General features: G+C 47.1%; 1 protein-coding gene across 2 annotated transcripts; it reads left to right on the top strand.

Annotated features, from left to right (window-relative positions):
* Positions 1 to 9,373: 9,373 nt before the first annotated feature.
* TARS2 (threonyl-tRNA synthetase 2, mitochondrial) lies at positions 9,374 to 41,698 on the top strand. 2 transcript variants are annotated; one of them, XM_077920241.1, is made up of 19 exons: positions 9,374 to 9,602; positions 10,815 to 11,005; positions 12,282 to 12,405; positions 14,828 to 14,952; positions 18,057 to 18,174; positions 20,929 to 20,993; positions 22,264 to 22,342; positions 24,028 to 24,174; positions 24,936 to 25,034; positions 26,002 to 26,168; positions 26,295 to 26,457; positions 28,154 to 28,291; positions 28,646 to 28,723; positions 30,176 to 30,276; positions 33,968 to 34,072; positions 35,351 to 35,423; positions 38,702 to 38,816; positions 40,257 to 40,412; positions 41,134 to 41,698. In XM_077920241.1, exons 1-18 carry the CDS (start codon positions 9,537 to 9,539, stop codon positions 40,403 to 40,405), a joined length of 2,103 nt encoding a protein of 700 aa, XP_077776367.1. In that variant the 5' UTR covers positions 9,374 to 9,536; the 3' UTR covers positions 40,406 to 40,412; positions 41,134 to 41,698. The 2 variants fall into 2 exon arrangements, with proteins under 2 accessions (XP_077776367.1, XP_028566720.2); XM_028710887.2 differs by having other exon boundaries at positions 40,257 to 41,698.
* Positions 41,699 to 63,293: the final 21,595 nt, after the last annotated feature.

Here is a 63,293-nt window from a genome sequence, read left to right as displayed (position 1 = left end):
CGCAGCTTTCTCCCGCGTCAGACCAGTTCGTTCTGCTCAGCAGAGCTTTCTCTTGAAGCGTTCCCCGAGTCGGCTTCTTAGATTTCCCCACGGTTTCTTCAGAACAGGCTTCACAATTTGCAGAGGGACTCAAAACCAATATTGAAAACGAGCAAAGGTGGTTTGGCGGCGGCGCAGTTTTCTTTGTTTTTCCTTCCTAGGAGAATAGAATGTGAAACTTCTTATTTCTGCTGCTCTCTTTCTCTCTGTGGCGATTCCATGGATCCTTTTTAAAAAAAGAAAATTAACCCGTGGGCGATGGAAAGCACCCTCAGAGTTAACCGCTACTCAGATTGCTGCAGAATGCTAAGAATTGGGGGGGTGCCATTGTGGCGGGGGGAGGGCTTCTTGCAGGAAAAGTGAACCTGTAAGAAAGACAAAAATATTTTAATGGTAAGAGTTCCATGTCTTTTCCCTCTTCTCCCCCAATTCTCTCTCTCATGTATATATATATTCATATATATATATATGAGAATGATTTTGTGCTTTTACTTTAAGATGTTCGCAGTTAGCAATGTACATATGTGTGTGTAAAAAAAAAAAACAGAACAAAAAAGGTTAGGTTGTTGGACAGGGAGGATTTCCCTGTCTCTGGTTTCTTCACGCACCCTTTCCATTTGCTGTTACTTTTGTATTTCACCTGACAAGGAGAGAAACAAAATGGAAATAAGAAATAAACATGTATTTTTTAAGGAAAACCTTAGTCTCTCTCATGAAGGGCAGAATTTCCTAGGAGAGGAAGGGAGGCACAGAACTCTCCTCCCCCCCTTACTTTCCAGCCGTTTTGGAAAGGGGGGGGTGTCTGGCGGGGGTTGAAAGTATCCCGTTTATGGAACCCACTTCTCACTGATGACAAAAAAGTAACTTTCATGGCAGATTTTTATAGGGTCATTGGGGTGGGAGCAGCACCCTCCCCAGATTTCTTGGTGTCCATTATTCCTCCGGCGCAAGTTCCCCTTGGATACGCATTTTGACCTTCCGAGGCAAAATTACTTGCATAGTGCAGGGGAAATAGCGCATTTCATTCTGGGGTGGTGGTGGGGCACTTGGCATGTTTGCAGAGCCGAATCTCGGGGCAGGGGGTAGCTTTCAGGGTTGGGGGGAACGCGAGGGAACCTGCTTCCCATATTAAGGGAGCAGATGTTTTGGGGATACACCCCATTCTCCCCCGGAAGTGTGCGGCTGTGCTGCCATTTTGGAAGGGGGGAAAAAACAAACACTGTACATAATCGATGTGTTTTTCATTTTCTTTGTGTGTGCCTGTTTTAAGAGGAGGGGCGGGGAGAATTTAAAAATTGTTGGCTTGGTTTTATTTTCAAGTGTTTTCTTGTGGGGGGAGTTGCAGGGGGAACGAGGGGGGGCCGAGAACCCGATGTGCATTGGGCTGAAGAGCAAGCAACTGCAGACCGTCTTCTTGATTGTATATTAACACGATTTAATAAAATACCCTAGTTTGAATGTTTTATATATACATACATATATATATATATATCTACACTTCTTGTAAATAAGCGCTCTCTTAAGTGTGCAATAGGTGCATAAGGTTGAGAACGGGACCCCCACCCACCCATCCCTTCCTTGCTTTGCAACCTGGAATCGGAGCCGGATCGGCGCCAACCCAGCCTGGAGGGGGGAGAGCAGAGCAGATGGAAGAGCCGCCTCCGATTTCCGAAAGACCCACAGCGCTCCCCGTTGGAGGAAGTCTTGACTGTTGCTCTTTTAATTTATGCATCTTGTCTCTGTGTTGGAAAGGAGGTCTGGAAACCAATTCCAAAGCTTAAAACACAAATCAGAGCAGTGCGGTTTGTTTTGCTTTGCTTTTTGAGGTTCTCTCTCTCTCCCCCTCCCCCGCCCTCTCTCCCTCCTTCCTTATTTTTGTATTGTATACTAATAAAGTGTTCTTGACTTGTTGTGGCCTCCATTTCTAGGAGAAAAGGGACCCAGCTCTCTGCCCTGTGGATTGGGCTCCAAGGCAGCATGTGATACATTTTATTTCAATTTTGCGGGGGGGAAATGGGGATTTTGTGCATCTTGACCATTCCTGGCCTGCAGATAATTCTGAAAGAAATCGAATGGGTGTTTTGTTTTTTTTTTGTCAAATCTTTGTTTCCATTGTTGGGCAAAGCTCATTTTGCCTCTGTGTCCAACCCCTACCCCCTTTTCCCTCTTGGTTATAAAATGTTAAAAGCTCTTTTTAAAATAATAATAATAATCATCATCACTGTTTTGAGGCTAAGTATTGGGTAGACGGGTAGTTCTTAAAATAACTTGAAACATCTGTTTGGGGTAGAGGGCACGAGAACCCACATTTACCGTCTTCAGAAGGCGCAGTCTTGCTGGAACAAACAAGCCTTCTAAAAAACAGGTCTGGCACTTCTGGCTCCCGACCTGGGCTGCAGCACACATTTGACTATATTTTCATAAAGGAATGTACTTACAGCATGGGAAGGGATCTGCGTGGCTCCAGTTGAACTTCAAAGACACTGCTGCCTTACGATATGACCCCCCTACCCTAATGACAAGGAGAGCTTTATTTTCACTACTTGTGGTACAAAGGAGAAGGTGGCCTTTAGAAAATGTGTTTGCGTGCGCCTGCTTGCACTCGCAATCTCAGGCAGTGGCAGCAGCTCAGTGCACCAGTGCTTTACTGATACGTTGGGGACTCTCTAGCTGTGATTTCTGTATTTCAGGGGGTTGAACTATATAACTCTTGAGGTCCCTTCCAAGGGAACTGTGTGCCTATTTTGTGTGTGTGTGTGTGTGTGTGTGTGTGTGTGTGTGTGTGTGTGTGTTGGAGGGGGAGGTTTTAACAGCGCTTCCCATTTCATCTACCGGATAAAGTCATTCTGATCAGGTACTTCGCTACTGCCACAGCACATGTAAAGTTTTTTAAAGGCCTGAAACAAGAGTTAAGAATTGTTGGGTGCTGGGTCTGCCCAAAGGGAACCCGTGTGGTCCAAAATCGTGGTCTCATAGCAGCCAAGCGGGTGCCTATTATAGGAAGCCCACATGTAGGGAGGTAGTTGAGGCAAATCGGAGCTAGTAGCCATGGATCGCTTTATCCTCCATGATTCATTAAAAGCATCACAATTGGTAAATTGTGTGTTGGGGGGGTGTTTAGCTCATGCCACCACCCTGGCAAAGCCAAAACCTTTAAAAGCCCGCTGTTTGTTCTCTGTCTCAGTAGACTTGCTTAAACTGGTTTGTGCACGCTCCTAAACACCCATCCAAACGCTGCTTCTTAGGAAGCGAACCTCCCGTCTTGCGCTGGTTTGCAGAGGACTGTGGCCTTACGGGATCAGGGTCCTCGTCGCTCAAGTCTGCTGTGGTGGCATTCAAGCGGCAGCTCAAACATTAAGCCCCTCACCTTTCTCGCCGGAGTAGAGTGGGGGCAGCAGGCGGTCAGTCAACCAGTTGAGCAGTGACAGGCTGGGTTTTTTTTAAATCGGAGAATACTAATTTCAGGGTGCAAAGCTTTCCCACCTGTGCACCCACTCTTGTGATTGGTGGTGGTCAAAATACTATCAGGCCATATGCATCCAAGGGAAGAATGCAGAAATGTCCATCATCGTGGAGGAGACTACCATTGCAAAACTTTTTCTGGGGGTGGGGGACAGCTAAGGAGCCTCTGGTAACTGGTTTTGCTTGGGTTTTTTGTTGACTGAACAGTATTTCTGCAGCCAGGAGTCACCCTTTTGTCAGTGGCTTCATCTAGGAAGTGTTTTCATTTGGGGGGGGGGGGTGAGCTTTCCAGGGTGGCAAACCCACTGGCTCTACACCCTGTTGCATGCTCATCCTGCTGGTCTTGTTTTTATGGGATCTTCCGCAAGTCCGTACCTAAGTATGTATAACCGTGCCAACTCTTGGGGCAGGCATAACTAGGGTGTGCCTGATAGCACCCCCAATTGAATGGGGGGGGACACACCCATCTGTATTGTTTGTGCCCGTGAAATCAGAAGGCTGCATAGAAATCTGGCTTAGAAGTTTGTGTGGAGGGCTGGCAACTAACAAGGACAACAGCAGACCCGCAGAGGGCCATAAATCCCCACTGGAAAAAGATGATTATGCGAGGGGAAAGTATATTAGTCTTGGAACGGGTGAGGCGGAGTTTCGTCACTGGACTGGCTCCCTGCTCCCAAGGGTTGAGCACTTCGGTCCATCTCAGTGACCCTAGAATGCTCTCACACAAGAGTTATCTGGGGCCTTTCTGCTTGCCAAGTACAGTATGACTTCTCTAGTCTCAGGCCTGGTTCCTTAAACATGCAGAGGGAGATGTCTAGCCTAGCTGATCTCAAGAGGATGGCAAGTGGGGCCCTGCTTGCATCTCCATACCAAGAAAAGCACCTTTGGGTTTCCAACCAAAGAGCCATCACAAAGCTTTCCAAACTTGCCTATAACTAGTAAGGTTGGCCAGGTTCTTGCCCTGGTGTAATTGTAATCTCTTCGCTCTAGAAACTGTGGTACCTGTCTACATTGGTTCTCAACCAATCCAGTATTTAAAATCTGCTGTCTCACAGCTTAAAGCAGCATTCCTTCTTATTTTTCTTCCTAAGGACTGCGTCACTGGGAGAGGACTCCCTTTGCGTGTGGAAGGTTCCCAGTTCATTCCTGGACCTCTCCCAAGTAAAGCTTGGGAATCCCCTTGCTTTAAAACACCCAGGAGCTGCTGCCAGTCAGTGTAGGCAGATCTAGGTTATGCGAACCAGTGGCCTGACTGTATAAGGCAGCTTCTTGTGTCCCTAAGAAATCTTACCCAAAAGAGCCACGAACAGGGTTAACATTCACCAGATCTGTGACCCACTGCACACTTACCTGGGGGTGAACCGCCTTGAACTTAATGGCTTCTGAGAAGATGTGCATAGGACTATTCAAGCACAAGATTCAGCAGTCTACTCTTAAGATTTCCTCCGAAAGGCTGACAGGGAGCTGAAGAAGCCGTGGAACCTTGGGTTTTAAGATTCCTGCTTTTAAGGTGGTGCTGCTGTCAGCGGTATCGCTAGGTTCAAGCGCAAGTAGCAGTGCTGTTTTCGCCTAAAGTGGCGACGCATGGCTGATGAAGCGCTGGAGTCCAAAAACAGCTTGGGGAAGCTTTAAACAGAGGACCGTGTGCATCGGAGGCCTTGAGGCACTGGCGGTTCCCACAAGCAGAAGGGGAAAGGAGCAGCATCTCTGTGTGGTCTTCAGGCCCGTTGAATGACTGGCTTCTGTTCCTTTGCCTGAATTGACTCTTGTTCTTGTGGGGTGACCTGATGGCCAGAAGCATCCAGTGGTTCATAATTTGGCTGAAAAGACGGGGGCGCTTTTTAAACCATCCAGCTAGAGCAACTTTGCAGGGTGAATATTTTGAAAGCTAGATGATCCTCTGGGTCTCTTGCAGCTCTTCATTTCTATGATTCTAAGAACATCTTTGTTCACAGGGAAAGCCCTGAGGGCAGAGAAGATCATAGCATGTATTTGCAGCATGCAATGAAAAATATCCCTCGGGGAGGCAGGTGTTGTGCAATGGCAGCACAAACCTATGGCTCCAATTGGCTTGCTTGCTCCCTGTCACACAAGTGCGTCTTGCTGCTATTGGCTAAATTGTTTCTACTCAAGCCATTGGCTTGAGGTGCTCTGAATCCTAGGGCAATAGAAGGCCTGGTCCCATGAAGTCCCTGGGAGTAAGACGAAACCAAAGGCGGCATCTGTGCCAAAAGGGCTTGGACAGGAAGATCTAAGAATAAAGTTGCACAGACAAAAGCTTCACCTGATGCTGAAATAGCCAAATCTGTTGGTGTGGTGGAAACATTAGCTGAGTGGAATCAGGCTTGAGTTGTGCTTGTGAGAGTGATGTTGCTGGGAGCATGGAGTGCAAGCGTGACCTGTGTTCGTGTGCTGAGCGTCTTTGCCGTAGGAGCACACGTCTGGGTCCTGGATATGCAGCGAAGCTGAATATTGGAAGGTTCAGGGCAGAGAAAAGGAACTTCTCCATGCAGTGTTTAGTGAAACTATGGAACTTGCTCCCAGAGGAGGCAGTGATGGGTTACCAGTCTAGATGGCTTTAAAAGAGGATTAGATAAATCAATGGGTGAGAGGACTTCTGATGGCTGCTAGCCGTGATGGCTATGCTCTGCCCCTCACAGTTGGAGGCAGCAATGGGTCTGAATCCCAGTTGCTGGAAACCACAAGAGCAGGCAGAAGGCTCTTGTGTTGAGATTCTGCTTGCGAGTTTCCCATTAAGGGCATCTTGGCCACTGTGAGAACAGGATGCCGGGCTCAATGGCCTATTGGCCTGATCCAGTAGGCTCTTCTTCCTTCCTTATGTTCTGATACCTACAGCACCCTTGCCTAGAAACTCTGAACTTCTCTCCTTTGGCAGGTGTGCTTAGTGCCCCCATAGAGAACCAGTCCCTGTTCCATGCACTGGTCAGACCTGAGCTGGGGCATCAAACCTCACAGTGGTCTGTCAAATCATGCCAACGTTGCAGATGATTTGGGGGCCCAATTGTACCAATACTCGATGTGCATAGCTGTCAACTTTTCCCTTTTCTTGCGAAGAGTCCTATGCAGAATAAAGGAATTTCCCTTTTAAAAAGAGAAACTTTGACAGCTATGTCGATGTGTACAAATTGCCTTCTCTTTTTGAAGAGGCATAGATCATGCAAATCCAGCACCTGTGGTATACATGATATACATGTGTGTTGCCAGGGGGCGGGGTGAGACTGCCCACTCCTCTCCCACCTGAATTGGGCACCAGCCTCATAAAAATTTCCTTGAAAGGGCACCACATGAGCCTGGGCATATAGCTCATGTGGGCACTCTCAGATTAGACCTCCGAAATTCTTGTTCTTTGTAAATCTGAATCAACTCCTTTTAAAGGCTTCCTACAAGACTGGGTTGGGACGCGGGTGGCGCTGTGGGTTAAAGAAGGTCGGCGGTTCGAATCCCCACGACGGGGTGAGCGCCCGTTGTTCGGTCCCAGCTCCTGCCAACCTAGCAGTTCGAAAGCACGTCAAATTGCAAGTAGATAAATAGGTACCGCTCCGGCGGGAAGGTAAACGGTGTTTCCGTGCGCTGCTCTGGTTTACCAGAAGCGGCTTAGTCATGCTGGCCACATGACCCGGAAGCTGTCTGCGGACAAATGCCGGCTCCCTTGGCCAATAAAGCGAGATGAGCGCCGCAACCCCAGAGTCGGTCACGACTGGACTTAATGGTCAGGGGTCCCTTTACCTTTACAAGACTGGGTTGCAATTTATTTCTTCTGTGTCTGTGCCTTGTTTTTGGGTTTTGGTTTTTAAATTTATCATCTCTGCACATCTGATTATTTTGCCAAGGTAACAACCTGGTTATCTTTTTCTAGCATGCTGTTTACTTAAGTACGGTAGTTATTTTACCTCCAGAGTTAGCAGTGAGTTCTGCTGAGCTTATCTGTATTTACATTTGGGGCCCAATCCACACAACTACAGTCCTATGCACATGCAACCAAGAGTAAGCCAAATTGGGACATGCAAATAAATGTAGGTAGGACCAAGTTGTTTGTAATTCACAAACATTTCCATCATCCTCAGAATAAGCCTTAAAAGCTAGGCCATGCTTGAGAGGTTTTTGTGTGTGTGAGCGAGGCAGTAATCCATGGAACAAGTCTTAAAAGGTAGGACACAGTTTGGGTTTTTCAGTTGTGCGTGTGAATAATAATAAGGCATTCTTCGGATAGAACAGACACCAGTAGCAACTTCAGAGTAAAGAGCCCACTCTGCCATCACTCATAGGAAAAAAATTAATCTGGTATGAACGTCTTGGATTTGCCGATTAAAAATATGAAAAACCCAGAGGGTGAAATACGGTCCTTTTCTGTGTTAGGAGGGAAAGGGGAGGGTTAGGGTTTTGACATCAATTTCAGGGGGTGGGGTGGGCGAAATATATTGGGAGCTGTCTGGCTCTCATGAGCACTTGGCAGGGCCAGCTCGCCCTCAAGGGAAGATGAGGCGACCACTGCAGGTGGCTGGATTCACAGGGGCAGCAGATTGCAATATAGAACTTTACATTTCAGGTAGGAGAGGAACACCACCTTGTGGTTCGTCTTGGGTGCCAAAATGTCTTGGGCCAGCCCTGGCACTTTTATACCACATTGATTCCAGTAGAAGGGATTCCATGATAATGCACTTAACTCTCCTACTGGGAAAAAATTAGTGGAGTTTTAAGAGGGTGTCCTTGGCCAGATCCTGCCCATTCTATGAATTGCTCATTGAAAAGACATTGGGATCCAATTCATATTTGGATGTTTGCTTTCTAACGTGATTTTAATGCTTAAATAAGCCTTTTCTGCCTTTTGTGTGTGCACACTGATAATCTGGTTTATAGGATTTTATGGAGCTGCTAGGGGGATATGGGGTCATGACCTTTTTCCTGACAGGAACCCCTGGGTCCTTGAATCGGCGGCCTAACGGCAAAGGGTTCGTATGTAGCGTTAGTCATACTATTGAGTAAACCCACTGAAGCAAATGGACATGGTTTAGGTCCATTGTTTTCAATGTGTCTACTCTGAGTAGAATTCAGTTGGGCACAATTCAAAGCCTTATGATGGCTAGGCAGTGTTAGAAGCTGCACCTGTTGAATTTCCACCTCCTACAGTACTTAAATGAGACATAGGAAAAAATTACTTTATTTAGAACACTGATTATGCCACATATGTTTTAAATAAATAAAGGCATTTTTAAAAGACCTTTGAGTAGGGGACGTGGAAATCCAACCAAAGCATCTTTTCCAGAACTCTACCTATCAGGCTGAAAGCTGCCTGCTTTATGCCTGTCACGCAGAAATTGGTTATGTTTTGGTTTTAATTGCAACATGCAGTTCTCTTCAGTGTATGGCCACAAAATTCCTTTGCAGCTAGGCTGTGTTTTGCCCTAAGCGTTCCCTGCCGTGCCTACTGGGTTGCCAACTTTCCAGCTGGCCGCTGCAGCTGTGCAGCTTGACAGACCTCGCTCAGCACGGTTAAAGCGTGCTTCTCCCCTGCCATGCAGTGAGGGGAGCCTTTCCCCCTTTGCACCCTACACAAAGGCTTGCAATATCAGTTTCTGGTCAGCTGGCAACCTCGCGCGCCAGCCTGCGATCCAAGAAGCCCTCCTTAATTCGCAGGAGAATCGGTGGCTGCAGCATTTCATTTCCCCGCCTTGCTTGTCGCGTTGATCCGGGCGGGGGAGGAAAGGTGGGCGGAACTTCACACCCTCGAGTCCTTGTTTCAGAAGGCGAGGGGGAAGGAAACTCCTTCCAGGGGGAGGAAGCCTATTGGCCAGCTAGACTACCAATCCGCGTTCTCTTCCTCTTTGCAGAGGCGGCCAATCGGCGCGCGCAGAGTCCCCGCGCAGGCGGATGCTGCTGCTGCTGCTGCTCCCGGTTCGCAGTTTGCAAAGTGGAGAGGGATGCTGGAGCGGCTTTTGCAGAGGGTGCAACCGGCCTGAGGGACCCCGGCAGTTTCCCACGTGGGAACTGAGGACTTGACACGGGTCTCCTCAAAGATGAAGGTCCTTTGGCCTTGGAGGAAGATCTGGGCTGGGAAGAGCCATCTCTGCAGGCTGTACAGGGTCTGTTGATAGTCTTCTAATTTAAATGCATTTGTTTTTCGAATCCCTCCTTTCCCCAGTCTCCAGTCCTACTTTTCTCGCTGCCCCATAACTTCTAAAGCTGCAGCCTCTCGTCTTGAAAGCTCCTGTGCTGCTGCTGCTGCTGTTTTTCTGTCCAGCAGGCAGGCTTTCAACGGGTGAGGCCTTCCATCCGCCCCAGGAGTAGAGCCAGATTTTTGCCTGTTGTAGCAGGTCCTTCAAAGCACCGGCACTTTCAGATTTATGTGAATGACCAAGGCGAGACCGTCTGGCCTGAACTTGGCCGTTCCTTAACGTTGCTTTCAGGACAGAAAACACGTTGCAAAGCGATACAACATAATGGAGCATCTCTGAACATGCACAGAGTGCAACTGTGGCATTTCCCCCACACCACTGGGAATGAAGAAGCATGGTTGCCGGGCAATCCCTGGTGTCCAGCATTGCTCCAGATATAACAGTACATTCTTCCCTTGACAACCTTTGGAGCTGATCATCCAGTCTCCCCACCCCAAACCTTAGAGGTTATTGCTTTATGATGGTGATCCCAGACATTTGCAACACACCCAACTGGGGCTTGCTAAATGAAATGACTAGGTGCCAAATGCACTCCTGTAGCATCTCTGTACAAGTTGTGCATCCTTTGGAGGTAAGCTCCTGTCAGTAGGTGCTCTTTATTTTTCCTCTATCTTGGGAGCATCTGATGTTTGCCCTCAAGTGTCTGACTGAGCGCTGAATTGCCCTTCTGGGTGCGCCACGTGAAACCTGTTCTTGGAGAGACAGGGCAGGGGTCTGTATATCAGTTTCTCTTTGGGTTGGCAGTTTGTCACACTGACACTCCTAACTGGTATAAAAGGGAGCCTGCTGCCTCCAGGTTTATCTGCTACCAGTTTTGGGGAGAAAACTGCTCCAAGGCAGTTGCTTACCCCTTTCCATCGTTCTCGGCAAACGGTACCATTTCCCTGCAAACCATGTAACTCTTCTTCATTTTCCCCTCAACAGAACTATGTTGGCTGTAGTACCTAGAGTGGTTTTTCCCCCCAGCCCTGTATCAAATATTAACATTGCTAGATTTGCTGGCCATCTTCTGTTTTAACGGGGGTCTTGTCAGTCATTCTGCATTTTGAAAGTGGCCGTTTCCCTAAGGTAAGGACAGAATTCATGGCGATTGACTCTGTCGTATGTCTTCTCCTATAGGCGGGTGCCCTTCCTTCCCACATCTCTGAGCGCCTGGCGTTTTATGAGAAGCTAAAAGCTGCTGCGGCTGAACGATGCGCCGAGCGAAGCCACAAAAACAGCCGGCCGATCCGGATTTCCCTACCAGGGGGCAGTGAAATAAACGGGGAGGCCTGGATGACCACGCCGTATCAAGTGGCGCTGCAGATCAGGTGCATGTGTTAGATGTTCGCTATGTGCTTTCTTCAAATGTGCTTCCTCTTGAACACTTTTTTTTTTTTTAAGCAAACTGTTTGGGGCAAAGGGTTGGCAGCTCTTGAGATATGAACAGAGATGTGCGACTCAAAAATTTGAGATCCTGTCCTTCACTTGTAAAAACATATCCCTAGGAGATGAGTAATATGAGATGCCACTGAGTTGATGGGAGTTGTAGTTCAACAGCATCTGGAGGTTCAGCACCTTTGGCCTTCTTAGCAAGCTCTTCTTTAACTCAGAATCTGAAACCTTCTGATTCACTGGAACGGCCGTAGCTCAGGGAGAGAGCATCTGCTTTGCAAGCAGACAGGTCCAGTTTCTATCCCCAGTGGCATATCCAGGCTGGGCTGGGAAAAGAGCCCCTCTGTGGGATTCTAGAGAACCTCTGCCAGTCAGTGTGAGCAGTACTGAAGTAGGTGGACAGATAGTCCGGTTCGCCACAAGGCAGCTTCCAGCTTCTGCCTTTTGGAGACAATCTTCACACCTTAAAAATAATAATATGTTTCTGCACCGCTTAGAGATTCTTAATATCAAGCAGCACAGAAGTACCTAAAATAAATAAAAATAAATATCTGGTCCGTTTCTCCTCGTGGTTGCGAGGCAGTTGCCAGTCAGATGTGTCCTAACCTCCCACTTTAGAAGACACCTAAAGGCAGCCCTGTTTAGGGAAGCTTTTAATGTTTAATAGGCTATTGGACCATAAAGAATAGGACCATAAAGAAGGCTGATCGCCGAAGAATTGATGCTTTTGAATTCTGGTGTTGGAGGAGACTCTTGAGAGTCCCATGGACTGCAAGAAGATCAAACGCATCCATTCTTAAGGAAATCAGCCCTGAGTGCTCACTGGAAGGACAGATCCTGAAGCTGAGGCTCCAAGACTTTGGCCACCTCATGAGAAGAGAAGACTCCCTGGAAAAGACCCTGATGTTGGGAAAGATGGAGGGCACAAGGAGAAGGGGACGACAGAGGACGAGATGGTGGGACAGTGTTCTCGAAGCGACCAGCATAAGTTTGACCAAACGGGGGGAAGTAGTGGAGGACAGAGGTGCCTGGCGTGCTCTGGTCCATGGGGTCACGAAGAGTCGGACACGACTAAATGACTAAACAACAACAGGCTATTGTCTTTTAGTGTTTTGTTGGAAGCCGCCCAGAGTGGCTGGGGGGACCCAGCCAGATGGGCGGGGTATAAATAATAAATTTTTATTATTGTTATTATTATTACTGCTCTTGCAGCCGGAGTCTGGCCCAGGGTGCCGTGGTGGCACGGGTGAATGGGAGCCTACATGACCTGGATCGCCCGCTGGAGGGCGACGCCAGCTTGGAGTTTGTGGATTTCGAATCTCAGGATGGGCAGGCGGTGAGTACCCAGAGGAGTTTCGCTTGTGCGGAAGAGAGCGAAGGGAGCTGCTAAATCTCGACTGTAGTTTAGCAAGCAAGCACAGAAAAGGGCCTCACTCCCCTTCCAGATACCAGAACTTCTGGGGGCTGAAATCAAGGTTCGGCACTGCCAGACACCCTGATTCCTCATTGGCTGGGCCCACCAGCTCCTCCACAGGGAATTGGCCTGTGGCCCAAGCAGCAGGATTGAACCCTCTGCTCATCAGCTGATAAGCAGAGCGTTCATATCAATTCCGTAAATTTATATTAATACTGTTTTTGAAAATAAATAAAAATTATCTATCCCACCCCAAAAGAGAAGCGGAGAATCCTTTCCTACGAGGAAGGCGCTGGTGAAACAGACTTCTCTCCTCCCACCGCTATTGGTTAACTTTAGCAGATGGGTGGCCCTGCCCACCTGTCAGCATTTATTTGTGGGGGGCACGGGGGGGTGGGGGAGAAGAGAAAGAGCTGCCCTCCCTAGCCAAGAAATGGGTTCCTCAGACCCTGCGCTACAGGAAGAGCACCTTTCAAAAGGAGCTTGTTGGTGGGTAATAGGCGTGTGAACAGCTATCAGCTAAATGAGGCTGGTTGCCTGCATCAAACCTTAGCTTCAGGGGCTTGTAGAGGCAGACTGCCTGGCAGCTTGGACCCAAGCTGTGTCTCGTTGCCAGTGTTGCAGGAGAGGATGCTTTCAGGAGGAATGTCCGGGTGCGCAGCGTTCTCCGTCAGGGTGGTGTGGTCATTCTTGCCAGGAAAGTCCAGTCTGGTGACGTTGCTCTGTAGACGAAGGCAGAAAGACCTCAACCTCCAGCCCTCCTTCCTCAGGCTCCTGGGGTGTCATCCTTTCGGAATTATATTGGACTTCTTCATAGCTCCTTGCATGATGGCTGGAAGATTTGGGACAGAGAAGATGATAACAACAACAAAAACAACAATTATTATTATTATTAATTTTTTATACCCCGCCCATCTAGCTGGGTTTCCCCAACCACTCCGGGCGGCTTCCAACAGAATATTAAAATACAATAACCTATTAAACAATGAAAGCTTCCCTAAACAGGGCTGCCTTCAGGTGTCTTCTAAAAGTCTGGTAGTTGTTTTTCTCTTTGACATCTGGTGGGAGGGCGTTCCACAGGGCTGGTGCCACTACCCAGAAGGCCCTCTGCCTGGTTCCCTGTAACTTGGCTTCCCGCAGCGAGGGAACCGCCAGAAGGCCCTCGGCGCTGGACCTCAGTGTCTGGGCAGAACGATGGGGGTGGAGACGCTCCTTCAGGTCTACTGGACCATTTAGGTCTTTAAAGGTCAGCACCAGCACTTTGAATTGTGCTCGGAAACATACTGGGAGCCAATGTAGGTCTTTCAAGGCCGGTGTTATGTGGTCTCTGTGGCCGCTCCCAGTCACCAGTCTAGCTGCCGCATTCTGGATTAGTTGTAGTTTCCAGGTCACCTTCAAAGGTGCATTGCAGTAGTCCAAGGGAGAGATAATTAGAGCATGCACCACTCTGGCGAGACAGTCTGCGGGCAGGTAGGGTCTCAGCTTGCGTACCAGGTGGAGCTAGCCTCCATGGACAGCTGTGAGTCCAGAAGAGGAAGGACATCCTCACACAGAGCACAGATAAACTCTGGGATTCGTTCCCATGAGACATAATGACGGCCAACAACTTAGATTTAAAAGAGAGTCAGGCTGATTCAGGGAGGAGTCAGAGGAGACTGTCAGTGACTAGCAGCGTCTAGGACTGTTCTTCCTCTACCGTTAGAGACAGTAAATGCCTCTGAACAATACCAGTTGCTGAGACTCACAAGTGGTGAGAGGGTTGCTGTTGCACTCAGGTCCTGCTTGCAAGATTCCCATTGGGGTATCTGGTTGGCCACTGTGAGGGCAGGATCCTGGGCTAGGTTGGCCACCTCCCCCCCCCCCCAGGACTTGTTTATTGAGCAGACATTTTAGAATTAGAATTCCCTAACAGCTTCACTTTTGAAGCTTTAAGAAAAACGCCATTTTGTTTAATATAAAAGCTGTCTGACAAAAGAGCACCCCGGCCTGTTCTTCCATTTTCTGTCCTTTAGCACCAGACAGAGCTTGTTTGTCTAAATTGCTGATTCCTTTTCAGGCTTGTAGATTGTCTAGTAGCACTTTTCAAGCGGATTGCTTTTCCAAGCTGCATCACATGCTTTCAGCCAAGTCCATGCCTGCAGACAGACAACATTTCTTAATGGCCTTGATCTAGCAGCCGGCCTCTTTTGTTGTTCTTATAATAATATTCTCCCTTGGTTTGTTTTGACCATTGTCCTCAGGTTGCCTCTGCAAATGGGGAGGGGGCAGTGCTGCTGCCTTGGGAAGGAGCCCGGAGTTTCCAGCGTACCTAACTAGACCTCTCCCCAAATTTCTCTTTTACCAGCTTTTCTGGCACTCCAGTGCCCACGTTCTAGGAGGTGCCGCCGAGCAGTTTTACGGTGCCTACCTGTGTCACGGACCCAGCACTGAAAATGGCTTCTTCTACGACATGTATTTGGATGAGGAAAGGTAAGTTGGAAGGGCGATGGTGGGGAGTGTGGTTGAAAAGATGCGACAGAAAAAGAAAAGGGGATGGAGAGGAAAACAGCAGATACAGTCTGTAGTTCTTCAGGTTACGGAGTTCTTGTAACAACCGGCTGGAATGTAAAGAGAGTTGGAAGCTAAAGTCCCTGGTCTCTCGGCTGAGCCGCTGGAGAGGCCCTGCCTTCGCTCTCTCAAGTGAAAGGGACACATGGCTTGGTAGTAGAGCCCTTGCTTGGCATGCAGAAGGGCCGGAGTGGTTTCTCCAGGTGGGGCAGGGAATTTCCTGTGCCTGAAACCCTGGAGAGACACTGCCGATCACTGTAGACCATGCATCCCCAAACTTGGCCCTCCAGCTGTTTTGGGACTACAACTCCCATCACCCCTAGCTAACAGGACCAGTGGTCAGGGATGATGGGAATTGTAGTCCCAAAACAGCTGGAGGGCTGAGTTTGGGGGTGCCTGCTGTAGACAATAATGGATCAAGGGTCTGATGTGGTATAAGGCAGTTCCTTCTGTTCCTAATTAAATTAAGCCTTGCTTTCAGAACCATAACGGCTGCAGACTTTGGTTTATTTTTAGAGAACAGCTGTAGCTCAGTGGCTGAGCTCCTGCCTTGCATGCGGAATGCCCCAGGTCCAATTCCTAGTGGCGTCTCCATGAAGGAAGGGAACGTCCCCTGCCTGAAACCCCCAGGGAACTGCTCCAAGTCAGTTATCATAACCCTATTATAAGAAAAGGTTGCAAGTGGACATCTGTCCTTTCTAAATTGTGTGTGTTTTGTGGTTGCGGTGTTTTGTTGCATCCCACCTGCTTCCCTTTGGGGGGTGGGGTGGAAGGAAGCGAATATATGAAATATAGAAAATGATTTCTCCCGCCAAAGGGCTGACCTGGGGTGCAATGGAACGGAGTACGCTCCTTGGAGAAAATAGGGAAAAGTCAGCCTAACCCAGAGCTAGATGCAACAATGGCCTGGTTTGGTATAAGCCACCTTCCTGGGTCCCCATTTAAATCATCCGTTTATTCAGAAACATGAGGACTGGAATCTTAATTTTATTGCTTAGAGCCAGGGCTGTAGCTCAGCGGGAGATTACGCATGGTACATGCAGAAGGCTCCAGGTTCAGTCTCTGATTAAGCTGGGAAGGACTCCCTGCCTGAAGCACCGGAGAACAAACACACAAAACGTAACCGGCTGTGCATTCCCATAAACAACTCTCTTCTGTATTTTTATCACAGTATCAAATACTCCTCTTGCACATTATCAACACAAAACCACCATGTCATACGTTCCATTATCTTGATATACTACATACGAACACGTACAAGGAGGGCGAAACAAGGCATTACTCCGGAAATCCTTGTCAAGATTCTGTGGAACTGTAGTAAGCTCCCATTTGGATTTTATGAACATACAAAGACATACACGGAACAGAAAATAGCAGATATTTGGACTCTATGAATGAACTGATCTGTTGGGACGTCTGCTTACATTGTTGTACTTTGGGTGTTGATCATGTGCAAGAGAAGTATAAAAATACAGGAGAGAATTGTTTACGTGAATGCACAGCCAGTTACGTTTTGTGTGCTTGTTCAATGTATTTTACGTAATGCTAGGTTTGATGTTGTTTTGCAATGAATCACCGGAGACACATTGCTGCCAGTCGCTGTCAACAGCATTGTGCTAGATCATGGGTCGGCAAACTAAGGGCCGCGGGCCGGATCGGGCCCAATTGCCTTCTAGATCTGGCCTGCGGACAGTCCGGGAATCGCCGTGTGGATCACCAGTGCACGCATTCTTTCCCTCTCCCTCCCTCTCCCTCACACGGCGGCGCTTTTCTCCTCAGAGACGGAGCAATCTTCCTTCCTTCTCCACGCCCCTTTTCCGCACTGCTTCCTCGCGTGCTTTCTTCGTTGCTGCCTCCCTCCCTCCCTCCCTCTTTATTCCTCCCATGGCGTTCAGGCGGGTTGTTGCGGTGTCCGCAGCCGCCGCTTGCAAGTTGGTGGGCGGCTCTGACTTCTTCTCCGTGGTGCCTCTCAGGAAGCAGCAGTAGGTGGTGGGTAAAAGCTCTGGCGACTCCCCAGTTCCCCTACCTCTGCCCACGGCTCCTCCGCCAGGGCTGCTGCTTCTGTCTTCACCGGCCGACACAGCCTCCTACCCCGCCATTGCGCCTGGCTGGCTGGAGAAGCCCAACCCAGCTATTGGAAAGACAACTGGGACAGGTAAAGCGAAGCATCTTCAGGCCTCTTTGCGGGCGGACGAAAATCATGTTTTTCTTCAAAATATAGTCCGTCCGCCCCCCCCCCAAGGTCTGAGGGACAGTGGACCGGCCCCCGGCTGAAAATGTTTGCTGACCCCTGTGCTAGATGCACCCTAATGATCTTACTCGGTATACGGCAGCTTCACGTGTTCCTCTTAATGTGTTAATTGCTTTTGAGATTTTGTTGTTGAAAAAAAGAGAGGCAGGATAGGCATGAGATATTGAATGTGAAAAGAATCTCCTTCTGAAAGTGGTCTGTGTGTGTGTGCACGCACACACTTTTTGCCTCGCACAAATGAATTGGCCTGTGGGACTTCCTCAATCCCGTGGGTGGGTGTGTTACACCTCTGCTGTCCACTAGGTGTCGCCACTGGTCAAGCAATGACTTTTCTGTACTGAGAAATTTTGCTAGTCCTTGAAACTTCTTTCCAAATCCCCCTGATGATTTAATCTCTGAATCGTCATAAAGTTTGACTTAAGCAGAAGTCTTGCAAGGGTTGCTGGTTGAAGGTGGGGGGGGGGGGGAGCTTTGTGAGCGTCAGTTAATCTCCAAAGTTTCTAAGATCAAACAAGCAGGGAAGTAAATAAACTTGATTAGGAGCAGTTCACAACATATGCAGGGACAAAGGCTGTCTGGTCCACAGAACTGGCTGCTCCAAATCAAGGGTTTATCTTTCTGTCTGTTGGTTAGGTATCAAAACTTTGACGATCAGGGCTTTTATGACCCTCTTTGTCATTTTGGGTCTGCCTGGGCTGCCTATAATTGCTTGACATTATCTGTTGATGTCTCCATGTTTCCTGTAAAGAGCTTCTCATTTCTTTCTTCTCCACAGGACTGTGTCCAGTAAAGACCTGCCAGTCCTGGAGGAAATCTGCAAGGGGATAATCTCCAAGAACCATCCCTTTGAACGGCTGGAAGTCTCTCGAGAGGATCTGGTGGAGCTCTTTAAGGTGCAAACTCCAAAGAATGTCAAAAGAGCCCTACGTAATTTCGTAGAAAGACGGAATAAAAAGAAGCTTAGTTTAGTTAAATGCCGGGGCCTCTGCCTTGCCAGTGACATAACTGGATTTTGCACCTGAAACCAAGATGAGTGAGGATGGCAAGAGTGTTCAGGAAGGCAACATTTTCTGGACAAGTACTATGTTAGGAGCACAAGGAGGACAAGAAAAATAGTTGAATGCTTAGGTAAAATGTGACATATTTGTCCCCTGAGCTGAGGCCATGGTTGTCCAGAAGTTATTGTATTGCTAGTCCATTTCCAGTTTGAGATCTGGTGCTCCCTGGTGTTCATGGATGGGAACTCTTCTTGTCATCCTTGACCACTGACTATGGTGGAATCTTGCAGCAACATCTGGGCTGCCACAGATGTTCCACACCTTAGTTTCAAGGTGCTGTGGGGCATTCTTCCCTTTGCTTTCCTACCCTACTGGAATTTCCACTCCTGAAAACGTTGCGGCTGTGAAAATTACTAAAATGGCTGGCAACAGGTTCTTCGAGCTTTTCCTTCTGTTTTTGTTTTGATGGCCTGGTTTCTGAAATGGGTGCAAAGTTGTCTACAATTCCTGGAAGTTGACTGCCGTTTGTGGCATCTGCGGCCACAGGACGCGCCAATGAACCAGAGGCTTTTAAGAGGGCATTAAACCAGTTTCTGAAGAGCTGCCTGTCAGTGGCTATTAGTCAACTGAACCTCCATGTTCAGAGGCTGTCTATCCCAGTTGTTGGAGACATAAACATCTGCCTTCCACCCTCTCTTTTGCGGCCTCCCAGGATAATTTGTTTGGGCTTTTGTGGGGAAACAGAACGATGGCCTGGTTCAGCCTTCCCTGGGCTCATACCCTACAGATATTTTGGACTTCAGCTCCCATCATCCTTAGCCAACACTGCTGTTCTAGTATGTCATTGGGGAGAGCTGTCCAAAAGATCTGGAAGACACTAGAAGGCATTGGGAAAGGCTGAGCTTGGTGGCCAATTTTTTGAAAGAGTGCAGGGTTCCTCTTGCATATCCCTCTTGGATATGGGAACATAGGTGCAAACTCACAGTCAGACATAGCCTTCGAAATACACAGCTCCATTTGACTGGTTTATCCAGAGTGTTGCATTTGCAAAGTTTTCTGTGCTTGCCAGGATTAGAGGGGTCGTATCCAATGCAGTGCTAAGTTAAAGTCACTTAGCCGTATACTACTACTACTACTAATAATAATAGTAATAATAGTAATAATAATAATTTATTATTTATACCCCGCCCATCTGGCTAAGTTTCCCCATCCACTCTGGGCGGCTTCCAACAAAACACTAAAATACAATAACCTATTGTGTACAATAACCTACTTGACATGTTTTGCACAAGAGAACATGTAAGTAGGTTGCTGGTCACTTGTGTTGACCGATAGATTGCGTAATCTGTTGCGCAATGAGTTTGCACTGGCACAGCTTGTTGTGCTGAATTGCCCTTGCACTAGCAGAGAGAGAATACAACCCACAGCCTCCAGGTGTAATGGCAGGATACCATTCATGCAACAGTAGAGAGAGCCTTGAAGGGCAGCCTTCACCTATGTATTTTCAATGAACCAGCCCAGGTCTAAGTATCTGCAGTTAAGGTCCAACTAGGCTGTTGAATGCAAGGAACAGGGCCTTTTCAGTGATGGCCTCACATTTCTGAGGCTTCCTCCCAAAGGAGAGGTGTTGCTCCCTCCCAAGTTTTGCTTTTAAGCAGGCTTGTTCTTTCGACCTACTTCTTATTGAAATGATGAGCTGTGTTTTGAATATTGTTTTCTCTCTCACGGTTTTGGAACTAATAATGGCTTTTTAGTAGTGTGGGTTGTTTCAAACAGCTAGTAAGATTTCAGTTCTCGTTGTTGTTTAGTCGTTTAGTCGTATGCGACTCTTCGTGACCCCCTGGACCAGAGCACGCCAGGCACTCCTGTCTTCCACTGCCTCCCGCAGCTTGGTCAAACTCATGCTGGTAGCTTCGAGAACACTGTCCCACCATCTCGTCCTCTGTCGTCCCCTTCTCCTTGTGCCCTCCATCTTTCCCAACATCGGGGTCTTTCCCAGGGAGTCTTCTCTTCTCATGAGGTGGCCAAAGTATTGGAGCCTCAGCTTCATGGATCACTGCCTTGCCGTGGCGAAGGGGCTTGAATAACTCAGATAAGCTATGAACTATGCCAAGCAGGGCACCCAAGAGGGACAGGTCATAGTGGAGAGTTTTGACCAAATGTCATCCACCTGGAGCAGGAACCGGCAAGCCACTGCAGTATCCCTGCCAAGAAAACTCCATAGACAAAGACATCAGTTCTCATGGTTCTGATTAATAGGCCAGTTTAAATAGGACTAGAGGAAGCTGCCATTTAATGAGTCAGACTGATGATCCAACAGAGATTCTTCCAGGAGTTTCAGGCAGGGGATATTCCCAGCCTTACCTGGAGATGCTGGGGATTGAACCGGGAGACTTCTGCATGCTGGGCACGTGCTCTGCCACTGAGCTACATGCCAGCAGCTTTGGGCTGAGCATTCAGACTAATTTTCTTCTTTTGGAAAGTGTTCAGGGAAGTGGGATTTTGGGTGATGCGGTTGCGGGATGGATAGAACACCAGAGGAGCTGGCAGGATCAGGCCAGTGGCCCACCTAGTCCAGCACCCTGTTTCTCACAGCGATCTATCGCAAAACTTCCTTGATGATTGTTGGCTCTTTCTTTGCCCTTCCAGCACAACAAGTTCAAACTTCAGATTATCGACGAAAAGGTGAAATCTCCGACTGCCACCGTGTACAGGTGAGAGAAACCCTCAACTCTGGACATCCATGGCTGACCTGCAGTTGTTGCCTCCTTTTGAGACGCGGGTGGCACTGTGGTCTAAACCACTGAGCCTCTTGGGCTTGCCAATGAGAAGGTGGGCGGTTCGAATCCCCGCGACGGAGGGAGCTCCCGCTGCTCTGTCCCAGCTCCTGACAACCTAGCAGTTCGAAAGCACACCGGTGCAAGTAGATAAATAGGTACCGCTCCGGTGGGAAGGTAAATGGCATTTCCGTGCATTCTGGTTTCCATCACGGTGTTCCGTTGCGCCAAAAGCAGTTTAGTCCTCCTGGCCACACGACCCGGAAAGCTGTCTGCAGACAAACGCAGGCTTCCTCAGCCTGAAAGGGAGATGAGCTCCACAACCCCATAGTCTCCTTTGACTGGATTTAACTGTCCAGGGGTCCTTGTCCTTTACCTTTACCTTACCCGCCTTTTGAGAAAACAGGAGTGCCTCCTGATCTTTAGTGCAAATCTGAGCTTATTCCTGGCGGTGGAGATGAGCAGGTCAGTTTTTTTCCATCCCATATCTTATGTCTTATATGTTGTAAGAACCTAAGAAGAGCCTTAGGGCTGGATCAAGTCAATAGCTCAGCATCTTGTCCTCACAGTGATCAACTAAATTCCCCAATGGGCTCCTCCTATTGTAACAAAACCCTTTGGGGGCATCGGTGTAAGCAATATTGCCACCTAGCCCTTTAACAGACCTGTTGCGATCACCACAGCGTCAATGCTCCTGTTATTCTAATTTAGTTTTGTTTAGTTATATTTCTTAAAGAGATATTTATATTTTGAAAAACAAAAGCCTCAAGGCATCTTAAAGCAAATTAAAATACACAAAATATATGAACTCGTCTTTGACTGTAATAATAAATTATTATTATTCTTGCACAGAATATAAGCAATTTCATAAGTCGTCTTCTTTGGTGATCCCTCGTAGCCAAGTATGATTGCCTTCCATGAACACGGTCTTAGCGGTGTGTCCGTAGGTGACTGTGGAGGCCAGTTCTGGATCCACACGTCCTTCCACAGTGGGGACATTGCTTTCCAGGCAAGAGTTGATCACGGTGAGGGTTTGCCAAGAGTGCCTTCCTCTTAGCACATTTCTCCCTTTCGTCCTGAGTTAGAGCGTCTTCAAAATCCATAACAGGTTTGTTAAAGGCTGTTCTCCAATTGGAGCATAAGGAGTCAAACCATCAGGAATATTTAAGGCCCAATACTCACCGTCTCTCCTCTTTCCTGTCTGCAGGTGCGGACCCTTCATTGACCTCTGCCGGGGGCCGCACGTCCGGCATACGGGGGAGATCCGTGCACTGAAGCTCCTGAAGGTGGGTGCTAACGTCCCAGGTCCTTGCATCTGGGAGTAGAGTGGGGAGCCTTTTTGGGTTTTTTGGCTGAAGAGCCTGGTGCGAATGCTGCAAATCAATAAAATAAAGATAAGCATATTAATGAAGCATAGCTGTTGTGTGAACATTTTAATGTTTCATATAATCCCCCCCCCCTTTGGATTTATGTTTTTAAGTCACTTGGAGGCTTGTTAGGTAGCAAGTGGCCATTAAGTCTAAATAGTAGTAGTAGTAGTAGTAATAATAATAATAATACAGTGGTGCCCCGCAAGACGAACGCCTTGCAAGACGGAAAACCCGCTAGACGAAAGGGTTTTCTGTTTTGGAGGCGCTTCGCAAAACGAATTTCCCTATGGGCTTCCTTCGCAAGACGAAAGCCCATAGGGAAATCTCCGGGACAGCGGGGAAGCGCAGCGCGTCTTCCCCACTGTCCTCGGACCTCCTCCGAAGGCTGGCGGTGGGGCGGAGGTCTCTCCGCGCCCCGCCAGGCTTCGGAAGGATGCTCCAAAGCTTGGCGGGGGGAGGAGGTCTGTCCGCCCCTCCGCCAGGCTTCGGAAGGCTGCTCCGAAGCCTGGCGGGGGGGCGGAGAGTTTTTTTAAAAACCCCGGGACAGCGGGGGACTTCTCCGCTGTCCGGGGCGATCTTAAAATGCTGGCGGGCGGGAGCGAAGCCTTCGCTGCCAACCCCCAGCATTTTAAAATCGCCCTGGACAGCGGAGAAGTCCCCCGCTGTCCCGGGGTTTTTTAAAATGCTGGGGGTGGGAAGAAAAGCCCCCCCCCCAGCCTTCAGAAGAGGTCGGGGGACAGACTGTCCCCGGACCTGGTCTGAAGGCGGTTTCCATAGGAACGCATTGATTGATTATCAATGCATTCCTATGGAAAACCATGCTTCGCAAGACGAAAAAATCGCAAGACGACAAAACTTGCGGAACGAATTAATTTCGTCTTGCGAGGCACCACTGTAATAATAATAATAATTAATAATAATACAGTGGTGCCTCTGGTTGCGAACAAGATCCATTCTGGAGGCCCATTCGCATCATGAAAAGGGCGCAACCTGCAGCAGCGCATCTGCGCATGTGCGGGTTGCGATTTGCCGCTTCTGCGCATGCGCATGACATCATTTTGCGCTTCTGCACATGTGCGAGCGGTGAAACCCGGTACTTCCGGGTCGCCGCGGGACGTAACCTGAAAGAACATAACATGAAGCAAACGTAACATGAGGTATGATTGTAATAATAATAATAATAATAATAATAATAATAATAATAATATCCCAGGTGGTAGAAATGCCAAAGTTGCGCTAATGTAACAGCTTAAGCAGAGGCTGCTGAATCAAGCCAAGGGCCCACAGATGCCCTCAAGGGAAACCAGCAAGCAGGGTTTGAACACAAGAACCACTTTCCCCACTCACAATTCCCACCAACTGGTATTCAGTAGCCTCTAGCAGTGGAGGCAGAGCATAGCCATCCATGAATTTGCGTCAAATCCTCTTTGGAAGCCATCTTAAGTTGGCCGCCATCGCTGCCTCCCCCGGAAGCCATCTCCATAGTTTCACTGCTTTCTTTCCCCCTGTCCTGAACCGTCATACGTTCAGAAACCCTTCTTTCTGGACCAGGCAATATTGCATGCTTATTTTATTTTTTGTCATTCCTCTTGGCTTGGCAGAACGCCGCCTCCTACTGGCACGGAGACCCTTCGAAGGAGTCCCTGCAGCGGGTCTACGGCATCTCCTTCCCCAGCCCCAAGCAGCTCGCGGAATGGGAACGTGCTCAAGAGGAGGCTGCCCAGCGGGATCATCGGCGGATAGGCAAGGTGGAATTAAGGCTCGTTGGGTCTGGTATAACCTCTGGGAGGAAATGCTTCCCTCCCTCTCTCCCCATGCCCCAAGGGCGGGGGAGGTTTTTTTTTAGCCAAGGGGGTCACATTCCTTTACAAATAAGCACCTGTAAAATACCGTATTTTTCGCTTTATAAGATGCACCAGACCACAAGACGCACCTAGTTTTTGGAGGAGGAAAACAAGAAAAAAAAAAATCTGAATCTCAGAAGGCAGAACAGCAAGAGGGATCGTTGCGCAGTGAAAGCAGCAATCCCTCTTGCTGTTCTGCCTTCTGTGATAGCTGCACAGCCTGCATTCGCTCCATAAGATGCACACACATTTCCCCTTACTTTTTAGGAGGGAAAAAGTGAGTCTTATAGAGCAAAAAATACGGTATATATTGATGCACTGACACCCTGCCTTCCTGCTGAGTAGCTCAAGGTGGTTGTACGTGGTTCTCCCCCATTTTTATCCTCTCAGCACTCCTGCAAGCCATAGAGCAGGCATAGGCAAACTCGGCCCTCCCGATGTTTTGGGACTACAACTCCCATCATCCGTAGCTATCAGGACCAGTGGTCAGGGATGATGGGAGTTGTAGTCCCAAAACATCGGGAGGGCTGAGTTTGCCTATGCCTGCCATAGAGACAGTGCCTGGGCCCAAGGTCTCCTTGTGAAGATTTGAACCCTGGTCTCTCGGATCCTATTCCCCCGTTCTAAACTATTACGCCGCACAGACTGACTTTGTTCCTCTACAGGATCAAGAGCTTTTCTTCTTCCATGAACTGAGCCCAGGAAGCTGCTTCTTCCTCCCCAAAGGAGCGCACATTTACACAACTCTCATGGACTTCATTAAGGTGGGCTCTGCTTCCTAATCCATCGCTTCACAAATATTCCAAATCGGAGTGTTTGCCTGTGCGTGACTTATGTGCAAAGGTCAGAGCTGGTCTCTGATGCCGCACACTGTTCGAGGCGGACGATCTAAGTTCATCCTTCCCTGGCTAAGTATCAGAAACAGTCCATAGAATGACAATTCAAGTTGACTTTAAACCCAGTGTTCATTATTGATATATACAATGCGAAGATGGTTCCCTGTACAGCGCAGTCAGGATTTTGTATGGTAAGAATTGGAGAAAATCTGTGTCCTGGACAGGAGAATAGGATGGTCAGTTTGAAAAAGACAGTTTCTGCCACTCTTGCTACATCAGCCCATTATATGTGAGCAAAGAGATGCAAGCAAACGACCTAATTTCCTATGCAGACTTTGTTAAAAGACGAACCACATAGTCAGCCTATTGGAGCGAGTTATAAAGTCAGGAGGGACGCGGGTGGCGCTGTGGGTTAAACCACAGAGCCTAGGACTTGCCAATCAGAAGGTTGGCGGGGTGAGCTCCCGTTGCTCGGTCCCTGCTCCTGCCAACCTAGCAGTTTGAAAGCACATCAAAGTGCAAGTAGATAAATAGGTACCACTGTGGTGGGAAGGTAAACGGTGTTTCCGTGCGCTGCTCCGGTTTGCCAGAAGCGGCTTAGTCATGCTGGCCACATGACCCGGAAGCTGTACGCCGGCTCCCTTGGCCAGTAAAGCGAGATGAGCACCGCAACCCCAGAATTAGCAATAACTGGACCTAATGGTCAGGGGTCCCTTTACCTTTATAAAGTCAGGAATTAAAAAAACAAACGTTTATTATTTTTAATGAGCTGGTGTGTGAAGAAAACTAATTTTAAATATCTTTTAGCTAGTCTGGGACTCATGCTCCATCTCTTACTTAATTCTCTGCCCCCAACTCCTGGTATCCCCCTCCCTTTTGTTTTTTGGTGTCCCAGAGTGAGTATCTCAAGCGCGGCTTCTCTGAGGTGATCACCCCCAACATTTACAAAGCGAAGCTGTGGGAGGCGTCTGGCCACTGGCAGCACTATGCCGAGAACATGTTCTCCTTCAGAGTCGAAGAGGAGACCTTTGCCCTCAAGCCAATGAACTGCCCTGGCCATTGGTGAGTTATGAATTATTGGGGGGCGCTGGAATGGAGGCCTGCGGGGGTATATCCCGCTTGCCCCTACAGCTCCGTTGATGTGCCTTGAGAGGTAGAAGCAAGTTCCTCTCCCTTTCCTCCACGTAGCCTCATGTTTGGCCACCGCCCCCGATCCTGGAGGGAGCTGCCTCTCCGCCTTGCTGACTTTGGGGTTCTGCACAGAAACGAGCCGTCGGGAGCCCTGACTGGGCTGACGCGGGTGCGCCGGTTCCAGCAGGATGACGCTCACATCTTCTGTGCCATGGATCAGGTAAGGGATGGGGCGATGGCAAGGTACAGTGGTACCTCGGGTTACATACACTTCAGGTTACAGACTCTGCTAACCCAGAAATAGTACCTCGGGTTAAGAACTTTGCTTTAGGATGAGAACAGAAATTGTGCTTTGGTGGCGTGGCAGCAGCAGGAGGTCCCATTAGCTAAAGTGGTGCTTCAGGTTCAGAACGGACCTCCGGAACAAATTAAGTACTTAACCAGAGGTACCACTGTACCTGCATGGCTGAACCCAAAGGCTCCACCTGTCTCTGTTGAAACAGCGCTCTGAGACTTCATTTGTTTCTTTCTCTCTCTCTTTCCTTTTCTTTCTTCTACCTTCCTCCTCTTGGCTCCTGTTTCCTTTCTGGCTGGATTTTTAAAACATTTCTTTTATTCTCGTATATTATAAAAATAGAATTTATGTTGGGTACAAACTTTCGTATACCTTTTGATGAATCATAGAATCATAGAGTTGGAAGAGACCACAAGGGCCATCGAGTCCAACCCCCTGCCAAGCAGGAAACACCATCAGAGCACTCCTGACATATGGTTGTCAAGCCTCTGCTTAAAGACCTCCAAAGAAGGAGACTCCACCACACTCCTTGGCAGCAAATTCCACTGTCAAACAGCTCTTACTGTCAGGAAGTTCTTCCTAATGTTTAGGTGGAATCTTCTTTCTTGTATTTTGGATCCATTGCTCCGTGTCCGCTTCTCTGGAGCAGCAGAAAACAGCCTTTCTCCCTCCTCTATATGACATCCTTTTATATATTTGAACATGGCTATCATATCACCCCTTAACCTCCTCTTCTCCAGGCTAAACATACCCAGCTCCCTTAGCCGTTCCTCATAAGGCATCGTTTCCAGGCCTTTGACCATTTTGGTTGCCCTCCTCTGGACACATTCCAGTTTGTCAGTGTCCTTCTTGAACTGTGGTGCCCAGAACTGGACACAGTACTCCAGGTGAGGTCTGACCAGAGCAGAATACAGTGGCACTATTACTTCCCTTGATCTAGATGCTATACTCCTATTGATGCAGCCCAGAATTGCATTTGCTTTTTTAGCTGCCGCGTCACACTGTTGGCTCATGTCAAGTTTGTGGTCAACCAAGACTCCTAGATCCTTTTCACATGTACTGCTCTCAAGCCAGGTGTCACCCATCTTGTATTTGTGCCTCTCATTTTTTTTGCCCAAGTGCAATACTTTACATTTCTCCCTGTTAAAATTCATCTTGTTTGTTTTGGCCCAGTTCTCTAATCTGTCAAGGTCGTTTTGAAGTGTGATCCTGTCCTCTGGGGTGTTAGCCACCCCTCCCAGTTTGGTGTCATCTGCAAATTTGATCAGGATGCCCTTGAGTCCATCATCCAAGTCGTTGATAAAGATGTTGAATAAGACCGGGCCCAAGACAGAACCCTGTGGCACCCCACTAGTCACTCTTCTCCAGGATGAAGAGGAACCATTGATGAGCACCCTTTGGGTTCGGTCAGTCAGCCAGTTACAAATCCACTGAGTGGTAGCATAGTCAAGTCAATTTTATTGATGAGTATCAATAAAAAGAAAATGTAAAAAAATAAAACGTAAAAGTGTTCAGATACCAAATGGGCAAAAACTGGAACATCTTTTAAAGGGGACAAACCAGGAAGGGACAGGATATTATCACCTCTTCTCTTCTCTCTTCCCCCACCCCTCAAATTCAGCTGGAAGGAGAAATTCAAGGCTGCCTAGACTTCCTTCAAGCCGTCTACTCTGTTTTCGGATTCACTTTGCGCTTCTACCTCTCCACCCGCCCCGAGAAATTCCTTGGGGAGCCTCACCTTTGGGATCGGGCCGAGGAGGTAAGAATGAGACCCCCTGCCATTGCCTAGGAGAGCCACATTTTTTTCCCCTGCCTGCAAATTGATCAACCTGAGAAGCACTTAAATAGCTTTCAATGTTATATTTCAATCCATATTCGTGCGGGTTTTATCCCTCGCAGTGATGGGAAGGATTAGCTTTGTGTGTGTTCTCAAAACGCTCCCCCCCCCCTTTAAAAATATCCTTTGTTCCGTCCTGTTTGCTAGGCAAACATGCCCTGAGGTCCTTTTTCTACTCAAAGAAGCTCCCGTGACCTGACCACCCAGATGGCGGGCGCTTGCCAAGTGGAAAGCAAGCTCAGTTTCCTGACTCCTCCTTTTTCTCTCACCTTCCAGCTGCTGGAAAAAAGCCTCCGGGACTTTGGACAGCCTTGGGAGCTCAGTCCTGGAGATGGCGCCTTCTACGGGCCAAAGGTCAGTGAGTGGCCCCGCCTGCCAGAAATCCTGAACAGTAGGAAGAGCTCGGTAGCTGGATCCGGCCAATGGGGACCCACCTAGGCGCTGGTTCTCCCTAACTCTAGAGCTTGTGGGCATCCAGCGAAGCTGAATGTTGCGGAATTCAGAGCAGTCTGAATAAAGTCCTTCTCTGTGCAGTGCAGAGTTTAAACTATGGAACTCTCTCCCACCGGAGGCAGTGATTGCCACAAACTTGGAGGGCTTTAAAATAGGACAGGACAAATTCATGGATGGCTGTGAAATAAAAAAATTAAGGTCTTACATATAGAATAAATGTCCATGGATGTGCCAGGCAAACGCGTATATAAATGTATGGGCCACATGTCTGAGGCAGTGCAGGAGGGCAGCCCTAGAGCCATTTTGGCTCCCAAACTGACCAAATGTTTAATCTGCAAGGTCAAAGGAAAATGGAAAAGCCTCCCCATTGTCTTTTCATTCACAAAACCTGTCTTAAGGGTATATCTGTGTATGAATAGGGTGAGCCCGTGACCTGGCTCAGGAACTAAGTATTTGTTGCTACAAAAGACTGGCCAGGCTCCCCAGGGTATCCAATCAAGTAAGCATTAACAGGTAACCTGCCAGACAGGAGATAAACGACAGGAGATAAACAAAGCACTCAGATTTCTGTTGTAGACCGCCCCTTCTGTGATGTAGGTATGATGTGTCTGGGGGTGGTCTTGGACTCCAGGGCGGGCAATTTAAAATGTCTATATAAGGGCGGGCATACCTTTGTTCGGGGTCCTCCTCCTTCTCCTGCGTGTGAGGAGAGCACCCTGTTGCAACAGTTCAATAAAGATCAGGCTTACGAGCTGCTTTGCTTCTCAGTATTCTCTGGCTGGCCTCTGTTATTTTCTCTGACTGACGGAGAACCTACAAAGGACTCTATAAGGGCTTTTGTGTTCCCCATAAGGGAATAGGGGCAGATTTTCGTTTATTACAGCTGCTAGTCCTGGTGGCTCCGCTCTGCTTCCACAGTCATAGAGGCAGCAGTGGTTCTAAATACCAGTCTCTGGAGACTCCAGGAGGGAAGAATGTTCTTGTGTCTGAATCCTGCTTGCGGGTTCTCATTGGGGCATCTAGTTGGCGACTGTGAGAACAGGGTTCTGGACCAAATAGGCCCCCTTTGGCCTGATCCAGAAAGCTCTTCTTATGTGCTTGTGTTCACAGTGAGAACAAAGCCTACTCCTCTCACTTCTGAGTCCCAGCGACTGACATTCAAAAGCTGCCTGCCTCTGACAGTCAAGGCAGAACATGCCCATCAGGGTTGGCAGCCACTGACAGCCTGATCCTTTGTGGATTTTTCTGATCCTCGTTGAACATCGCCCAACGGCACTTGCAGGTCAAAGCTAGCTGAGGCACGTAATGGGTCCTATTCCTCACAGCATTCTCTGTGTTTGCATTTTCCCCCAGGTTGATATTCAGATTAAAGATGCCCTCGGCCGGCACCACCAATGTGCCACCATTCAGCTAGATTTCCAGATGCCCATCCGGTTTGATCTCTCATACGCAAGGTGAGCTCTGCTCCAGGTAGATAGCCAGGGGGCTTCACATACTTGCCGCTCTGCTCCTACCGTCCCCTAAAATTCCCAGGTTGCCTTCGAATTTTCATGCGGTGGATTTAATGAAAGGAAAGTGTTTTGGAAACTGAGGAAGCTGTCTCCTGCCATGTCAGGCCATTATGAGAGAGCCAGTGTGGTGTAGTGGTTAAGAGCGGTAGTCTCGTAATCTGGGGAACCGGGTTCGCGTCTCCGCTCCTCCACATGCAGCTGCTGGGTGACCTTGGGCCAGTCACACTTCTGTGAAGTCTCTCAGCCCCACTCACCTCACAGAGTGTTTGTTGTGGGGGAGGAAGGGAAAGGAGAATGTTAGCCGCTTTGAGACTCCTTAAAGGGAGTGAAAGGCAGGATATCAAATCCAAACTCTTCTTCTCTTCTTCTTCTTATGGTCTAAGGGGAAGGCCATAGTTCAGCGGGAGAGCATCTGCTTTGCATGCAAAAGGTCCTATGTTCAATGGCATCACCATGTCTCCTTTCCCGAAATCCTGGAGAACTGCTGTCAGTGAGTTCAGACACTACTGATGTAGATGGGCCAATGGTCTGACTGGGTAGGAGGCAACTTCAGGTCTTCCTCTTGGTTTCCCTGAACACACCTGTAGCTGTCCAGACTACAATTCCCACCATCCCTGACTGGCTGGGATTTACAGTGGTGCCCCGCAAGACGAATGCATCGCAAGACGAGAAACCCGCTAGACGAAAGGGTTTTCCGTTTTTCGATGCGCTTCGCAAGAAGATTTTCCCTATGGGCTTGCTTCGCAAGACGGAAACGTCTTGCGAGTCTTGCGATTTTTTTCGCTCCCCCCCCTTTTTCTAATCCGCTTAGCCGCTAATAGCCGCTAATAGCCTTTTAGCCACTAAGCCGCTAAGCCTTTAATAGCCGCTAAACCGCTAATAGCGCTAATCCGCTAAGCCGCTAATGGGGTTGCTTCGCAAGACGAAAAAACCGCTAGACGAAGAGACTCGCGGAACGGATTATTTTCGTCCTGCAAGGCACCACTGTATCCCGATCCTTGGTCTAGGCTGACAAGGCAGAGTTTTCTGTCGGGGGCCTTGAAGAGCCCTACCTGGAGTTGCCTGCCTGGGACCTTCTGCATGCAAAGCAGGTGCTCAACTGCTCAGCTATAGCTATTGCCTCAGAAATAAAGCAAGGTCCCAGTCCTCATGGTTCTGGAAAAAGGGCTGGTTTTCAACAACATGAAAGGACACTCAACTCCCCATCTGCCAGCATTGCTACCGGTTAGAATTCTTTTCATTCTTATCATTATTAAGATCCCACCAATTCATCACAAGATCTCAGGGCGGTTCACAGAGTAAAAATACAAGGTAAAAACACAAATAAATACAGTCATTCCTGATGTTACGTCCGCTTCATGAGACGTTCTTTCAGGTTACATCCTGTGGCGACCCAGAAGTACCAGAAAGGGTTACTTCCGGGTTTCGTCGCTCACACATGCGCAGAAGTGCAAAATGATGTCACGCACATGCGCAGAAGCGGCGAATCGCAACCCGCGCGTGTGCAGATGCGCCATTGCGGGTTGCGCTCTTTTCATGTTGCGAACAGGCCTCCGGAATGGATCCTGTTTGCAACCAGAGGTACCACTGTAGTTAAAATGGTTAAAACTAAAACAAAAATATAATGGGTGCTGAGGCCCAATAACACCTGGAGAGGCCCAGGTTTCCATTGTGGCCCTGCACTAATCGGCAGTGGTTCTGTAGGGTGATGGTGGGGAGCCTTTGGCCCTCAAGATGTTGTTGAACTTCAACTCCCAGCAGCCCCAGCAAGCAAGGCTGGGGATGCTGATGATGGGAGTTGTAGTTCAGCAATGTCTGGTGAGCCACAGTTTTCCCCACACCTGCTCTAGACAGGAGTGTTTGCCCACCGTCCCTGGAGATGCCATTGGGAATTGACCCGAAGGACCTTCTGCACACTTTCTGCCACAGAGCTACAGGCTCTTGCATTTTCAGTTCTTGGGTGAAGTGACTCAGATGCACCCGAGTTTCTTTCCAGACCTGCCAGATTGTGCAAGCAAAACACGGAGTGAGTTTTGTGCGAATGAACCTGGCGCCGTAGCATGCAAAGCAGATGCTCCACCACTGGGCTTGCACCCTTTGTTCCCCTCCCCCCCCCCCAAAAAAAGCCCTACACTGAGCACAGCACATTACCATAGTGTTTATAACATCAAGCAAAAAGCTCAGACATGAGTGCGTAACTTCTGAGAGAGCCAACGCAAAATCTCCACGGCGATTCCGTCAGAGGAGCCTCATCCTCGGGTCTCTTTGAGTGGAAGGTTCCCTTTTCTCACTCTCTCCCTCTCCCTTTGCTTCCTCACACCCGACTTTCGCAACTGGTCCTTCCCCTACCCAACCCCTGTCTGACCACAGGACAGGGAAAGAGGAACTGCCTAGGAATGTGAAGGCGCCTTTGTTAAGTAGCTTTCTGGAGACTGGTTTACCAGCTGCAGGAGCTAATCTGCAATCTGCGTGGCACCAGCTGTGTGCCAGCTCTAGGTGTCAGACTTGGAAGAATGGGGAAGTGTTTTGCCTGCCAGAGGTCTGACTGTGACCTTGTTGTTTGGCAAGCTTTTCTGTGCATCTTGGCAAAGATCCCTCTTAGAAATAAGGAATATCTAGGTGGGGAGGCTGGGCCCCTTCAAAGTACTGGTATTCTATCTATCTATCATCTATCTATCTATCTATCTATCTATCTATCTATCTATCATCTAAAAAAGCAATTGTCTTAATTTTAAACCACAAAACAGGAGTAACAACACAAGCAGGCAAAAGCAAAAAAGCCCGAAACGAAAAAATTTTCCAGACCTGACGTGGTTTGCTTTGGTTTGGGGAGGGGTTGAGATCCTTGTTTGCCTTCCCAGCAGGAACTCAGGAATAGCTACTAGAATCTGCATGTGAAAGGTCCCAGGTTTGACCGCTGACCTCTCCAGTTAAGGCTGGGAACACCCCCTGCCTGAAACCCTGAAGAGTAGATGCCGGAAGATGTGGACAAATACTGACCAAGCACCTGACTTGGGTATAAGGCAGCTTTCCTAAGTCAGAACCACGAGGACTGGATACTTAGCATTATTTAGTGGTAGGATCACATGCTTTGCATCCAGGTTCAGTTCCAAGCGGCATTTGCAGGAAGGGATGGGAACATCTCTTGCCTGAAATCCTGGAAGGCTGCTGCCAGTCAGTTTAGACGGACCCCAATGATCTGATTCAAGGTGTGGCAGCTTCCTGCATTCCTAAACATGTGCCATCTCCTGCCTTCCGCCACAAATCCACAGGGAAGCTACGGGGCCCACCTGAGCAAAGCTTGCGCCCCTGGCCTAGATTACGCAAACGCACTCAGCCCACAGCTGCAGGCAGCAGTGCTTCCGAATCCCAGGGGAGAGAGAGCTCTTGTGCTCAGGTCCTGTTTGTGGGAATCTGATGGCTGACCACAGTGAGAACAGGAGGCCGGACTAGATAGGCCACTGGCCTGATCCAGCAGGGCCCTTCTTACCTTCTTAATTTCCGCCGTTCAACGTAGGCTGCAGTGTTGGGGCAGAAACGAAGGTTAGCTTCACCCAAAAGGATTTCAGGAACTTGGAGCATACACAGCCCTGAGAGTTTAGCTGCTGATTCTGTGTGCTCATGTCCCATACAGCAAAGACAGTGGCTTGGAGGAGAGACCAGTGATGATCCACCGAGCGGTCCTTGGCTCTGTCGAGAGGATGTTGGCTGTCCTGGCGGAGAACTACGGCGGCAAGTGGTGAGTGACCGGAGGGGCTGTGCCGCCGATCTTCCTTGCCTGGGTCTTTTCCATATTGCAGGATGAGGTGGTGAAAGCGACGGCAAGTGGAGGCTGCCATTGTTTGAAAACGTTTCCTCTTGTTCAAATACGTGTAGATGAAGTTCGTAAAAGAATGCATGGCCTGGGGAAACTGGATAGGGAAAAGTTTTATCTCACGCAACACTAGAAGCTGTGGACATGCAATGAAGCTGGACGATTCAGGACACAAAAGAAAGTCCTTCTTACTGAACCACATAGTTAAACTATGGAACTCCTTCCTGCAGGACACCAACCTAGATGGCTTTAGAAGAGGTGTAGACAAATTCACGGAAGCAAGAGGGCTATCGATGGCTTCCAGCCATAATGGCTATGCTGTGTCTTCACAGATGGAGTCAGTAATAATTTTGAAAACTGGAAACCACAGGAGTGGGGGTTTGCCCTTGGCTCAAATCTTGCTTGCAGGCTTCCTGTTGGGGCATCTGGTTGGCTACCTGGAGAACGGGATGCTGGTCTAGGTGGGTCATTGGCCTGATCCATCCAGTTCTTCTTAGGTCCCCTGACCATTAGGTCCAGTCGTGACCGACTCTGAGGTTGCGGCGCTCATCTTGCTTTATTGGCCAAGGGAGCCGGCGTTTGTCCGCAGACAGCTTCGGGGTCATGTGGCCAGCATGACTAAGCCACTTCTGGCGAACCAGAGCAGCGCATGGAAACGCCGTTTACCTTCCCGCCAGAGTGGTACCTATTTATCTACTTGCACTTTGACGTGCTTTCGAACTGCTAGGTTGGCAGGAGCAGGGACCGAGCAACGGGAGCTCACCCCGTCACGGGGATTTGAACCGCCGACCTTCTGATCGGCAAGTCCTAGGCTCTGTGGTTTAACCCACAGCACCACCCGCATCCCCCGGTTCTTCTTAGATTCTTATAAATAGGCCGGATCACTCCCTGCTGCTGTGCTTCTACCTGTCAAAGAAAAATCAACAATCGAAATGTCCAACTTTTAAGTGTTAAGCTGGCGTTGTCCCTGTGGAGCCAGCTATATATGCTCTCCAAGGTTTATCGTGAACAGAAAATGCTGCAATGCTGGGGCAAAAGCAGTCAAGGAATTAGAACCGTGGGTTTTTGTGGAGCTGCGAAAGCTGCTGAGTGCCAGCCATAAAAGTTAATAAATCAGTAGATCACCCAGGAAATGGGAGCTGCAGGAGGGAAATGGAGAATTAGGCTGACTTGAGGGTGTTGTGCTTTCTGCTTTTGTTGCAGGCCCTTCTGGCTGTCCCCATTCCAAATTATGGTGATCCCTGTTGGCCCAGACGTGGAGGACTATGCCTGCGAGGTGAGAGACAAGAAGAACTAGCATGGATCTGCCTGTTCGTTATACACAAAGCATTATACGCTGCGAAATCATGTAAGGATTTCCCGCCCCGACCTGGCCACAGTGATCCATGCGACGGTCATCTCCAGGCTTGACTACTGTAATTCGCTCTACGCGGGGCTGCCCTTGAAGCTGTCCCAGAAACTCCAGCGGGTGCAGAATGCTGCAGCGAGGCTCCTCACGGGGTCTCTGCCATGGGAGCATATTCACCCAGTGCTTTTCCAGCTGCACTGGCTCCCGGTGGAGTACAGGGTCAGATTTAAGGTGCTGCTTTTGACCTTTAAAGCCCTTCACGGCCTAGGACCCTCGTACCTACGGGACCGCCTCTCCCGGTATGCCCCACGGAGAGCCTCAAGGTCCATAAATAGCAACACCCTAGTGGTCCAGGGCCCTAAGGAAGTCAGATTAGCCTCAACCAGAGGCAGGGCCTTTTCAACTCTGGCTCCGGTCTGGTGGAACGCTCTACCTCATGAGACCAGGGCCCTGCAGGATCTGATTTCTTTCCGCAGGGCCTGTAAGACAGAGTTGTTCCGCCTGGCCTTTGGCTTGGAGCCAATTTGATTCCCTCCCTCTCTTTCTTTTTTCTTTTCCTTCTCCTCCTGCGATGAGGCTACATTTTAATATTTTAATGTTTCAATATTTTAATGTTGTATTTTTAATTTTGTTTTTAAGTTGTAATCATTTAACTTGTTTTTATTATTGCTTGTAAGCCGCTCTGAGCCCGGCCTTGGCTGGGGAGGGCGGGGTATAAATATAAATTATTATTATTATTATTAAGGAAACAGTGAAGGGGAGAAGTATTACGTGCACAATTCAGCTTTCTAGGAATTTCAGTGTATTAACATTTCAGTGCATTTTTTAAAAAATACTCTAGTCCTCATGGTGTGAAAAGTGTGCCGTAGCAGCTTCTGCTGAAATGTGGAAAAAGCTGTAGAGGTCAAGAAAGCCCCCCCACCCCCAATCTATCGTGCGCAGGACTTCTGTTTAATTGCTTGGCCTCCTTTTAATCACTCCTTCCGCCCTATGTCCCCTAGTCAAATGTTAAATACTGTTAATAAGTTTCATGCAGTGAAAGGGGTTAAGACATGCAGATGGAAAGGCCTGGAATTGCTTTGTTACAGAATGTTTAGTATACACACATATATATATTTTTATAAAGTGTAGCTGCCCTGGAGGGATAGAACTGGGGCGTGTGATTACCAGTAAGGAAGTGAGGAATGGGCAGAGTTAGCCTCCTATGAGGGCCCCTGCTTGGGAGGGGGCGGACAGCAAATACAGTATTTTTCCGTGTCTAAGACGGCAATTTTTCCTTAGAAATAATAGGCAAAAATTGTAGGTCGCCTTAGACACGGATAGCAGAGGGGGTCTGGGTAATTGGTGGCAGCAGCGGGCAGGAGATTGGCAGCGCCGATTGGGCGTGTGATTGGTTGCCGTGGCAAGGCCTGCTGACGATTGGCTGCGGCAATCGGGTGTGTGGTTTATGCCAGCGGTGAGGCATGTGTGCAATCGGCTGTGGCTGCGTCAAGTGGGCAGGTGGGCTTTTGGCGGCAAGTGTGCAGACAATTGGTGGCCACGGTGATGCTTGCGATTTGTATTTGCGGTCAGGCTGTAGAGCGGTAGAGCAATTGGCGGTGGTGATCCCCCCCCCAAAAAAGCTCAACAACTTTGATTTTTTGCTGCGATCGTCTTATACAAGGTGATTGAGCGAGTGGTTGCTGAACAACTCCAGGCACGCCTGGAAGAAGCGGACCATTTGGATCCCTTCCAGTCAGGATTCAGGCCTCATCATGGGACTGAAACTGCCTTGGTCGCACTGGTTGATGATCTCCGGCGGGCTAGGGACAAAGGTGAGAGCTGTTTCCTAGTTCTGCTGGATCTCTCAGCGGCGTTTGATACCATCGACCATAACATCCTTCTGAACCGTCTTGAGGGGCTGGGAGCTGGGGGCACTGTCATACAGTGGTTCCGCTCCTTCCTCCTGGGCCGTGTTCAGAAAGTGGTGGGGGGGGATGAGTGTTCAGACCCCTGGGCCCTCACTTGTGGGGTGCCTCAGGGCTCTGTCCTCTCCCCCATGCTTTTCAACATTTACATGCAGCCACTGGGAGAGATCATCAGGAGGTTTGGGCTGGGTGTTCATCAGTATGCGGATGATACCCAGCTCTACCTCTCTTTTAAATCAGAACCAGTGAAGGCGGTGAAGGTCCTGTGTGAGTGCCTGGAGGCGGTTGGAGGATGGATGGCGGCTAACAGATTGAGGTTGAATCCCGACAAGACAGAAGTACTGTTTTTGGGGGACAGGAGGCGGGCAGGTGTGGAGGATTCCCTGGTCCTGAATGGGGTAACTGTGCCCCTGAAGGACCAGGTGCGCAGCCTGGGAGTCATTTTGGACTCACAGCTGTCCATGGAGGCACAGGTCAAATCTGTATCCAGGGCAGCTGTTTACCAGCTCCATCTGGTACGTAGGCTGAGACCCTATCTGCCTGCGGACTGTCTCGCCAGAGTGGTACATGCTCTGGTTATCTCCCGCTTGGACTACTGCAATGCGCTCTACGTGGGGCTACCTTTGAAGGTGACCCGGAAACTACAACTAATCCAGAATGCGGCAGCTAGACTGGTGACTGGGTGCGGCCGCCGAGACCATATAACACCGGTCTTGAAAGACCTACATTGGCTCCCAGTAAGTTTCCGAGCACAATTCAAAGTGTTGGTGCTGACCTTTAAAGCCCTAAACGGCCTTGGTCCAGTATATCTGAAGGAGCGTCTCCACCCCCATCGTTCTGCCCGGACACTGAGGTCCAGCTCCGAGGGCCTTCTGGCGGTTCCCTCACTACGAGAGGTCAAGTTACAGGGAATCAGGCAGAGGGCCTTCTCGGTAGTGGCACCCGTCCTGTGGAACGCCCTCCCATCAGATGTCAAAGCGATAAACAACTACCTGACATTCAGAAGACATCTGAAGGCAGCCCTGTTCAGGGAAGTTTTTAATATGTGACATTTTAGTGTATTTTTTATCTTTGTTGGAAGCCGCCCAGAGTGGCTGGGGAAACCCAGCCAGATGGGCGGGGTACAAATAATAAATTATTATTATTATTATTATTATTATTATTATTATTATACATGGGGCCGTGTGATACATGGAAGAATACGGTACCTCCTCATCTCCCACTGCCTCCTTCCAAGCAGACTGCAGCTGGGTTAACTATTTGACACTTCTCTCTCACACTCTCCCCCTTGTGTTTCAGGTCCACCAGCTCTTCCACCAGGCAGGATTCATGGCAGACATCAGTGCCGACCAAAGCTTGACCCTCAACCGCAAGATCCGAAAAGCCCAGCTGGCCCAGTACAACTTCCAGTTTGGTGAGCTGGCATCTCCGAAAGCGAGTGGGAATAGCCTGCCTTAACCCGCAGTCAGACCAAATTGCTTCATCTAGCTTCAGCATTGTCTACACTGACTGGCTCTCCGTTTTTTCTGGCAGTGGGGAGTCTTTCCCCAGCCATAGGTGGAGGTGCCGGCGAATGAGCCCGGGATCTTCTGCTCTGCCGCTGAGCTACAGCCCTTCCCCATCGTAGGAAGCTATGTTATACCAAGTTGGATCATTCTCATCCTCCTCAGCTGTCTTAGGTTGATTAAAAGTATGGGCTTGATCCAAACTTCTTGTACAGCTGCAGCATTCTTCACAAGGGTGAAGAATAAGCAAAGTCTCTGGAGTGATCTCAGAATCAAGTTTCGAGTTGTTACGCTTGTGGCTATATGCTTGAAAATGTAGGGGTAATTTTTAAAAACAATGGGGAGTTTGGGCAGCCCTGTTTTATGTCCCCTGAAAGCTTGCAATCCATGTGGCCAAGTGGTCTCCTCCAAATCTCCATGTCTCTTCCTGTTTCTTCTCTACTACTGCTTAGAATGAAAGTACTTCTTCATGCAGTGTGTAGTTACAGTAAACTAAACAGCCTCGGCCCAGTATACCTGAAGGAGCGTCTCCACCTCCATCATTCAGCCCGGACGCTGAGGTCCAGCTCCGAGGGCCTTCTGGCAGTTCCCTCACTGCGAGAAGCAAAGCTATAGGGAACCAGGCAGAGGGCCTTCTCGGTGGTGGCGCCTGCCCTGTGGAACGCCCTCCCACCAGATGTCAAAGAGATAAACAACTACCTGACATTTAGAAGACATCTGAAGGCAGCCCTGTTCAGGGAAGTTTTTAATGTGTGACATTTTAATGTATTTTTAATCTTTGTTGGAAGCCGCCCAGAGTGGCTGGGGAAACTCAGCCAGTTGGGTAGGGTATAAATAATTGTTTATTATTATTATTATTATTATTATTATTATTATTATTATGGAACTCCCTACCCCTGGAGGCAGTGATGGCCACCAGCTTGGATGGCTTCAGAGTAGGATTAGACAGATTCATGGAGGAAGAGGAGACGCCTATTGATAGATACTAGCCATGATGGAGAGTCTGTGTTGTTCCTCCACAGCTGGACGCAGCAATGTTTCCGAATACCAGTTGCTGGAAGACACAAGGCAGGGGAGTGTTACTCTTGTGCTTGGGTCTTGTTTGCGGGTTCACCACAAGCATCATAGTGGCCTATGAGAAAAGGATGCTGGACTGAGTGGGCCCCTTTGGTCCAGTACAGCAGGCTCTTCTGATATTCTTATGGAGCCTGCAGGTTCAGAGGCAGACTGTCGAGATTACTGGGTTCTTCGGGGCATTTGGCCACACTGAGAACAGGACCCTGGACCTCGATGGGCCATTGGCCTGACCCAGCAGCCCCCCCCCCTTAATCTTATGTCCTTGCTTCTAGTGGTCGGCCGCAAGGAGAAGTCCAACCGCACCGTCAACGTCCGTAGCCGCAACAATCACCAATACGGCGAGCGGGATTCGCACGAGGTGCTGCGCAGGCTGCACGAGCTCCGGGAAGCTCGTGTCATAAATGCTGAAGAGCTCTTCTAAAGGAGAGGTGAGACCCCCATCATCAACTTGCCAGGACATCCACAAGTAACAGAAACAACAGCAAAAGCTGTGTGTGTGTGTGTGAATCATTTCACAAGTGCACCTCAAGGTCACGATACGTTTCAAGGTCCTTGTTCTTCACCAAGTTGCATCGATGCCCCACAGTTTGGAGACTGAGGTCATCTTATCAAGCAAGGAATCCTTGTTTGCTAGAGCTGAACCAGCCCAGGCCGTACATCAAAGCCTCCCCGCTGCCTTCTTCGAAGATCCCTCAAAATCTTGCCATTTTTCTTGGTTGACTGGCAGAGCAGCATGTACAACAACCAGGCCGCAGGAGAGCAGAACCCTCTTTCTCAGAAAAGCTGTTTGTGGAAACGCATTCTTGGAGGGATGCCAAGTTTCTCTCCTTCGCGCTGGCCAGCCTGTCTTTCATGGTCACCGCATCCCCTGCGGAGGCCCGTAATTAAAATACCTTTTCTTGAGAAATTGCAGCTTGGCTGGCGGTCTCATTGATTGGTTGGCCTCGCTGCGAACTACTGCATTAGCCCCAGGGGCCTTGGCGGGTCGAGGTCAGGGTCAGGCCAAGTTGTTCTTTTCTAAGGATGCGTAAGGTGTGTCTTGTTGACAAGGGATCCCACTGAAACTGGTGCCTAGATTGTGGGGGGGGGGGGGGGCATTTAACGGCAGGTGTGTGTGCAAACTGCTCAAGTGATTCATCTTTGTCGCAGCTTGTTCCCGGAAAGCTGCGGAGGACCCACAGGTGGGAAGGGAAGAGAGACGCACACACACACCTCTTCACAGGACTGAGTCAACAGCAGCTCGGCTCATAAATTCTACCTTGCCCCCTGCCCCTAATATCCTTTATCAGATGCAAATAGGTCTCTTTAATGGTTATGGGAGTTGATGCATGGAAATAGTTACTCAGGGCCGGCCTGCGTAACATTCCGGTAGCAGGTCCATCAGGGTCTTTTTAGGTACTTACGTTAAGTGCTTTTCAAGTTGTTTTAGTTACTTTTAGTATTTAAGTGGTTTTAGCATTTTGGTATATCAGGGTGGTGCAGCCCACAAGGCTTTTTTTGGCGGCCCTCGGCAACATTCGGGAAAGAACACCTTAAAGCTTTTAAAAATTAAATTTTTGTGTGTGTCATGCATTGCTAATGAAAGCGCATGCATCTGTTGGTGTATAAAATTTCTTTAATAGTTAAACCTATTAGTTGTGTATATAATTATAAATATTTAATTAAATATATAAATTGTGTACATTAAATAATATTAAATATATTGTGAACACTTTTTATTTACGATACGGAAATTTACTTCAGTGGTGTGGCCCACGGGTCCTGTGTTGGAAGTTCTCTTGTGGCCCACTTGGCGTGAAAAGTTGAACTGCCCTGGTCTGTCTGTCTGTCTGTCTGTGGAACGCTAATAATAATGATAATTCACTTTGCCTAATGATAGGTTCTGTCTTGCAGCTCTTGTCTTTTAAAGCTCAGGTGACTGTCAATTCACAGAGGAGAGCTCTATCAAAGACCTTTTAACCATGGTGGTGGCTTAAAATTGAACCTCCCATGCTCAGAGGCAGTCTGCCTTGATATTGATTGATTGATTGATTGATTGATTGATTGATTGATTGCTAAAATGCTAGGGGGGAAATATCCCTTGAACATCAGCTGCTGAAAACGGGAGGGGAGAAGGTGTCCTTCCGGTCAAGTTTCCTGCTGGGTCACCACTTCGGCCTCTACATTAAACTTTAGATGGTCACTCTGCATCTGATTCAGCCGGGCTCCTCCTCTTACGTAACACACTTACGAAACACTTGGCGGAGGGGGAGGGGGCAAGGGGGGAGAGGAAGGAGCGGGATTCTTTTCTGGTTCAAGAATACTTGAAGTTGGGGCAACAGGTGACGTGGGTCGCCACCCAACTCTGACTCAGTTTGGCTTTCATCCGCTCGAAGGAAAAGAAAAGGCACGTCCTTAATGCCACAGTTGAGCTCCGGAACAAAAACGAAGCTATGACAGGGTGTCCCTGAGCATGGACAGAGAACCCTTGACTCACAGTTGAGTAAACCATTGCGTTCAGGTGTTCTAGATCAACCTGTGTTGTTGGCTTTTGCACGGCTCTGCACCCCCTTTTTCCTTTTAGTAGGACAGAAACGTGACCTTCTGATAGCAAGCCGGATATTGGGGCATATCATAAAGAGCCAGGCCAGGAGTCAATTTTTACTGGGCTTCAGTGACTCTTCAATATTTTCTTTGGTGGCGTTGTTTGGCTTGTTAAAAAGCAGGGAAAGAGATGCTGAAGGCCTGAACTCAGAAGGAATACAGGTTTTCCGCTGCAGGTTGGAAAAACCTGTTTGAAAGGATTTATCACCCGCGCATGAGTGACTAAGTGCTTTTAAATCTGTAATTGGCATCCATCAAAAATTCAAGGCAACCGCTAACTGTTGCAAACATAACCTGGCATTCAGCTCTTCAGAGAGAGAGACTGAGACCTGGGGGCTTTTAGATGACTGGCACCCACTACCCTCTGATCTTTAACTTGCTTTCCAACTTGCAGGGAGTTAGGAACTTGGGGAAAAGTGAGTGTGGACTGAGTAATAAGTGTAATGCTCTCTGTTCAAACTCAGAAGTACATATGCTGTTTTTGCTTTACCCCAGGGGACTGGTAGATTTCCCCTTGCTGCAGTAAGTCAGCGAGGCTTTCACACAACTGCACAAAAACACAGCCATCATAGGATCTTAGTATTGTAGTGCACTTACGCTTAGCACTGCTTGCTGAGTGGGAATGTTCTCACTCAGTCTTGGTGTTTCCTGGCTGGTACTCGCCACTGGAACAACAACTCGTTCCGTGAAACTGTATGTAAATAAAAATGAACGATATATTTACACATCTTGCCTTGCCCTTAAGCACTTGATGTTTCCACCTCAGTGTTCCTTGACTGTGAAATAGGCACATTTAATTGGTCAAAATTTGGATTTGTAGCTGGTTGACTGATGGAAACCAAAGAATGCTTACTAATGGTTTCTCAGCATCCTGGGGGGAAAGTGGCAAGTGGAGTGCCACAGAGTTCTGTCTGGGGCCTGTTGTTGTTCAATATATTTACAGTGGTACCTCTGGTTAAGAACTTAATTCGTTCCAGAGGTCCGTTCTTAACCTGAAACTGATCTTAACCTGAAGCACCACTTTAGCTAATGGGGCCTCCCGCCGCCGCCACTCGATTTCTGTTCTCATCCTGAAGTAAAGTTATTAACCCGAGGTACTATTTCTGGGTTAGTGGAGTGTGTAACCTGAAGCGTCTGTAACCCGAGGTACCACTGTATAAGCAGATGCAGGAACTGAGGGGATGCAGATGACACCAAACTGGGAAGGGTAACTAATGCCACAGAAAACAGGATTGGGATTCAAAATGACCTTAACAGATTTGAGAACCTGGGCCAAAACGTAACAAAATGAATTTCGATAGGGACAAATGTCAGGTTCTGCACTTAGGCAGGGAGAACCAGATGCACAAATATAAGATGGGGGACACCTGGCTTACTAGCAGTACATGTGAAAAGGATTTAGGGGTAGACCACAAGCTGAACATGAGTCAACAGTGTGATGCAGCAGCAGCAGCAGCAGCAAAAAAAGCAAACGCTATTCTAGGCTGCATCAACAGAAGTCCAGTGTCCAAATCAAGGAAAGTAATAGTACCACTCTATTCTGCCTTGGTCAGACCACACCTGGAATACTGTGCCCAATTCTGGGCACCGCAAGTTAAGAAGGATATTAACGACCTGGAACTTAGGCAGAGGATAGCAACCAAGATGATCAAAAGTCTGGAAACCAAGCTTTATGAGGAATGGTCAAGGTAGTTGGGTATGTTTAGCCTGGAAAAGAGGAGACTGAGAGGAGATATGATAGCCATCTTCAAGTATCTCAAGGGCTGTAACGTGGAACAGGGAGCCAGCTTGTTTTTTCCTGCTCCAGAGAGTAGGATCTGAACCAGTGGCTTCAAGTTACAAGAAAAGAGATTCCGACTAAACAGAAGCACTCTTACAGTAGGAACTTTCAGCAGTGAAACGGTCTCCCTTAGGCGGTTGTGAGCTCTCCTTACTTGGAGGTTTCTAAACAGAGGTTGGATGACCACCTATCATGGATACCTCAGCTGAGATTCCAGCATTGCAGGGGGTTGGACTAGATGACCCTCAGGGCCCCTTCCAACTCTATGGAAAATATCCTGCATGACTGAGCCACCATCTGCCTGGCTTTTAGTGGGAGGGAGTTCCACAGAGTTGGGGCCACAATACAGAGGGGATGGTTTCTTGCTGTTTTTCACTCTCCTAGTGAGCGACAAGCTTCAGACCCCGACTGACTAGTCACCTAGCACTGCCATTGTCTCTGCATGCCTTAAAGTGGGTCCCTTTTCTACTTTCAGAAGCAGACAAGAGTTCAAGGCAAGCTTGATTTTAACCTGCTGGTGTCAGTTGCCAGTAGAGGAAGGGCTGTGGCTTCGTAGTCGAGCCCCTGTTCTGCACAAAGAAAACACCAGCTTCAGTGCCCAGCATCTCGCGCAACATCTGGTTCAGCTGGCTTAACAACAGACATTACGAGTATTTTGGTGAACTGAATAGAGAGGAGGATTGCGAGTCATGGGGGTGTGGAGAATGTGTATGAACTTAGCAGTGCTTAGCTTATTTCTTTTTTTTTTTAGTTGCTATTTTGTTAATAGTGTTTTATGGATTATTTTATTTATGATTTGTTAATTGTTTTGTATGCATTTGCGATGTTCTATTAGATCACTGTTATTGATTGTTTGTACGCCACTTTGAGATTCATTTGAATGAATGAAATGAAATAAATCAAACCTGCAGGGTAGGGCCTGGGAGAGACTCCTTGCCTCAACCCCTGGAGAGCTGCTGCTGATATCGTGTAGACCAGTGTTTCCCAACCTTGGGCCTCCAGCTGTTTTTGGACTACAACTCCCATCATCCCTAGCTAGCAAGACCAGTGGTCAGGGATGATGGGAATTGTAGTTCAAAAACAGCTGGAGGCCCAAGGTTGGGAAACACTGGTGTAGATAATATTGAGCTACAAACAGCAATGCTCTGTCGGGGTACAGTGGTACATCTGGTTATGAACGTAATTCGTTCCGGAGGTCCGTTCTTAACCTGAAACTTAACCTGAGGTACCACTTTAGCTAATGGGGCCTCCTGCACTGCCACCACCGTGCGATTTCTGTTCTCATCCTGGGGCAAAGTTCTTAACCCAAGGTACTACTTCCGGGTTAGTGGAGTCTGTAACCCGAAGTGTTTGTAACCCAAGGTGTTTGTAACCCGAGGTACCACTGTATAAGGCAACCTCCTACAAGGCTATGGGGTGGTTCTTTACGGGTTACGCTTTCCACAGACACAGGTTCTTTCCCTTCTTGATGCATCCCAGCTCTTGCCTTGAGATCTTGTTCTGCAGAAACAAGGCCATGGAGCCAGCCTGTGGGTTGTGGGAGCAATTTTGGAAAGTGGGTAGAAGCTTCACCAGTGTGGTGTAGTGGTTAAAGAGCGGTGGACTTGTAATCTGGTGAACTGGGTTCGCGTCTCCGCTCTTCCACATACAGCTGCTGGGTGACCTTGGGCCAGTCACACTTCTTTGAAGTCTCTCAGCCCCACTCACCTCACAGAGTGTTTGTTGTGGGGGAGGAAGGGAAGGGAGAATGTTAGCCACTTTGAGACTCCTTCGGGTAGTGATAAAGCGGGGTATCAAATCCAAACTCCTCCTCCTCCACCTCTTCTTCATTCATCTATTTTATTTTCTTAAACGGCCTCCGGTTGCCCAAGACAACAAAACGGCCCTTCTTTCGCAATCCCTACTCCCTCCCTCCCCCTTTTCCAAGGAGCCGGAATCCTCATGTGAGTAAAGGATGACTTTCGAGCCCCTGATGCAATTTCGCTTTTCTTTGGCAGGAGTGGCGGCAGCAGGGCTCATTGTGGTGTAGGCTTCCCTTGTGCAATGGAGCCTGTGGCAACTCTTGCAACTTCCTCCTCCACACCCTCTCTTTTTCAGGTAAAAAAAACTTCCAGAGATCCATAAGCAGGACTGTGAATGCTCTGTGGGGCTGGCTTTCTGCTTCAAGGTGCAAGGAGTACTGCCTCATGGAAAGCTGGATTTTTGCAAACCTGTGAAAGAATTGCATCAGAAGAGCCCTGTAGCAGGATCAGACCAGTGGCCCATCCCGTTCAGAATCCTGGTCTCACAGTAGTCGACCAGATGCCCCAGTACGAAGCCTGCAATCAGGACCCAGGTGCAATAGCAACTGGTATTCAGAAACTAGAGTTGGAAGGGACCTTCCAGGGTCATCTATTCCAACTCCTTGCAATGTAAGAATCTCAACTTAAAGCATCCATGACAGATGGCCATCCAGCCTCTGCTTAAAAACCTCCAAGGAAGGAGAGCCCATGACCTTCCAAAGGAGCCCGTTCCACTACCTAACAGCTCTTGCTGCCAGAAAGTCCTTCCTGATGTTTAGTCTAAATTTCCTTTCTTGCAACTTGAAGCCATTGGTCTGAGTCCTGCCCTCCAGAGCAGGAGAAAACAAGCTTGTTCCTTCTTCCATGTGACAGCCTTTCAGATATTTGAAGACCGCGTTCATATCTCCTTTCAGTCCCCTCTTTTCCAGGCTAAACATATCCAGCTCCTTCAACTGTTCCTCATAAGGCTTGATTTCCAGACTCTTGATCATCTTGGTAGCCCTCCTCTGCACATGTTCCAACATCCTTCTTAAATTGTGGCGCCCAGAACTGACCAAGGCAGAATATTGTTGTTTAGTCGTGTCCGACTCTTCGTGACCCTATGGACCAGAGCACGCCAGGCACTCCTGTCTTCCACTGCCTCCTGCAGTTTGGTCAAATTCATGTTGGTAGCTTCGAGAACACTGTCCAACCACCTCATCCTCTATCGTCCCCTTTTTCTTGCGCCCTCCATCTTTCCCAACATCAGGGTCTTTTCCAGGGAGTCTTCTCTTCTCATGAGGTGGCTAAAGTATTGGAGCCTCAGCTTCAGTTTCTGTCCTTCCAGTGAGCACTCAGGGCTGATTTCCTTCAGAATGGATGAATGAATGGCAGAATATAGTGGTACTATTACTTCCTTTGGTCTGGACACTATTTCTGTTGATGCAGCCTAGAATAGCGTTAGCTTTTTTCTTTCTCTCTGCTGCATCAAGCATGGCTGCCTCAAGTTGTGGCCGCAGAATATAGGCATTATGAGGTACTTGGTGGTCGTCACTGCCTCCTATGGAAATAAATTCCATAGTTTATGCACTGCATAAGGATATACCGCCTTTTGTCTGTCCTGAATCCTCCCTATGTTCAGCTTCATGTGATCTTTACTCTTAAGTTTCAATATATATATAAGTATCAAAAACTGTTGAATGAAGGTTTCCAAACAGAAGCACCAATAATCAAATAAAACTCTGGAACACATACTTGCACACGCCCCATGCCCCCAAAACCCAACAACTATAATGGCTTTACTGCTAAAGTAACAACATATTGGTCAACTATAGAAGGAGATAATATGCTACCATATTCATAAGACAGAGGGATAAACAACATCAACTGATGATCATCCCTTGGACACTTCAATCATGTAAATTAGTTTAATTTATTGTGCTTGACTAGATGCGTGATGTGTCGAGGAGCTATTTAAATTATAGAGCTATTTCTGTAGATGGCACTATGTAAAGCACGAGAAGGCAATTTCCAGCCCCGAGGGGGTTACAGTAAGAGAGCAACCATGAGTTCAAAACACGATGCTGGGAAAAGCAAAACAAACCATTTATAAAAAGAATTCCAGAAGACAGGAAAGGGAGAAACAGGAAAGAGCGGGCTTGGCGAATCTCCCTAGTACAGTGGTACCTTGGGTTAAGAACTTAATTTGTTCTGGCGGTCCATTCTTAACCTGAAACTCTTCTTAACCTGAGGTACCTCTTTAGCTAATGGGGCCTCCTGCTGCCGCCGCTGTGCGATTTCTGTTCTCACCCTGAAGCAAAGTTCTTAACTCGAGGTACTATTTCTGGGTTAGCGGAGTCTGTAACCTGAAGCATCTAACCTGAGGTACCACTGTATGTGCCACAGTAGTGGGGCCACAGTGAAGCAGTCCCTGTGCCTGATTCCCTTGGTCGGGTCTTATGTAATGAATGGGGCCAGAATAGGGACTCAAACGCACTTCACAAGTCTTGGTGCCCTCCATTTGTTATTGGACTATAACTCCCCTAACCCCTGGTCCATACTATTTACACAGTATTATTGCCTTGTGGCCAAGCAAAAATGGGTGGGCAATCCAAAGGCCCTTTCCCCAAGAAGCTTACGAACTCCAGCTTCGAGAGCAGGGTAGAGAGGAAACAGGTTGAACGAGCACAAACCCCTTCGCACAAACGTAAGGCTTCACGACAGGCTGGGCTAGACTGGGGCGTTGTGTTCACCTGTGTTTTGGGACAGGTCTGGGCGTCTGTGACGTTCTAGCTTAACTGTCCTTTTCCGCATGACTTGCTCAATTGGTTGGCACTTGAGGTCCTATTCTGCTGGGAGATGAGAGGCTGTCCTTTCAGAGGAGATGTGAAGCACAAGTTGCTTCCTTCCTTAAACCCAAAACAAATGATGCCACAACTACTTGCTTTGGATGCATGTGTGTAATGCATGTCTCATTCATTCAGTGGCATGCCCTGTCCCTTTGGGTGTTAAAAAAATATATTTTAAAACATGAGGGACAGTGGACGCTTTTGTTCCCCTTCCATTATTCATTGCCACATACGTGTTTTCAGAGAACTCTTCATAAACATTATGACACATTTTGTTAGAGAAGAATGAGACGTTCTTTCAAAAGACGAGAGGTTCCCCTAGTTACCAGCCTCCTGTATTCTGCATCTTCCTGTAAACATTCCTATACCTTCCGGGGAGATCAAACTGCCTGCTTTGTTTTCGAATCGGGGAGATCAGATAAAATTCCCCTGACTAATGCTCACAAGGGGGGTTCTGGGGAGAGATGGGTGCAGCGAGCCCTTTTTTCCTGCTCAATTACTTTAAGCAAACTGGTTCCTGAAAGTTGAACCGAGAGGAGCACACCTCAAGAACATTCCTTGCAATGTACTTTCGCACACCTGGTGTGTTAAGGTTAGCCCACACCTGGCTCAGAGGTTCTCCTGGGGACACACTCCTTTTTCAGATACACAGGCTGGTACGTTGCCACACAAGTATTTGCCTTCCTGGATCCATCTCAACAGGAAGCCCACAGTTGGGCCTTGAAGTCCCCTCCACGCAGTCTTTTCCCACCCCTTAAATTCTCTGGTATTGAGAGACAGACACAATGAACAAAGTCACATCCCTGCCCTGAGCATCTACGGGTAGGGCTGGGATTAATTGCCTGTCTGAAACTCTGGAGAATTGCTGCCAGTTAGTGTAGACAGTATGGGGCAAGATGGACCAGTGGTCTGACTGGGTTTAAGACAGCTTCCTACATTCATGTTGTTGTTGTTCAGTTGTTTAGTCGTGTCCAACTCTTCGTGACCCCCTGGACCAGAGCACACCAGGCACTTCTGTCTTCCACTGCCTCCCGCAGTTTGGTCAGACTCATGTTTGTAGCTTCGAAGACACTATCCAACCATCCCGTCCTCTGTCGTCCCCTTCTCCTTGTGCCCTCCATCTTTCCCAACATCAGGGTCTTTTCCAGGGAGTCTTTTCTTCTCATGAGGTGGCCAAAGTATTGGAGCCTCAGCTTCAGGATCTGTCCTTCCAGGGAGCACTCAGGGCTGATTTCCTTAAGAATGGATCGGTTTGATCTTCTTGCAGTCCACAGGACTCTCAAGAGTCTCCTCCAGCACCATAATTCAAAAGTATCAATTCTTCGGCGATCAGCCTTCTTCCTACATTCATAATGCCCTTTAAAAAATTCCCACTTCTCTACTTGCCAGAAGTGCTGGTGATGGAACAGAAATGCAATATGCATCGGGTATCATCAAGGCTTTCAAAAATTCCAAACTCCTCCTCGGCTGAGCAGTACGGGAGAAGTTCGAAAGATTTTTATCCAGGCTTTGCAAGATTGGCTTAGTTTTATTGCAAATTAAAATTAGTAGGAAGCACCGGGTTCTGAGGAATTCCGCATTCACTAAACAGAGCAACTGCTTATTTCAGCACTGTGGAAAAAACAATAAACACCCAAACCCAGATGCCGCTGGATTGTGGCCCAAGTTAATTGGCAGGAGGCAAGGAAGACATTGTTGTGGATTTTCTGTTTAAAGCCACAAAAACGCTTAAGCAGCCATGACAGGGCCAGCCCATTCTTATTAGACAGCCAAGCTGCAGTTTCTCATTCCCCAGAATCTGCACTCAGAGCTGGGCTGTCAGACAAATGCATAGGCAGCAGTGCTAAAATGGGGGTGCAGACCCTTTTTTTCAGATTAAGGACCACATTTCCTTCCGGGCAACTTTCCATTGGTGGGCAGGGCCAGAGACAATACTGGATGGAGCAATGAATGCAAATGTTCTTTGCATTGTCTTCTTTGGCGATCACTCGTAGCCGAGTAAGATTGTCTTCCATAAACATGGTTTTAACAATGAGTCCGTAAGGGACTGTGGAGGCCAATTCTGGATCCACAGTGGAGACATTGGTTTCTGGGCGGGAGTTGATCATGGTGTGGATTTGCCAAGCGTGCCTTCCTCTTAGGACATTTCTCCCTTGTGTCCTGAGTTCGAGTGTCTTCAAAGCCCACGACACCTTTGGTAAAGGCTGTTCTCCAACTGGAGTGCTTGCAGGCCAGTGTTTCCCAATTGTTGGTGTTTATACTACATTTTTAAAGATTTGCCTTGAGACAGTCTTTAAACCTCTTTTGTTGACCACCAGCATTACGCTTTCCATTTTTAAGTACACTTGCTCACTCCCCACCTTGAGACAGCTCAAGGAGGGTGCGAAGCAAGACCAGTGAAGGGTGTGGCTTGGAGAAAGCCCAGGTGCCAAATAGAGAACCTTGGGTGCTTGTGTTTGTCTTTCAGGCCAGAGGTTCCACACCTCTGTGTTGCCCACTTTTTGGTACCAACGACATGACCCTTCTCCAGAGTACCCCCATTGGGATTACATCCCTTGGCACAATACCCTCAAGCCTCTGTCCAGTGCCCATAGCACCAGTGATATTGTGAGGAACAAAGAAAGTAACATAAGTGGGGAGAAGAGAGAGAGAGAAGTTTGCACAGTGAGGACTAGAATCTTGAAACGTAGACGTGAAATGTGGGAGGGAAGGAACCAGAGAAGTTTTAGGCTGTTGCAGCAGAAGCTAATGCAAGAGTTTCCTTGCATCTTGAAGCAAATGTTTCATGCCAGTAGCTTTTAAAGAGAAAAGGCTTGTTGAGGAGAAAGAGCCAGGAAGGCTAAGAAGAGAGACGACAGTTGTGGAGATCAGAGGAAAGATTTAGAAGCAGGAAAAGGTCCCTCTAGGTGGCAAAAAGGTGCTATATTGATAAACAGCTACATGGAAAAGCCATCTTCTACCTTGTAATGCGAGATTGATGTCCCTTCCAGGCATCGACCCAAAGCATTTGGGAGTGCCCTGGAGAGATTTGTAGTCATCCTGGGTTCCTGAAAGGGAACAAATGGAAACAATCTTGTATGACTTTCACTTTGAATTCTGGAGAAACATTCCCTCTTTAATTTCTGCCTGTTGTGCAATTATTAAAGGCTCAGGAGTGCTGACTGAAAAATCACTAAGTGACATTTTTGTGTTCCTCAAATTCTTCACAGCCTACCTCTTCAGATCCAGAGATGAGAGGTACTGTATATATTTTGAACAGTACCCCAGAAGTTAGATTTTTAGAGTATTCACATCTCTCAGTGAATAACTTCCTCACAGCAGTTCTGGAATATCTGTAGACTTTCTTCTTAATTGCAAATGCTCACTTGTGTTCAGAAGAGATAAACATGCTGTTTGGTTAATCAACCTTCCTGCACTCTAAATTTGTTTCTTTGCTGAATCATTGTTCATTTTTTCTTTCCCTACCATTGGCTTTTACAGCAATTTCAAAACAGTTTTCTTCCTTCCTGGATATGAGATGGAATCTAACCAAACAAGCCTCCACACAACACAACCAACTTGCATCCCCTTGCAGTCTTAACGTGGTGTGAGTTTCTGAATAGGGCATCTGGGGCTGTTTTAGATGGAGAAAACGTTTAGAAACTTCTGCATGAAGTTAATTCAGACCACATTCACAGCATGCATTCAAATAGGGTTGCCATATTTCAAAAAAGGAAAGTCTGGACACAAAGTTGCTAGTTTTGCCCAAACTTTTTGGCAAAATCGGGGGGGGGGGGGGCGACCCAAAAAACCCAGAGACATTTTTGAGCTGTTTTTTAAAGAAGATCAGCAAAGCGACTTGCCATACGTCCGGATTTTCCCATAAATTAAAAAAAAAAAAAATTTCCACCCAGACACTGCTTCTGCCTGCAGTATTCTATGTATGTCTGGAAAATTCTGGACATGTTGTTGTTGTTGTTGTTTAGTCGTTTAGTCGTGTCCGACTCTTCGTGACCCCATGGACCAGAGCACGCCAGGCACCTCTGTCCTCCACTACTTCCCGCAGTTTGGTCAAACTCATGCTGGTAACCTCGAAAACACTATCCAACCATCTCGTCCTCTGTCGCCCCCTTCTCCTTGGGCCCTCCATCTTTCCCAACATCAGGGTCTTTTCCAGGGAGTCTTCTCTTCTCATGAGGTGGCCAAAGTACTGGAGCCTCAGCTTCACGATCAGTCCTTCCAGTGAGCACTCAGGGCTGATTTCCTTCAGAATTGAGAGGTTTGATTTTCTTGCAGTCCATGGGACTCTCAAGAGTCTCCTCCAGCACCATAATTCAAAAGCATCCATTCTTCGGTGATCAGCCTTCTTTATGGTCCAGCTCTCACTTCCATACATCACTACTGGGAAAACCAGAGCTTTAACTATACGGACCTTTGTTGGCAATTCTGGACATATGGCAACCTAAATTCAAAGCATTCTGATGCCACTGTAAACAGTCATGGCTCCCCCCAAAAAGAATTCTGGGAGCTGTAGTTTGTAAAGGTGCTGAGAGTTGATAGGACACCCACCCACATCCACACTCCCTTCACAGAGCTACAATTTCCTAAGCGGTTTAGCAATCAAACATTCTTTCCAGGGAACTATAGCTCGGGGGGAGAAATGGAGAGGGGTGTGTCTCCTAACAATTCTCAGACCCCTTAACAAACTACAGCTCCCATAATTCTTTGGGGGAAGCCATGACTGTTTAAACTGGTACCATAGTTCTTTTATTTTATTTTTTTTAAATATTTTTATTGCGTTTCTTTTCATAATTCTGTGCATTCCAAACAATACAGAATAAATCAAATACAAGAAACAATTTTTTGATTTTTTTTTTTACAAAAGGAAAAGAAAAAAACCATTGTACTTCCCCACACCTTCCAGATCTGCATTCTTTGTAATATCAATATCAGCAATTTGTTACCTTATTTCAAACCTTGTTACAACTTTCAATTATTATGTATCCGTATTCAATATATTGTATCTCAAATTTGATACCTTTAAAATAAACATAATATGTTTGGTTCACTTTGTCCTCTTTTCTCTTTTATCACTTATTTTGTCATTTACTTAATCATATTTGCTAAAGCATAACATTTCCAATAACATGCACTATCTTAGGGTTCATACAACTTATAATATTTTTGCAAATAGTCTTTAAATTTTTTCCAGTCCGCCTCAACCGATTCCTCATCCAAATCTCGGATTCTGCCGGTCATTTCAGCTAATTCCATGTAGTCCATCAACTGCGTCTGCCATTCCTCCAACGTGGGTAAATCTTGTGTCTTCCAGTTCTTTGCGATGAGTATTCTTGCTGCTGTGCTGGCATACATAAACAACGTTCTGTCTTTCTTTGACACTTTCTGGTCCACCATGCCCAGCAGGAAGGCCTCTGGTTTCTTAGGGAAGGTATACCTAAATACCTTTTTCAATTCATTATAAATCATTTCCCAGAAAGCCTTCACTTTTGGGCAGGTCCACCAGAGATGAAAGAATGTCCCTTCTGCCTCCTTACATTTCCAACATTTATTATCAGACAGGTGATATATCTTAGCTAGCTTGACTGGGGTCATGTACCACCGGTATATCATTTTCATAATGTTTTCTTTCAGGGCACTACATGCCGTGAATTTTATTCCGGTGTTCCATAACCTTTCCCAGTCTTCAAACATAATGTTATGTCCAACATCCTGTGCCCATTTTATCATGGCAGATTTAACTGTCTCATCCTGTGTATTCCATTTAAGCAGCAAGTTATACATTCTCGATAATATCTTAGTTTTTGGTTCTAGCAGTTCTGTCTCCAAATTCGATTTTTCCACTTGGAAACCAACTTTTTTATCCATTTTAAAAACCTCTTGAATTTGAGCATAATGTAACCAGTCTCGCACCTTATTTTTTAGTTTGTCCTGACTCTGCAGCTTCCAATTGTCTCCAATTTTTTCAATTATTTCCCAATATTTCGGCCAATGGGCCTCCATATTGGGCCTTTTTTGAGCCTTGGCCTCCATCGGTGATAGCCACCTCGGGGTTTTACTCTCTAATAAGTCTTTGTATTTCATCCAGACTGCAAAAATTGCTTTTCTGACAATATGGTTTTTGAACAATTTGTGAACTTTAACCTTGTCATACCATAAATATGCATGCCAACCAAAAGCATTATCAAAACCTTCCAGATCTAGGACATCAGTGTTTTCTAGCAAGAAAATGTGTGTGTGTGTATGTGTGTATGTGTGTGTGTGGTTATGTAAGTGCCATAAATCTCAAAATTCACCTAGTTTATGACAACAGCAAACACCAGCTTTTTCACCCCATACATAGTGCTTTTAATGTATGGGGTGAAAAAGCTGGTGTTTGCTGTTGTCATAAACTAGGTGAATTTTGAGATTTATGGCACTTACATAACCACACACACACACACATACACACACACACATTGCCAACTTGAAAATGATGCCTGTTTTTAGCTAGGCCTTTCTGCAAACCCAGATCAAGAAAACTGAGGTGGGAAATGACGCCAGTCCCCAAACCGCTTTGTCACTCTGGTTTTGGGTGTGGCTGAGTTGCTTAACCTCTCATCCAGCAACGGCTTTTCCTGGCTGGAAGTGAGCCCTGGATGAGAAATTTGCTGACTCTGCTAGTCTGGGCCAACTTTTTGCAAAGACCTGGAAGAGCTTTGGGAATCTTCTTACACACATTGACACAGAATAAAATGGGGTTGTATCCAACCTTAAGTCATTCTCAGAGTAGGCCATTAATTTTGATGGATCTACTACTATTGAGTAAAAGCTTGGACACAACTCAGATTCACCAGGGATATACTGTATACCACCTCTTCCCCACATAAAGGGATGGATAAATCTTGTTAATTTCTTATTCAGTCATAAATTTAGTTTGCAACATTTCCACATCAGTTTACCGTTTTCTAAAAAGGTAATCACAAAAATTTGTCAATATTTAGTGTGTCTTTCTCATAATATGCATTTTTTAAAAAAATAGCTTTTGCCTAATGTAGACACTTTTGCAAGCACATTCCCCTAACCTAATGCCTTTTAGTCTGCAATTTTAATGAATGTCCCCTGATATTCACATCTTTTAACCCATTGCAGAACTGCAGCACAAAATTTGTGTAAAGTGCAAATCTTGCAGCGTAGATGTGGGTATTGGGGTTGACGTATTGCTCCAGGAAGTGCAAGTTTGTAATAAAATCCAAACTAAACCAAAGTATCCCCCTCAAACACAACACCCAAAGCCACTTTGTTTCTTCATTACCTCATCCTTTGGTGAGGAAGTGTCCTAATGTCTCTAAAAAGAGCGTGGGTGGGGAAACTGAGGCACGTAATGAAAGAGTTCTCTGGAATTTTTCTCTCTCACTGGCACTTCATGTAATCCAGGAAAATGTCTCATAATCGGTCTGTTTTTGTCGCTGCATGGAATCCCAGCTGCAACTGTCACAAAAACCGGGAAGGGGCAGCGCTTGCATTTCCTGCAAAGAAGTTGTAATGACAGTTATATCCCCACCACCCTTTCCTTAATTTAAATTCTGTGCTTCTAGTCCTCAAAGAACAATTTCCACTATTTGCTACCTGCCGTTACAACAAAACAGTTGTAAATGTACAAAACTAGTTCAAATATATGTTGGAAGTGTAAGGAAAAGGAGGGAACATTTTATCATATGTGGTGGGATTGTAAAGTAATTTAAAAAATTTGGGAAATGATATACAACGAATTGAAGAAAATGTTCCATTTAACATTTGTTAAAAAACCCCGAGGCATTTTTGTTGGGGATTGTAGGGAAAGACCTGCCAAAAAAGTTGAAAAACATCTTCATGTATGCGACAACAGCCGCGAGAGTTCTGGTAACACAAGGATGGAAGACTGAAGAAACCCCAACTAAAGAATCATGGCAAGAAAAATTGATGGACTATGCAGAACTGAAAAAATTCCTTCCAGTAGCACCTTAAAGACCAACTAAGTTAGTTCTTGGTATGAGCTTTCGTGTGCATGCACACTTCTTCAGATACACAAGTGTGCATGCACACGAAAGCTCATACCAAGAACTAACTTAGTTGGTCTTTAAGGTGCTACTGGAAGGAATTTTTTTTGTTTTGACTATGGCAGACCAACACGGCTACTTATCTGTAACTGGAACTATGCAGAACTGGCAAAACTGACATACAAGCTACGGGACAAGGATAACTGTGACTTTAAAGATGAATGGGAAACCTTTACAAAGTATCTGAAGACACAACAAAGCGAACTGGACTCCTTGGCTGGCTTTGAATAAACATTCACAAACTTTTTACTGATAATAATCAGCTAAACAGTTTGAGGATCTATACAACTGTGTAACATGCCGAAAACAGCATTTTTAGAGAAACCAAAGACTGGAACTGAGGGAAGTCGGGGGGTGGGGGGAGGAAAAATGGGGGGGGGGGATAAGGATGATATGTTTCTGGATAATATGTCTTGTTATAATTTTGAATAAAAAAAACTAAAAAAAACCAAAACAGTTGTAGTTACCGTTTATTCATGAGACAACCTAGTTCCTCGGCTCAGTTTTGCTGGAAGGGATATATTGTATTAACTTAGCTTATTGGATTTATTTTTGTTTTAATTAAATATTCCCGCTAGGTAACAGCTAGGTTTTCCTGTGTATATGTTGTAAATAAATAAAATAACCAGTACAACGGTTCAAAATAAAAATAAAACAGGTATTATTATTTTCTGAGGAAACTGCATACAGGTAGCAAATTAGTTTTGCCAGGTTCAAGAGAGCCATGCTTGCACCGCTGACATTTTTAAAAAAAACTACCAAGGCGTTTTATCATTGTAGAAACATCAAACAAATGTAACTGATAAGCGCTTGGCGCTGACCTGTGTTAAAGGAAAACAACACGGATGACAAATGAAGAGAGGAAAGGGAAGATGAAGATAAAGACGGTAATAAAAAGCAAAAAAGGGGGAAATCTTTAACTGGATTATCTGTGTAATCTAAAAGGGAAACCAGTGGAACTGATGTTTTGAGTCAGAAATATCAAGATTAGCCCTCTCTTGGCTCCCTCTTACATCAGTGAATTCAAAAAGTTATCAGGTATTTTGGCGACAGCCGTTTTGTTCTGAGGGGAAAGTTATTCTCCTGTCACAACAATCAAAGAGCTCATTTTCTCTCACGCAACCAGTGTGCGACTTCGCAGCATGGCCTGCCTCAGACTGGAAAAGTCTATTAGATTTCAGTCTTTTACAGACAGAAAACTGGGCAGCTTACAACAGAAGCTAAAACCAAAATTTCTTTTGGTTGGGTGTACAGGGACAGGTGTAAAGAACACCTCACTAATTTTGTGTGTGTGGCTATTTGGTGTTTTTTTATTTCATAAAACTTGTTCCCCAAACCCCAACCAAAATCTGAAGTGATTTTTTTGTTTGTTTCAAAAGGGCAACATACACAGAGGAGGCAATCTGATTCAGAAAACCAATGAGCGTTGAAAAGGTGAAAGGGGCATTGCTTGCCATGAGGTAAAGGTTAAGATGGCTGCCTCAGATAGCATAATGAAAGTCCAATGAAACGTTGGGCCATTTATATTTGAGTTATATTTTATTGCCTGTTCAAGGCAGGGATTTTTCTATTTGGGTTTTGTGCCTCAGGTGACAAATTGTTTCAGGCCGGCACCAAATAGCCACATGCGGTAATTTTAATTTATCTCTCTCTGATCTTACAAGATCAGGCAGCGGATTCAAAAAGCATAACCTTGCAAAATAATTTTTACTACTTTTGCCCTTCAAGACGGTTTCTAACCACAGTCGGAGAGAGTATTTCCTCAGACTTGTCTTAGTAGTGATTTTGACAGCCTTTTAAGACATTTTCTCTTCCTAACAACCCCCGCCACACCTGAGGCAGCATTTTGTGAATGGAAAGAGTGTGAAAACCCGTGTAAAGAAATGATTCCCGCTAGGTTTGTGCCTCTGGGCATGTGTAGAGTGCATTGTCCTCAGCATGGAGTAACCATGGGCAATTCCCCACACGAGAAAAGTTTTTAAAAGGTTGTAATTTCCAGGCAGCTTGCTTTCACAGTGTGCGCTTTTGGGAACTCTGCTAACAGTGTAGGTTACAAAAAACCGGGCATCCCCTCCACCTTTCTCCACCCGGCGCTCAAAGCCTCCAACCTGAGCAATTAATCCCCTGAAAGTGTCAGTTTTAATCTCCCTTCTTCTCAAAAAGCAACCTTATTGCCTCATTGCTGCTGTCCCACAATGCAAGCAGGGCCTAGCCTTGCAACTTTAACCACGTACGCCATGAAGATGGGGAGGGTGAGAAAACACACATTTAATACACTCTTCCTCCCCCCGCTCTCCTTTCCCCACACAAATAAGCAGTTTTAGCAGGTGGTTTCCTAGGATCGGAAGCTGGCTTATTTCTCAACTGAGGGAAACAATGAGCTCATTCAACCTCTATCCTAGTCTTGGCGGCTTCATTTAACAGCATTTAATGATGGCGGTTGTTTTTTATTTTTTTTCTTCCTGGCTGCTGTGTTGTTTTTATTTATTTATTTGCTTTGCTTTATTTGCCCGTTTCTTCATGCTTGCTGGCGTGCCCAAACGGGATAGCATAATAAGAACAGCAGGCTCTGTGTGTCCCCCATCTAGTTCAGTATATTGAAAGCACATTTTCCACCACAGGGAATCCTGGGAACTAGTTTAAGGGTGCTGGGAATTATAGCTCTGTAAGGGGGGTAAACTACAATTCCCTTTTTCTTTCTTTTTTTGCGGCGTTTTCTTTCACTCCTGGGATGTTCACAAGCAAAGCATGATGGGAATATCCATCCCTGTTTGAAAATCAAGGTTGTGGGGAGGAGGTGGGTGAGGAAAGCTCTCAGTCTGTCAGTTACCCTCTTTTTTATTTTAATTTCCCCTCGCCCTGAAAATTTGGATGTATACTATATGGGACTGGCAGAAATGACCGGCAGAATTCGAGACCAGGGGAAAGAGACGGCGGAAGAAGATTGGAATAAATTTAAGGACTATCTTAAGAAATATTGTAAAATTATTGAATGTTAGAACGATGTTGATTCAGAAATTAAGTGCTTTCTAGCTGTAATGATTATGTAATTATGAAAAGAGAGGTCAAAAATTAAAATAGAAATTAGGGGAAGGATTTGCTGAAATTAAATAATTAGAGATTGGAATACAGAAAGGGGAGGTATGAGGAGGTCGGGAAAGTAAGTTATATGAATATAAGGGACTGAAATTATACTCGTTGTTGTATGTATGTGTTCTATGTATTTTTGGTTTTTCTCCCCCCCCCCCCCTGTTTTTTTATTTTATATAAATTTTTGGAAACTTTAATAAATATCTCTTTTAAAAAAAGAAGAAAATTTGGATGTATAATCTCACTCTGTTTCTTTATTTTCTAATCTTCCAGTCAGGGAACTGCTATAGGCTGGATCAGTCTATTGGTGCCCAAGGGACAAAAGTGGCCCTCCAGGCCTCTATGCCTGGCCCTTCGGACTCTACTGAGCTCCTTCTCCCCTCATAAGCCATGCCCCATCTCCCCAGTCTGCACCCTGACCAGCCCTGCTTCACATACATGGAAATTAGCTTATTGTTCACCAACTTTTGCCTCAGGCCTCACCCACCACTAAGGTGTGGCCCCTGAATGGTTGCCCAGATGGGAATGTGGCCCTTGGTCTGAAAACTGTTCCTCTCCCCTGATCAAGCCTAGCATAATTTCCTTTGACTGACAACAGCTATGGAGTCTCTGACAGAGAGCATCCTTCCCTGTGCTTTTAGTTGGACATGCACAGATTGAAATGTTTCTTTTTTCTTTTGGCATACAAGGCTCATAGTCTACCACTGCGACCTGGGACCTCTTGAATTGTGGACCTTATTAGATTTTAAGGGAAGGAGGAACCCCTATTAGGTACTGAGTGATTTTCATTAGTGGCTTAAAGAAACGATTAAGGTAAAGGTAAAGGTACCCCTGCCCGTACGGGCCAGTCTTGACAGACTCTAGGGTTGTGCGCTCATCTCACTCAAGAAGCCGGGAGCCAGCGCTGTCCAGAGACACTTCTGGGTCACGTGGCCAGCGTGACAAAGCCGCATCTGGCGAGCCAGCACAGCACACGGAAACGCCGTTTACCTTCCCGCCAGTAAGCGGTCCCTATTTATCTACTTGCACCCGGAGGTGCTTTCGAACTGTTAGGTTGGCAGGCACTGGGACTGAACAACGGGAGCGCACCCCGCCGCGGGGATTCGAACCGCCGACCTTTCAATCGGCAAGTCCTAGGCGCTGAGGCTTTAACCCACAGCGCCACCCGCGTCCCTCAAACGATTAGAAAAACTCAAATTGCAAGAAGGTTACATGTAAGAATTCTGAAGTATCGCCAAATTTCGAATTGGTGCGTTGTTTTTCTGCCCTAGCAAAGGTGTCTTGTCTCTCAATATGGAAGGTTGCCAGGCCAGTTCCTGTTTACTTCAAAACCCCAATTCACCCAAGTTTCTAGCCTTTGAGGTCTAACCATTTTTTTAAAGCCGCTGCTCACACTGCAAAGGTGGGTTGCCTCTGGTAAAACATCCGAATGGCGCCCTCTATAGATTGAAAAAATATATAATGCATGATTTAAAATACAGTGAAACTCGGTTTTCAAATGTAATCCATTCCGGAAGACCGTTCGACTTCTGAAACGTTCAAAAACCGAAGCAAGCATTTACTTACGGAAAACTCAATATGGAAGCCGCATGGCACATTCGACTTCTGAAAAGCATTCGAAAACCGAAGCAGTTACTTCCGGGTTTTCGGCGTTCAAAAACTGAAACGTTCGACTTCCAAGAGTTTGGAAACCGAGGTACTGTACCACGGTATACATAATGGAACCTGTTGAATGTCTTTCAAGGGCAACCCAAATGTGATCCCTGAGGTGACCATCTCCGTTCTGTTCCAGCGTAGGGCTGGCCCTATTACCCAGATCCGAAGATCTCGGCACGTAGGCGGCAGGGAGATATGCTGCCGTTCACGAGGTCTTTCACATGCTCGCCCACTAAGCAGTTGGTGCTTGTGGTGCTGCTGTGGGCGTAAACAGATCCGTCCTGGAAGATTGAGCAAACCGTTTGGAAAGGGAGCAAAGTTTCAACAAAGTTTGAGAAACCCTTTTGAGTGCAAAATGTCCATCCAGCACCACGAGAAGCCCCAGGCAGCCGTTTCCTATAAGTAGATATATCTAGCTTGGCAATGTTTACCCTGACTGGCATCAGCTCTCCTGGGTTTCACGCAGGGAATATTCCAAGCCCCAACTGTAATTGCCACTGTGGACAGAATCTGGGGCCTTCTTGCATGCAAAGCAGATCTTCCATCACTTGACTTGCAACCCTTCCCCAATGGAGAGGTATACAATTTGCTCTTTCATCATAATTCTGCAGCAGAGTCCTAGTTTTTGTAACAATTTTTAACATGTACACTATCAAAATAGATCTTAATTCGGGGAGAAGCTGTCCACGATCCGAGGAATCCAAATGTGCCTATAATATCCAGATCATTTGTTTTGACTTCCACTAAGCTAGAGTTGTGATGCGGGTGGCACTGTGAGTTAAAGCACAGAGCCTAGGACTTGCTGATCAGAAGGTCGGCGGTTCGAACCCCCGGGACGGGGTGAGCTCCCGTTGCTCGGTCCCTGCTCCTGCCAACCTAGCAGTTCAAAAGCCCCTCAAAGTGCAAGTAGATAAATAGGTACCTCTCCGGCGGGAAGGTAAACGGCGTTTCCGTGCACTGCTCTGGTTCGCCAGAAGCGGCTTAGTCCTGCTGGCCACATGACCCGGAAGCTGTACGCTGGCTCCCTTGGCCAATAAAGCAAGATGAGCACCGCAACCCCACAGTCGGCCACGACTGGACCTAATGGTCAGGGGTCCCTTTACCTTAAGCCAGAGTACTGACCATAATAAACCTAGCACTGCCTCCTATTCTGGTTAGTGGGATTTTGCCACTCATTGCCACAATTTTTCAAGCGTATCTTCTTCACAGCCTTGAGGGTGAGAAACTTTTTCACTTGGTGATGGCAGGGTAAATGAAAGAGCTGATTCTGGGCCTCTTGGATTCGTAGAAATGCAGAATTTTCAGCGTAAACTTATAAATTTAGAATATACACCTTCCTCTGTCCAAGGGATTTTTTTATTCTAAAGAATCATCATCATTTTTATTTTAGACTGGTCTTTTGGCCATTTCCTCTATTAAAAGTAGAATACAATTGGTGTGAGGTTTACCTTTCTTGTACCATTCAGACAACACCTGAGCTGTGAGTTCCAAGCTGCTATGGACACCAGTAAAAAAA

Source organism: Podarcis muralis, chromosome 16 (assembly GCF_964188315.1).
Source record: "Podarcis muralis chromosome 16, rPodMur119.hap1.1, whole genome shotgun sequence".
NCBI classification, from domain to species: domain Eukaryota; kingdom Metazoa; phylum Chordata; class Lepidosauria; order Squamata; family Lacertidae; genus Podarcis; species Podarcis muralis.
This window is presented reverse-complemented; position numbering and strand designations above follow the sequence as displayed.

Excerpts from the sequence above, each read along its gene's own strand:
- TARS2 (XM_077920241.1), top strand. The coding sequence starts at position 9,537 with ATGAAGGTCCTTTGGCCTTGGAGGAAGATCTGGGCTGGGAAGAGCCAT. Across the intron at positions 34,073-35,350 it reads GAGAACTACGGCGGCAAGTG|GCCCTTCTGGCTGTCCCCAT; the intron begins GTGAGTGACCGG and ends CTTTTGTTGCAG. Across the intron at positions 38,817-40,256 it reads CCAGTACAACTTCCAGTTTG|TGGTCGGCCGCAAGGAGAAG; the intron begins GTGAGCTGGCAT and ends CCTTGCTTCTAG.